The 60,948-nt window shown below is 44.4% G+C and overlaps 2 protein-coding genes across 2 annotated transcripts in view; one reads left to right on the top strand and one right to left on the bottom strand.

The window, feature by feature from the left end:
• The first annotated feature begins 8,251 nt into the window (after window positions 1-8,251).
• On the top strand, window positions 8,252-35,114 carry Helb (DNA helicase B). The gene is made up of 13 exons (XM_032912981.1): window positions 8,252-8,560; window positions 10,039-10,434; window positions 11,947-12,116; window positions 14,430-15,326; window positions 17,341-17,512; window positions 18,716-18,857; window positions 21,636-21,790; window positions 24,661-24,751; window positions 25,390-25,449; window positions 26,545-26,749; window positions 27,376-27,519; window positions 28,778-29,278; window positions 33,722-35,114. The coding sequence occupies exons 1-13, from the start codon at window positions 8,386-8,388 to the stop codon at window positions 33,881-33,883; spliced, it is 3,270 nt and encodes a 1,089-aa protein (XP_032768872.1). The 5' UTR covers window positions 8,252-8,385; the 3' UTR covers window positions 33,884-35,114.
• A 5,170-nt stretch (window positions 35,115-40,284) lies between these two features.
• The window catches only part of Grip1 (glutamate receptor interacting protein 1), a 383,638-nt gene continuing 362,974 nt past the window's right edge, over window positions 40,285-60,948 (bottom strand). Inside the window, exons 23-24 of the mRNA XM_032912970.1 lie at window positions 45,544-45,690; window positions 40,285-42,157 (exon numbers count right to left, since the gene is read on the bottom strand). Of these exons, the coding sequence (XP_032768861.1) occupies window positions 41,930-42,157; window positions 45,544-45,690 (375 nt within the window). The 3' untranslated portion in view covers window positions 40,285-41,929. The remainder of the gene's footprint in view (window positions 42,158-45,543; window positions 45,691-60,948) is intronic.

Genomic DNA, 60,948 nt, shown 5'->3' with positions numbered 1-60,948 from the left:
ATCCCTAACACAGCAGTTCACCTGATAATGTCACCACTTAAAGAAGAGATGGCAGGCAGTTTGTGAAGAGAAGTGGAGAAGCATAATCGATTATGTTTGCTTGAAATAGGAAGTCATGGTCAAATGTAGAGGAAATGGGTCAGTCAACAGTCATCTGTCCAAAATAGAGCCAAAGAGGAAAGGGGGTTTAAAATAATCTCTTCTTCTACGTGTATCGATCCTCAAACCCTCAGTGTAGACTACTCACAACTTGATCCAATAATTGTAAGGAAGCAATAACCTCCTCTCAACAGGAGTTGTTTCTCATTTATTGATAACACGATATTGTGAGCATCTCCGTAATTGATTTAAATCTCCCTGAAGGTCCCACAGAAACGCATACACTTGATAAAGCTCAAACAAGCAAAAATGAAGTGATGTATTGGGAATAATTTATACCATGCTGGAGTCGGTGTCTCCTCGCAACCCCCAGCGTGCCTGTGAGGTACAGACCAACGAGAGAGCAGGGCACAGCAGCCAGCCTCCTGGATTAGATTCCTGGTTCTGTTGATTCCAATTCTGCACTAATTTCCTACCCAGCAGTTTTCTCATGCATTTGATGGACCCTCTTTTATTGCATATGTTTGTGGTGCACGCATGGGCATGGAGGTGTGGGTTGGGGGATTGCATTCGCTGTGTGGACTTATGTGAAGCCAGTAGGCTCCACCATTGCTAGTTTTTCCCTTAGTTTGCTCCATTTTATGAATTACACAAGCTGAGTTCATTTTCACTGAACTCTTATAACATCCTACATGGCCACCTAAGGACTGGTGTCTAGCAGCATCTCGCTATGGAAGGTAGGCCAATAGTTAATACTTTCCTTCTTATTTCTGCTTATTTCTAAAATAGCATGTTTGATAGTAAATGAGATTCTAGACAGGATGTTTGAGGAAGAAGTGATTTTCAATCACCACACTTTCTGATATATTATACACTTTCAATGAAACAGAATTGTAATATTATGGAACAAGCCCATCAAATGTTTTAGCATGAAGAAAACTTCTGTGATTAAAGCAAAGCTATTCGGGCATGAGGTGAATGAGGTCACCGCTTTGGTTGTACCATTCAGAGAGAAAGGCTTAACATTAGCATCAATTAAAAAGATTTACCTCATCAAAGCACCCACGTGGCCACGAGGAGGGCACAAACATTCTACAGGGTCTTGTAGCATGTCCTAATGTGTCTGCTCAAAGATAAATTATTTTCAAGTTTCAGCATATCTTAAGTAGTTGTATCAGCTTGTCATCCTATGAAATAGATCTTCATTTAAATATAAAAACAGTACACTATCATAATAATAGGTGCTCCAGAAAGCCATTTGTTTTGTGTCATTTTTCCTTTCTGCTTTATCCCTAGTTATTTGCAAGTCCCTAAGGAATGGGTTAGAGAAACAGACATCACTGCACACCCCTTTGTGTGCCTTTGGTACCGACTCCATAGTTTAGCATTCATAGCTCCTCAGGTCAGGGCACTAGCACCGGTCTCCACACCTTTGTTCTATTAGTTGCTTATATATACATTTTAGTTAATTCTCAGGAATTTTTGGGCAAGCACTCTTTTTTTTTTTTAACCAACTCTTATTGTATTCCATAAAAACAAACTTTTACTTAAGACCCACGTATTATATCAAGAAAGACAGGCTAGGATCAGATGAAATGAGAAACAGCTACACTGTCTGAGTAGATTAATATTTCAAGGTTATTCCTGCACTGTCTACCATATCATGCTAGACTGTGCCACTTCATAGTGCTGGAATCATCAGGCAAAGGACCTTCGGGAGAAGTATCCCATAGTTCGATGCTTCTACTCTGAAAGGACTTCTTCTATTGGCCAAACAAGTCAACTGGACACATAAGAATGTAGATGAAGTCCAGTTTCCCCGTGCACCTAGAAATAGATACCCATGAGCAGAACACTACAAACATGGGTACATGTTTGTTGACTGACTAAAACCTAACATGTTTTTATTTAGATCTTTATTCTGTACATAACTGTTGATCTGTATAGTAATGCTATTATTGACTCATTTCCAGCTGCAACTCTACCGTCATCCTTGGGCCCCAGCTTCCCAAGCAGACAGATAAGCATTTTAAGCATTTGTCAAGATAAATTAGGTTGAATGCTTTTAGCCTAGCCATGGAGCTGCCATTATCACGGCTACATCTTAATTGCATCCTTACCGTATCACATTAATTAAACAGGTCACTAAACTTTATTTCCTCTCTACTCACCCAATACAATGTTTAATGTTAATGATACCGATACAATGTTTAAGTTTTACTAGCGATACCTTGACAGTGTTACCTGAGTCGATGCCATTCAGATGTACTGCAACAAATGCATTTAAAATGCCACCACGAAAGATATTATCTAACAGAAAAAAACATCTAAATACAAAATTATGTGTATTAAATAATTGGAGATTTTGGTTACTGATTCAGATGAATTGGTTTATTTAATATGCATTTCCTGGGATAGAATTTAAGGGAACAATGACATCAGAGCATGGTTTGTAGGAGATTAGATGCCGTGTTCTCAGAAAAGAATGGTTAAGTCTTTGGAAAACTCATTCAGTAGCTGCTTAGTGATCTCATAGCCTTCTGACAGCAAATTCTGTATTCAGTCTGCTTCTCTTGAGCCTTGTCTTCATGGACTGCCCACAGGTGATCTGGGAATCACTCTTGTTCTCTCACTATCAACCTATGCATGACATTGACTTCTTACAAAATCTGAGTCAATTCTTTAACTAAAGTTTCCACCTTCTAGATTTGGTGCTGACAAAATGTAGACTGATTTTTTACAGCCTCGAAGTGAAGAATAGTTTCTATATCTTAGGAAGGGCATTAAAAAATGAAGAAGGAAGCAGATGTGAAGGAGAATTAGCTAATGCAGTCCATATGTGGTCTGCAATACCTAACACATTTAGTCTCTCTGGCTGTTCTAGACCTTCCTGTCTCTTGTAGCTATATTTTAGTTATTATCTCTGCTCCTTAGACTTGGAGCAAATGCATTACCCAACACAGTCCTCACTAGCCACTTGAAATGTGACTGGTTCAAATTGAGGTGTGTCATGATAGTATTATCACAATGATTTCAAAGTCTAAGAATGAAGGAAAGCTCTAAAATATTCTGTTGCCATTTTTTTTATGTCAATGTCTTACTTTTCTACTGTCATGACAAATACTGCAATTGAGGCAACTTACAAAAGAACCAATGAACTGGAGATTTTCGTAGTTCCAGAGGGGTAGTATACATAGCCATCATGGTGGGAAAAATGGCAGCAGGCAGGCAGGCATGGTATGGGAGCAGTAACTGAGAGCTCACATCTTGATTCTGAAGTACAAGGCAGAGACACTTAAGTAGGAATGGAGTGGGCTCCTGAAGCCTCAAAGCCCAACCCCAGTGACATATCTCCTCCAACAAGGCCACACCTCCTAATTCTTACCAAACAGTTCCATCAACTGGGGACCTATCCTCCAAAGAGATGATCCTATGGGGGCTGTTTGCCAAGTCCAGCTTGGCCATATAAAGCTGTCAAAACATGGTTCTTGCCCCTGGAATTAGAGCAGGATGTGGGCCTCTATGAGTGTTAATGGTTACTGTAGGTATAAGGCTTGTTTGTCTAATAATGTACATATTTTCATGCTCCTTCTTCAAGGAATATCTTCTCTGCCAAGTTAATGTCTCTATGATAATCAGAGCCAACATGAGTCTAGGAGGCAAGGGTGTGTCTAATGTCTCAGCAAAATGGTAAACCTTCAGGTAAGCCCTTAAGGCTGTGGGAATGAACTCTGAAAACATGAGTTCAAAAATATGTAATTCCCAACTATGCAAAATATAAGGATGCAATATGAATTATATAAGGAGCTTCACAGATTTAAAGAAACAGAGGCAGCTGCCCTATAAGCCAGCTTGTCAGAAAGGTACTAAGGAAGTAAATAAAGAGATTTAGAAAGTGGCAAGATCCTACCCAGCTAAATTTTTTTTTGTTTATGCTTACAAAGGCAGACAGGTTTCTGAGTTCAAGGTCAGCCTGGGACAGAGATAGTTTAGGTCCAGGCCCAGACATGGGAGGAATGGTAATTTCAAGGCAGGGTCCCATCAGGCTAGCTTATTGTCTGTGCTTTTGCTTGCTGTCTCTTTCTAAGAATCAAAGGGCTAGGGTCACAGGGTGCTGATTCACGGGATAATCAAAGGAACTTGGAGTAATGACTGAATTAATATGTAAATAAAAGACTGGGGCTTTTGATCTGCAAAAGATGAGCAATCCAGAGAGTTTTTAGAATTAAAAAAAAAAAGCTGTTTCAAGCAGAGAGCTGTCTGGAGATTTTGAGAGAAATCTGATTTCAGAGAGAGCAGTCAGGAAAGTCATCTTGAGCAGAAGAGCCACCAGCTTGTAACTGATGATTTGAATTTGAGTCATTTGTTTTGCCACTTTGAGATACCCCTTCTCTCAGGAACCCCTTTCCAAGCCTAGTCGGGTCCTTGGCAGCCATTCTTTTCCAGTTGATTACTATTTTGAAATAATACTTCAAATATGTGAGGCTATACATACAGCACCTATTTTCTCGTGTGGTCAACAGAATGCTTTAAGCTATGCACTTGGTTTGTGTTATTCATTATTAATTTTCAAACCATACTAAAACAACCGTACTAAAATAATCTGGGTATTGAGATTTCCCAAAGAGTTTACATTCATCATAATTGATCGCGGCATGAGACACAGCATCATGTGTGTCTGATTGCTGAAGGCACTGGTAACAGGGTACAAGTATATACATGATTCAGGTACGTGTTTTGTGACTTGTAATATTTTAATGTGTGAAATTATTAATTCTCTAAAGACTTTTTAATGTAATGATGTTGTATCCCTTGGTAATCCTTAGTTAAATCAGTTGTTTCACCAGGAACTGCAAAATCATGTTTTCTGCCTTCAGAACTTCTTTCTCAACCCTCCCTTTTATTACCATAAGGCTTAGGGTGCTGTGGTTACCCAGGTGTCCCCGCCAAGACAGCAATGCCTGTGGGTCAACAAAGGGCAAGGAGATAGAACACCCAGAGACAATTTCAGGGAATGACATCTGCTTTATTCTATGTGAGCAGCTACTTACATATCAAAAGCCTATTGATTGTGATTGGTTAGCACCTTACCTTGGCTTGGATAGTGAGTGTTCAGACCACCAGGGTCTCTGTGTGGAAGAAGCACATTGAAGGTGATGCTTGTTTGCGTGGTAACTACAGACTCACACTGCTTTCAAATTCACTGTTCTGACTTCTGGGGTAGGATATACTGTGCTTCTTACTCCTTCAGTAGGGACATTTCTGAAGAGTGTACCAGCCAGACAAGGAGGAAGGCTATGAATGTGAACTTTTCGGCTTGACTGTTGTGTGACAAGACTTTTCCTAGAGAGATGCTACACACATCTTATCACTCTAGATACAGAGCCCATGAGAGACCAAAGTACAGATACTACCGAAGTCCAACTTGATGAATGAATGAGATTTATTTTTATTTTTAGGTTATGTACAGGAGTATGTGTGAGGGGTGACTTACAGGACCAGAAATGACTCAAAGACACCTGCATCACTAAAGCCCATCCCAGCATTGGTGACAGCTCACAAAATCTGGGAACTTGGTCCACACTGCACAGTCTTTTGAGGCAGCTCTAAAGGTTGGTGAGTACCCCTTCCAAGTTACTCAGTTAGTCTAAGTATCTCCTTGGCAGCTTGGCTGGTTTCTGCTTCTTTCCCAGGCAGTTGGTCTGATTTCAGAGTCTTCTTTGCTGCCTGATTTGTGTAAAAGTGACTCTAGGCTATTTGGTTTATTTACTCTTGTGAAGAAAGGGCCTAGTGAATGTGTTCAGTTTCACGGACTTCCTGTAGCATTTTTGAGTTGTTTACCATCTGTCTTAAGGAGCTTCCCAGTAATAGTCATGGAGGAAGCTGTTACAAAATATTGATAAGACTGTGGAACTTGTCATGATCTCACAGCATCTTGGCTACCTGCACAAGATGTATCTAGGCAAACCTAGGCCAGATGAGGAGGTGCTCCCCAAACTCCATCCTTTGCTGAGGAGGTCACAGAATAGAAGTCATAAGCATGTAGGTGATAGATATTTGAGGGATGATTTTTCAGAGAGCAAATACGGGGACACCAATAAGGAGGCCAGCAGAGAAGCTTAAGATGGATGGGAATATAAATGGCCAGACGGGCAGAAAGAAAACTTGAGAAGGGAAGAGGCAGAGGTCAGGCCTCCAAACGCTGTAAGGTATGATAGTTCTCAGTGCCAAATATTGCTAAGAGTTCAGGTAAAACAAAGGTTAAAAAGGTATCCTCTGCTTCCTCTGCTGAAGCCTGCATTGTGGTAACAATAACCATGTGTGAAGGAAGGTGAATGGATAAAAAGGAGGAGGGCATGGCTACTCCTAAAGTAAGGAGAAGATTGGTAGACGTAAGGGGGAAAGCCAGCAGAGCAGAGTCTAGGTTGAATGTGCTCGGAGCAGACTAAACCCAACTTTGAGAGGCAAGTGGGGGGAGAAGGAAGAGCAAGAGAGGATCTGCCCACTAAGGGGGCCCAGGCCAATTGGCCAATTGAGAGTAAAGGGTAAACAAACGGCTGGATTATATAGGGAAGGGCAGCACAGCCCCTGGGTCTGGAGAAGTTCAGGGTAGAAGCGGGGTATGCTAGCCATACCCTGTAACAGGCAGGGACTAAGAGAGGCTGGGAGAACAGGGCAGCTAGGTAGCACTGATATGTTAAATAGGCAATCAAGTAAGCTAATTGTCTCCAGTCTGATACCTAACTGGTAACAATTCAAACGTGTAGTAGAGCCTTAGAAACGTGCTTCTGTCCTCTGCAACAAAGTTTTCTTCCCAGGAACATTTACCAATATACCTCTAGGGAAGATTAGTTCCGTTTTCCTCAAAGGCTGTGTATATCACAGTCCCTCTGCATCTGTGGGGGGCTGATTTCTGATCTCCTCAGATACTATGGAAAATGCTATAGGAGTAATTTTCAGCATTGTTCAGAGAATGACAAGGGAAATGTATGAGGGATAAAGAGAGGGCTCAATAGTTAAGAATTCTAACTGCTCTGGCAGAGACCCAGGTTCTCTCCCCAGCAGCCACTAAGTACTTACTGTCTGTATCCCCAATTCCACAGGAAGTTTTGCACTGGGCATGTAACATAGTGCACAGACACACAGGCAAGCAAAAGGCTCACACGCATTAAGACAATAGTAAATGAAACCTAAAAGAAAGATGCCTGTATGTATTCAGGACAAATGGAACTTCACTTAAAAGTGTATTTGATCTGCAGATAGATGGTCGATCCTATGCATATGACATTTGGATATGACAGGTGCCTTTATTAGAAACCAGCATCACAGTTTTGGGGGTTAGTAAAACATTACAGTTTTTAGGATTAACACTAGGGTAGTTACATAATAAACAATAGCCATAAAGTGAAACAGTATTTTATAGTGCCCCTTAAATGGCACCATCACCTTTAAATACTACCCCCCCCCCATCTAGAGAAGAACAATGGCTGCACGATTAGGCTTTTACAACATTTTCGTTTGTTGTTGTTTGTTCTTTATTTCCTATCTCAATTCCGAATATTTTCTGGGCTACAAGTCCCCACCTCTTGCTTTACTGAAAACAGGAAACTAGGTCAGCTTTAAGAAGTTGAGGAGAGCAGTATAAGAACGGGAAAGGATGAAAGGGCTTCGAAAGCTGTCAAAGCCAGTGTTTTCCAAAGCGGGCAAAGCATTAAAAGTGGACAAGTGCATCACAACTTTAGCTCCCAATGCAGAGGGTATATACAAAGGGACCTAGATATACCTGGATAAAAGTCCTAGATGATGTAAATTCAACTTCTCTGCGGCGCTTTTACGCCGGAGTCATCGCCACCAAGCGTTCCAGATTGAAGATTCACTCTTGTGTTTTGGGTGGCGCCCCAAAGTCTTTAGAGGCCTCTTCTGTGCTCTTTTTTAGAAGGGTGAGCAGCGGATGCCCTGCTCTCCCCGGGTTCTCTGTGCCCAAGAGACGTGACCTTTCACTGCGTTTCCCTCTCCGCAGGAAACGCTCAGCACTTCAGAGAAGAGCAGTTCTGAAACTGTCAGCAGCTCAACCATGGCACCTCCAGGAGGGAACACACCCAGCCCGCCGCTCCCGCCACTGTCACTAGCCCTCCCCTTGGGGCGGAGCATCGCTCAGACCACGCCCAGGCCGCCTGCCTCCAGGATGTTCCCGGAAGCAGACCCGCTTACCCTGGCAGAGTTGATTGGTTGCAGTTTTGGACAGTGCAAGGGGTTTTTGTTAGTGTAGTTTGGGCAGAGAAGATAATGGCTGGGCAGGGTGTTCTGCGCGAACTGCTGGGCCCTTTGAACCCATACAAGAGCGACGACGAGGAGGAGGACTGTGCTCAGGAGGAGGGGGAGCAGGACTCAGAGTTTGTGGATGCCGAGGAGCTCTGCAGCGGGGGCATCAAGGCGGGTAGCCTTCCTGGGCGAACGCGAGGTGAGCGAGCACCAGCTGGGCCGGGTTGGCAGGGTTCAAGGAAGTATTTTCGATTCTTACTGCCTGGCGCCCGGCGTCCATTGCAGTTGACAGACAGACAGACCTGTGGTGTGGCTGCCTGCTTCACCGTACTTAAAGATGTAGTAGTAAAAGTGGTAATGGCAGTGACCCAGTGCACATACCGTGTTAACCTTGGTTTTTACATATGTCATCTCATTTAAAGTTAACAGTTTGAGGTAGTTTTACAGTCGAGGACATAGATCTATGCCCTTATTCCCACCCAGAAGCAGAATCTTTTAATTAATTACACTCCCCTGGCTGAGTCAAAAGCGGAGTTGTTCTTAAGAGACTTTGAGTAAAGGAGCGTGGGCGTGTGGACGCACACGGCTACACAAACACACACACAATATTTCACACATACATACACATAGCACATATACATATACATAAACACACTCATACACATTCACACACATACACTCTTACACATACATACACACATATGATTGTACACACTCTTACACACATTCACACATGAATGTGCATAGAAACATACATTCATACATACATACATGCAGTATGTGTCCAGTACAGTAATAGCTGCTGATCATGTGTGTCAACTGACTGTTGGCAACTTAAACACAGGTATGGCTGTGTTTGAATTTAAATACAAAGGATTACGTGTTGATGGAAGTGTAACTGACCATCCGGGCCAAGTATTTGGTACTAGGACAGGCCAGGGAGAGAAAATGATGAAGTTGCCATCTCAGTAGAAATGCCACTTGTGAATTAAGCAGCCATCTTGTTTTTAAAGATTCATTTTATGAACGAGTGCTCTATCTGCATGTACGCTTGCAGACCAGAAGAGGGCATCAGAGTGCATTACAGGTGGTTGTGAGCCACTGTGTGGTTACTAGGAATTGAACTCAGGACCTCTGGAAGAACAGCCAGTGCTCTTAATGGCTGAGTCATCTCTATAGTAGCCAGGCAGCCATTCTTTAATCAGAGAAGTAACCACGACTTGTACTTAGAAGGAATACCAGACAACACTTGGAGAAGTGATATCCATGAGATTTTGATGTGCCTTGACTAAAGAAGTCAGCTGAGCTGAGCTCTACAGTAACTGTAGGAAGCGGCCAGGAGAGGCAGGTATCTCTAAACACGCAAAGGGAGGCACCATGGTAAATCCTTTAAGACCTACATAAAGGTTGACATTGGCTAAGGCAGTGGTATGGTAGGTGGAAGAACAGATCCATAGCTTGCATTGTGCTTACTTCCAGAATACACAGACGGAGCAGCGCCCTGTGGTAGACAGGGAGTCAGTCAGAGATACAGGCAAGCAGAGGGAAGTGTTACAGGTAGTGGATAGAGGTCTGCATGGGTGAGTGCTGCCTGCGCGTATGTGTGAGGGGATCAGAGAGAGGTAAATATTGGGGGAAACCTTTACAAATTTCCTGTTATTCCCCCTCCCCCTTTAGTGTCTATTCCTGATGAAAATACTAAAGAAAAATGTACCGTGTATGGGCGTTTCCCACTCAAAGATCCGTGGTGGCGCGTGAGGGTCCGGGTTGTGAAACACGCGCCGTCCTCCAAGAGCTACCAAGTTCAAGGCTTTCCGTCCTACTTTCTACAGTCTGATATGTCGCCACCATATCAAAAGTCTATCTGTTCGCTTTTTCTTAAAGAATGCAACTTTACTCCTGAGCGCATACAGGAGTTTTTAAAGTGGGTAGATAAAGTGTCAAGCTTTGAAAATCTAAACTTTGAAAATCTTCGAGAAACATTTAGAAATTTCTGCAGAGAAACCACAAAGAAAGATAAAATGCAGTCTACACAAAGTGACCAGGGCGATGAGCAGAAACTGGAAAAATCATGTAAGTAGGATTTTTACTGGTGAGTTTTTGTGTCATCTGGACATTCAGGGACTGGGGTGCTTCAGCTGCTCGTTTTGCTGTGTCTTCCACAGGATCAATTGAGCATTTGATCAGAAGCTCTTTAGTGCTCCATTATATAAAACTTGATGAGCACGGGCATGGTGCTCCGGGGGACGTTTTCTGACCCATAGGCACGAACTCTTTGTCTCATCCACAAAATTATTAAAATCTTTTACAGTGTCATTTTCAGCCTCTGTGTTTAAGGTGCATGTGAAAAATAAATGAGCTGTCAATTTAAGTTTGGGTCTCATCCCTATACCTTATTATCTTAGGTTATGGAAAAAAAAGAGACCCAACTATTTCTCACAAGCATTTCAGATCAAGGACACAAAAATCTCTCATAGCCTGGAGGCCACATGTGGACAGGGATAGCTAGGAGCATGGTTCAAGGGAAAATAACCTTATTTAAGATAGGATATTTAGCCGGGCAGTGGTGGCATACACCTTTAATCCTAGCACTTGGGGGACAGAGGCAGGCAGATTTCTGAGTTCTAAGCCAGCCTGGTTTATAGAGTGAGTCCCAAGGACAGCCAGGGCTACACAGAGAAACCCTGCCTTGAAAAAACAAAAGGAAACAAAAAAAAGACGTGAGGTATATTTATTTCTTTGTGACTCACTTGTTTGGTTTTAAGACATGAACTTCTTATGTTACAATGTGTTTCGGTTTCAAAAGTTTGGGCCTGCCTGGGTCGCCTTGGAAGCCAGTTTGATGAAAACGTTGTGTTGCAATGGGTGTTCCTCCTGTAACCTGGGAGGATTCTGTATCGTGATCTCTAAGATCCGGGGCTTCCACCCTGAAATTGTTATTCTGTTTCTTGCCTTTTGAGTTTGTGAGAGAGTTCCCTGAGCCACTAAAACTGAACTCAGTTCCTGTTTTGTTTTTTTGTTTTTTTTTTTTTGTTTTTGTTTTTTTTTATATAAGACTAAAGGGAAAAGAATGCTTTGGCATTTTAGAAATAGTTCAATTCCAAATGACTTTCAAATAGCTTCAAAATGTGGTTTTCTATCCATATACAGAAAGATTTCCCTTTCCTCATGAAAGCAGATGGATTTTTGTGTCACACCAAATAACTTCGAGGTCACAAGAGTCATAGTCACAATTGGGAAAGTGGCTGTAAAGGTTGATATGTACGTGACCGTTTTTTTGAGCTTGGTTTTAAGTTTACCCTCACAGGATGCATTCCGGGTTTATTTTTATGGTTATATTGCAAACAAAACAAAAGACGAAAGTATTAAGTGCACGGTTCACTGAAAGTTTGCTGTTCAGGACAAAGGGAGAAGCGATCTTGGTAGAAATTGCTTTACTAACTTTTTCAGTGCTTCAGGTGAGTTGAATAATCCTCCTGATTTAGATGTCTTCAGCAGATTGTGCTAAGAGAGAAAATCCTCCCCAAGTCTATCTGTCTGGGCTCACCTGTGTGTTTCCATCTGCCCTTCCCTGATCTCCTGCAGTCCCGTTTGTAATTGCAATGACGGCTTTGCAGTTCCCCAAAGTCATGGAATTCCTTCCAACGCTTTTTCCTCGACACTTCAAAAGTCTTATCAGTTCCTGTTCTGAAACAGTGCTGGGGCACATAGAAGAGGTCCTGGGGACACAGCCATGGAAGCTCGGCTTCCGGAGGGTAAGTGAGACCCTCTTCAGCATTTCGTAGTCTTGTCCAAGGCAGAGTTCTTCAAATTTGGCCCGTGTTGGAATTTCTCTCCGTGGAAAATGTATATGGACTTAGTGTTGGATTTCTTCTGCGTGTCACAGACAGACGGAAATGTCTTCGGTCTGTAGTTCTGCCACAAGTGTAAATAATGAAGTCAACCCATGAGTAACAGGAAGCAAAGTGGTGAGGCTGTTCAGATTCTAGCTGTTGATTGGCTCATTTAATGTCACGTGGTGTGACATGCTTCTCCGCCACTCGGCTGCCATTCGCCAGCCTCACTGAGGGCAACAGTTCTTAGGACTCTGTTGAGCCCACTATGCTCTACAGCACGCTCTCCCCTTTCCCAGTCCAAACCACTGGAGACACGTATTCTCAGGATACATCATGCTGTTATTTGTTCCTTAATTGGCACAATAACCCCATTGACATGTAAGTCCGAGTTTGTTCTTATTATCAGAGATCAAGAGTTGAAAGTGGTCCTTGAGGGCCTGGATGGTGCTAGGAGTCAGTGCCTTCCTTAAATCTTGGTAGCTATCAAGTGGTTTTCCAGATGAAAATGCAATTGATTTAAGTTTGAAGAGCTTCGGTATGAGAATTAAGGGATTACTGCCTCCCATCCTAGCAAGAAATAGAGGTACCCCTTTGTCGATGTCTAGTGCATTGAGGGCCCTGGGTACGGTCGCACACCACCAGGACACAGGGGATGCAGAGCAAAGGCAGAAGCAACTGAACGCAGTTGCAAGCTTTATTAATTCTTATATAGATATGAATATCTACTACCTGAATTTCCATTTTGGCAAGATACCATAAGATCGTTATTCCCACGATACCAGGAACAACTGAGGCAAGACTAAACAAAGAAATAAGACTAAACAAAGCTTCTTCTCAAAATATTCACATAACAAATCACCCCTCTTCTTTTTATCAAAATATGCTCGCCACAACCAAAAGAGCATGAGAGCCGCTTCCACAGAAAAGGTCACAGCAGAACATAGTTTAAGGCCAAGTGGGAAACACATTTTCTTCTCAAGGGTGGCATTGCAGCCCCTACTTGCACCTGTCACCAGTCCTTGCTTGATCCTGCCTGGGAGCTGCTTCTCTATGTCTTCCACACCCCTTGATGACCTTCTCCAAAGGGGCTCTAGAGTTACAGATGGCAGAGAAAGCTAAGGCAGGAACGACCCATGGAAATGTGATGGGTCATTCATCAGAAGACAGGTCTCTCCTTATCTCCATGTTAGTGCCCTGTCTCTTTACTGCAGGAGGAAGTCTACCTGGGGAATTTTAACATAGCTTACTTGTTTGCATCAGGGTGCCAATTTCTCCTTCATCGAAGGACATGAGTCAGGAGTTTCAGGCCCATTCTGATAGCATCATTAGTGTTGTGGTCTTATTGAACGTGGATCACCTATTTGAAAGGTACTGTCTCCCAATGGAGTTGCATTCTGAGGCAGTAGGGACTTTAGTGTTTGACTTTTGAGAGAAAACTCAGCAATCTATAAAAGGAACAGAGGGCCTAAGAAGGATGTCTCCGTGAAGATGACGGAGATGAAGGATAGTATGGTGAGTGCCCCCTTTGTAGTGGTTGGGAAGAACTGTCAGTAGACTCATGGCGAACCAAGCAAGCCAAGAGAGTAAGGCAGCCATTCACCTCCCAATACGTGCTAAGGCCCCTGCAAATGCACTGTCAGTGCGGGGTGCCTCTCTGCTGGGAATCTTACATATTACATGTTAAACTCTGATTTCATTGGACTGATTATTAAGTGTGTGCTACAGCTCTTTCCCCAGACCAGAACAGAGGCCTGTGTCTAGATGAGGGCATGGGCTCTTATCCATAGTAGAGATTTAGTCATTGTTATCTTATGGGGTTCTTTTAAAGGGTCAAGGAAAGGGATGAGTGTTCCAATGTGGGAGTCCCTTCTGGAAGAAGACATCATTAGTGGTGTTGCCTGTAGAAGACCTGGCAAAGAGCAAACCAGGGGAAGCCAGCGTGTATATACATGCGTGTGTTAGGCTGTGTAGCGTCGTTTGACATTGAAAATTGATTTGAAAATTCTAGACCTGCCTAACTACAAGGCAGTTAAGACAAAAACAAAACAAAAAAACCCCAAATCATCAACGATGTGTTAGCTATATAACCTTTTTCTTTAACCAAATTTTGTGGAAATATATATCTCTTAGAGCTTGAAAATGTTTAAGATAGCATCGTTTCAACTATAGCTGTGAGACCCTTCACTATGAGTCCTTTGTATCAATGTGCATCCTGAACTCTCTTTCCTGCAGATAACCTACAGAGAGATGAAGCTGCTATCCTGTGAGGCCAGCTGGACCTCATTCAGTCAGTGCCCCTCGCTGCTCCAGCTGATGACTGCCCTGCAGAAGAATGCTTTGGTCCTGTATTCTAAGCTGAGGCAGACATGCAGAGAAGATGGACACACGTACATCGAAGTAAAAGACTTGACCTCGGGCTTGTCAGAGCATATGTCCTTCGAGGAAGCATGTCAGTCTCTGGAATTTCTGAGGACCATTGACGTGATAACCTATGAGAAGGACTTCATTTTTCTTTCTGAACTGTACCAGGCCGAGCAAGACATCGCCTCCTTCATATGCGAGCTGATGAACAGACCTCCATGGCATTTAAAAGTAGACGTGAGGAACGTCCTGGCGTCAATTGGTGGTGCAAAGAGCACTGATTCAGGAAGTACAGAGGCAGTGGAAGGGAGCAAGCCAGACGAGATGGAGGTGGAGCTGGCGGTGGCGGCAGAGCAGGGTGACAGTGTTTTAGGTGCACAAGACAGCGGCGACCATGTTAGAAGCAATGGCGAACACGTCACCAGTGCAGAAATAAACGGAGTCCCACTGGATCGAGATCAGGTGGTCGCCCTGGAAACGATCTGCACCAATGCGGTGACCGTCCTCAGCGGGAAAGGCGGCTGTGGAAAGACCACCATTGTTAGCCGTCTTTTCAAGCACGTGGAGCAGCTGGAAGAAAGGGAAGTGCAGCAAGCCTGTGAAGACTTTGAACAAGACCAGGGGGCCTCAGAAGAATGGCTTGACTTGCCTAAGCAGAGTCCAGCCGGGGTGGACAAGGCTATAGAAGTTTTGCTCACCGCACCTACGGGGAAGGCAGCTGGCTTATTGAGGCAGAAGACCCATCTTCCGGCTTACACGCTGTGTCAGGTAAAACCTCTGACAGTTTAACTGCAGATATTCCTTAAGACGTCTTTGCTCCTTACTCAGAAGAAATCAGCTGGTCTGGTTTTTCTTTCTTTTTGTTTTCACACGGGAGGTAAAACTCTGCGTCTTTTTCATACCAGGCAAGTACTTTACTGCTGACGGGAGACTTTGTAAGTCCTTCCCACAGAGGTCTTTATGCTACAGCATCCATCTCAACCTCATTCTCTAACCCATCACCCTCCCCACATGTCAGACCTCCCTACGAGCCCTGCCTTTGCCACTTGGCTCCTCTGGGCTTCTACAGCTGAGGGAAGGATCCCTCTCCACCACTCTGCCTGCCATTCCCAGTCCCAACGCTGAGGTTCATAGCTCCCTAATTTCAGCTGTGATGTAGTCCAGCTTCTTACCTCAGCTCCTGATGGATGAGCACACGGCCCAGACACTTAAACACTGTGAAATACATCCAGCAGGGTGGGTTCCTCCTTCCGGATATTTCCGCTGCACTGCCTCAGGCTGCTGTCTCCCAGGCGTGGACTGACTTAGTCCTTCTGTTGCTGGCATTCCAGATCGCTCTTCATTTGGATCTGCTCAGCTAAGACAGAGTGGATATCCTGCTGGGAAGCAGGTACCTGTGTAGCCTGTAGTCTAAAAACCAATCCACAGCAGACCATCTAAGCACCAGCAACATCGGTCTCGCCTGCCCACCATGGTTCAGAGGCCCCGTGCTGCTAAGCCACCCCATCTGCCCAGGTCATCTACCCCCTGTGGGTAGCCTGCAGAAAGCCAGATTCCCTTAGCCCCATAAAAAGTTAACCCCAGAGACTTGCAATATACCAGCCAGATTCCTAATGGTAAATCTCTAACCCCAAATGCCCAGGCAAAGAACACAAAACTCAATGGGAAATAGAGTAATGTAGGGTGCGCCCGATCTAGGTGTGCGGCTTGAGTTTCTATCAGTAGTGGTGTAGTTTAGCTCCCTGCACAATCCGTATCTTGTGAGGACTGGTTACCTACAAAGAAGGTCCCTGTTGCCTGGAGCACTGGAGGCGGAAGAAGGCATTTCTCCATGGTAGAACGCACAGCTCCATGGAACGGGGCTTCTACTCTGTTGATCTTCCTCTCTTGTATCTGCCCAATAGTCACGTTTCAAACATTTGATGTGATTTCACTATGGCCGCAAGAGTGAGTACTTCACCGGGGATAGCAGTGTAAGGACTTGAGGGGCAGAGTCTTGAGCCGTGGCGTTCTCCTGTTAGGAAGAATTCTAACGCTCTGGGAGGCTCCAGTGAGGAGGTCGGCATTTTAGTGAGGGGTAAAGCTTTTCAGAGGCACTGGGGGAGAGTTTGTTTGTGGAGAGTTGAGGGTTCGGGTTGATTGGAAAGAAGTCTGTGTATTGTAGAACACTGGAAATAAAGCTAAGGCAGGGGGTTTGAGCTTTAACGGTAGCATTTTGACATCTCGTTGAGTCATCTACTTTAAAAAATTAATCATATTAAACACCGTTGTTAGCTGGGTTGTTTTTCTTAGTGGTTGTGGAAAGTTTGGAATACTTGAAAGAAAACTTAGTAAAGAGAGAAAGGATTGGAAGAGCTCAGAAAGCCAAGAGGTTAATTGGAAGGGAAAAGAAATAGATTTACAGCCATGGGAGAAGTCTTCAGGTTTTTTTGCAAGGCAAACTCTGATCGAAGTTTATTATTACGTTAAACTCAAGGCTCACTGGGAAATATTTTTAACTGTTCGAGCCCTTTACAGTTTGGAATTTTTAAAATTCGTGTGTGTGTGTGTGTGTGTGTGTGTGTGTGTGTGTGTGTGTCTGCCTGCATGCGTGCGTGCACATGTGTATGCAAGTGTGTGTGTGTGTTCGCACGCGTTCATTCCTGTAAATGGAAAGTTCTGCATTGTGTTTGCTTTTTCCTTCCATTTTTTATGCCCACCCACCCGTAAGGTAATCTTTATTTTTAGAACCACCTGCTAGTTATTTCTAACCTGATTCGTTTTTTATATGCACATTTTGCAGGTCAACTACAGCTTCTATATGTGGAAGAAAAATGAGGCAGACAGGCCGTGGAAATTCTCTACAGTTCGAGTTCTGGTTGTGGACGAAGGGAGTTTGGTGTCTGTAGCGATCTTCAAATCGGTTTTAAAGTTACTGCGTGAACACTCCAAACTGTCCAAGCTAATAATCCTTGGTGAGTTAAACTGCCGAGAGTCTGCGCACTCGGTTAAGGCTCTGCGGGTGCCGGTGTGGGTGTCTCCAGGCTTTGGTTTGCTGGAGGCAGTCACAAAGCTTCCGAGTTAAGCCTGCTGCCCTTACCAGCGTCTGAGTTAAGCCTGCTGCCCTTACCAGCATGGGTGGCCGTCTGGCCAGTGCGTCGGCAAGCAAGGGTGAAGAAGATGGCTGTGTGCTAAGTTACTGCCTATTGCTTGAATAATGGCTATTCAAATAGTAAAAATGTCGGAGTCAAAATAAATCAGGATGTAGATCATTTGGAAATAATAAAAAGTCTGAATTATAGACCACTTTACTGTAACTTTATGATTCTAAGCCAATAATTCAACTTAGGGCTCGCCAGCCGCTTAATCTGGTGAGATTGAGTTAAACTCTGTAGAGGTTTAATGAGCGGTCGATTCTGTGATTTAATTGTAATGAGATTGTATATAAATACCATTTATTTTAGGCATTTGGGGATGTTGGATAAGCAACTGATTCTGTCAACATCTTAAGCGCTCACCCAGTTGTCACCCAGCAGTCGTTTTTCTTTTCTCTGGAGTTTGTTTTTTATGTCACGCACTGCCATCGGGTGTCTGGATCTTGTCTGTTTTTGCACGGAGACAGTGTATTCATTTTCTGTTTGGTAGGCTTGCTTTGCGCAGGTGAGGTCACAGCTCCCCCACATTCTGTAACACACGGAGACAGTGAATAGCGTACGGAGTGACCACATACAAGAGAGCTGAGGTCCGATTTTTAAACACGCTCTGAAGTACATGTTCCAAGTGGCTTTCCTGGGTCACAGTTATGAAAGGAGACTGGTTAAAAATTTGTCACCGTATTATGTTTTCACACACATTTTTACGTCATATGCAGCTTAATTTGATTTAGGAAACGTTTAGTATTCTTTGAATGTAATATTTGTTTTGAGAATTCATTTTTATTGAAAATTTCATACATCATTATTTGGTCATGCTCACCCCTCTCCCCATTTCTTCTCCTAAATTCTTCTAGGACAGTTAACATTCTTAAATAATTTTGAATATAGATTTCACGGTTTTTTTTCTAAGTTACAAAAGGTCTATAATTATGCCGTGTTATCAGTCAGCAGAATAAAAAGAATGTGTGAGTTTTAGAATCTGAGTTAAGTAAGATCTTTTTTTTTAATGGCCCACCCCTTTAGGCGATGTTAGACAGTTACCCAGTATTGAACCTGGTAACATGCTGCAGGATGTTTTTGAGACTCTTAAGTCAAGACAGTGTGCCATCGAACTAAAGACGAACCACAGGACAGAGTCTCAGCTGATCGTGGACAATGCCGCAAGGTATCACCTCTTGCTGGTCTGCATTTTTTTCTCTGTTGAATCGGGAATAACGTGCTTTTGTCTTAACTCCTTTTATCCGGATGATTTAGTACAATACATTTATTTTATCTTTTAATAACACCCCTGTCCCTGGTACCAAGTTCTGTCATAGTTAGGGTTTACTGCTGTGAACAGACACCATGACCAAGGCAACTCTTAGAAGGACCACATTTAATTGGGGCTGACTTACAGGTTCAGAGGTTCAGTCCATTATCATCAAGGCAGGAGCATGGCAGCATCCAGGCAGGAATGGTGCAGGCATTGCTGAGAGTTCTACATCTTCATCCGAAGGCTGCTAGCAGAAACTCCTTTCTAGACAGCTGGGGCTGGGGTCTTAAAGCTCACACCCACAGTGACACAACTACTCCAACAAGGGCATACGTCCTAATAGTGCCACTCCTTAGCCCGAGCCTATACAAACCATCACAAACCCTTTTCTATCCTTTTTAGTGTATGCCTACTGCCACAGTTAGAAAACCAAGATTAGTATCTTTCCTTACTGACCCAGCATAAACTGTCATTAAAATGTAAGAATGAATATATTTCTCATCTTTAAGAATATGTACATCTTGGTTGCCTGTATCTGTGGGTTCCCTAAATATGCATACTACCAACCAGAAATTAAATTACTGCATGTGCATTGAACAGATGCACAGATTCTGTCCCTGGTTTTCTCCTAATTGACACCCCGTACTGACGCTTTACACGGCTTTTACGTTGCATTAGATATCAATAATCTAGAGATGATTTAAAATAAACGAGAGGTTTACGTAGGTTAATGAAACTACTGTGCCATTTTATATAAGGGCGGGGGCATCCACTTATGGGAAGATTCTGAAACCATCCTGCAGGTAATGCACAGGGATATCGGTACGGGAATTAAAGTGTGTTAAGCTTAGTCCGGACTCTGCCCCAGGCAACGGGGACTTAGAAATGAGTCTTATTCTCAGAGGAGAATTGGAAATTAACTTTCTGGTAATTTCTGTGGGAGGAAAGCTCGAAAGGGGGGCGGGAAGCAAATGTAGGATTTGACTCAGATGAGTCCTGGTGGCCCCCAGGCATCTGCTCCTCAGTGGAAAAGAGCTGACTCTCTTCCCGAGTGTTTGCATAAGCCTTGGGGCTTCCTCCATACTCGGTGTGCTGCAGTGTCAGGCCCATTACTGTCCTGTGACTTAGGAAGCCATTGAGGTCTGCAGGTGTGATGGGTTGTGGATGCTCAGAGATAGTTGCTTCCACTGAGTCACATTTTCATCTTTTTTTGTCTCTTTTGTGAGCTCTGATTTTGCTATTTGTACCTATGTTCAGTTGACCGTCACCAGAACGTTGAACACATCAAACTATACTTTAGTATGTCCCTGTCGACCATGGATAGGACGGTGGGGATGGTAGGGAAAGGGGTGGACTTTTGTCAAAACCTCAAGAACATTGGAGTTGCGTGTATAGTATTGTTTCCCTGAAGCTTTTCTGTTGTTACCTTAGTTTTGATAGGTCCTTTTCAAGTCTGTCAAACCCAAGAGAAATGAAAATGTCTTCAACCAGTATGGGGCTTTATCTAAAACTCAGGCTTTTTCCTCAGCCACCTGTTCGGTACCCTTTTATTTAAGCAGTGTCTCTGGTCATTCATTTGATAATTCATCACTGTCCTCCAATATTACCAACTAAAGGATCTTTGTGACACACCAGAGGAAGTGTGATATGTGTCCTGGGTGACACACGAAACAGGAAATCCATGTTGATTGCTTCCAAATTAAACCTGAGACATTGCCAGCAAGAACAGCCACTTACTTCCATGTTGGAAGGTAGGAATGGCCACAGGAGGCCCCTCCCACCTGACACCTCTGTTAACTCTGTTCTTAGACTCAATCACTAGGGGCTCTGTTATCAGGAGGCACTTGAAGCGTGCTGCGTTTCCTCATATGATTGGCTGGAAAAGACTTGACAGAAAGCAAGATGGAGAGGTAGAACAAGCAGATGTAGGTGCCTGGCTCAGTTGGGAAAACGGGAGTGCACACATACAGAACACAAAACAGAGGAGAAGCAGGTGCTGTAACATACGTAAAGGATCCATTCAGTGCAGGGTAACTTACATAGAAAGAGCGTTGGAGCTACTGGGCCCAGATCTGCATCCCAGGTCCCAGTGTTCTGTATTTGTGGCCTTGAGAACCCAGTGAACTTGGTCACATCTCCTTTTGCTCACCTGTAGTGAGGAGAAGACCAGCTTCCTTGCTATGTAGTGGACTGGTTCTCAGCATGGTGCACAGCACATTGTATGATCATTTCTTTGCTGGTTCTTTCAGTTGGCTTGTGTGGGGAAGGGGTCGCTAAATATGATGTTGAAGTCTCATAGTTTTTCTAGTCTATTATAAAATGAATCAGCTGGCCTGTATACCTGCAAAGTCCTTTCCTCCTACCATCCACTAATAAGTGTGAATTATTCTAACAGCGTTAGGCTACATGGATGGTGATTATATATATAACTATATCATCTACATCTAGACACAGATATAGATATAGACATAGATATAGATATAGATAGATATAGATAGTAGGGCCAGCTAGCCTAGCCTATTTAGCAAGTTCCAGGTGAGTAAGAAACCCTGCTCAAAATAGAAGGTAGATGGCCTTTGTGAAACAACCGAAGTTGACTTCTAGTCTCCACAACCACCTGCGTGTATGCACATGTGCACACACCCCCCAACTATTTACATGTGCCTCGCACGTATGTTTTTTTTCCTTAAGAATCTCCAGACGTCAGTTTCCAGAATTTGATGCAGAAATAAACATCTCTGATAATTCCACATTACCCAACTCCATTCAAGATAAGACATTCATTTTCGTGAGACTCCCTGAAGAGGACAGCAGTTCTCAGTCGTCTAAAGGCAAACACCAAGCTAGTAAGTGTTTACGATGGCTTGCATGGAAGTATTTCGGTTTTGTAATATTGCTATCAAACGACTAGCTGTGTATTGTTTGAGGCTAAAGGTAGGTCTTGCCCAAGGAGAATTCTCAAAAGCAGGTCACTCTAGAGCAGTTGTTTTCAACCTCCCTAACACTGCAACCTGTTACTTCAGTTCCTCATGTGGTGACCCCAACCATAAAATCATTTCCGTTGCTACTTCATAACTGTAACTGTAATCTTACTACTGTTGCGAATTGTAATGTAAATGACTGTTTTCTGTGACCTCCCGAGACCCCTATGAAAGGGTTGTTTGACCTCCTCAAAGGGATTGTGACCCACAGGTTGAGAACCACTGTCCTAATAGTTTGTCCTAGAAGTTCTTGACACAGTGTAAGGACTCTCATTAAATACTCGAAGAGTCGGTAAGTGGCCAGAGAGGATTTTGTTTACAGAGCAATCCAAGTCTCTTCAGGAGAAAGTTAAGTTTTATTTAATGAAAATCCCTGTTCTTTTCTTCGAGGACATTGGTGACACTGTGGTTACTGTTAACACCACATGTAATTTGGGGTATTACAATGTTAGCCCGCCAGGGTTGAGAAGGGGCATGGGACAGGTCTCTTAAGCGCTTCACCACGTGTGAAATAAGAGTCAGGATTTTGGTGCCTGTGGAGCTAGGGGAGGGGCATCCATGTTAAGAACCACTGTGTAAGTACTAATAAATATCATTAAATTGGTTATTAAAAATAGTTATATTTGAATATAATTGTCTCGGTTGACACAGCCTAGAGTCTCTGAGAAGGGACTTTTCAATTGAGGCATCGCCCAGATCAGTTGGCAGGTAGGCGTGTCTGTCAGGGGTTTGTCTTGACGACTCACTGATGTGGGAGGGCCCAGCCCACTGCAGCCACTGCGGGCGGCACAATCCCTATGTAGGTATTCTAGGGCTGTATAAGAAAGCTAGCTAAGCAAGAACCACTGAGCCAGCAGGCAGGATTGCTTCATGGTGCCTGCTTCAAGATCCTTCTTGGATTCTGACTCTGACTTCCTTCAGTGGTGGAATATGTCCTATAAGCCAGATACATCCGCCTACACTGCTTCTGGTGTTTTATTACAGCAATAGAGAAGGAAACAGAACAGTAGAGGGGTTCTTTTGGTCTTGATTTAGATTTAAAAACTGACTTAGCAAACTTGAAGCATAGTTTAAGGGTTTGGTAATGATTAGTAATGATTTAAATGATTCTTCTGAAGATTTATTATTATTATCGTTATTATTGTCATTATTATTATTATTTAGTTGCCAGTCTTCTGAGGATCTATTGTAGTTGCCCCACAGTTCCTTACCATGCATGGGAAACCAAGCAGGCACGAAGCTTCCAAACCACCCAAGTCCGTCTTCCACTGTGCGCATGCCTGACCTCATCGTTCCTTTTAGCTTTCTATAAATTGGATAAGAAGATGCATATCTCGTGAGCTGGTTTGAACTACATATGACAGCTAATGTTTATGAGAAAAGCAGATACAGGCTCTCTGTAGCTCGCTCTCTTTGCGACTCTCTACAGTATATCTCAAGCATTGTTTATCTTGGGACCTGTTCTGTATATTAAAGAGATTATGCTTTTTGTTTGAGTGAGCCAGGGTCTTCTCAAGCTGACTTTGAACTCCTAATTCTTCTGTCTCCCCCCCCTAGTCCATGGGATAGCCCGTGCTGTCACGACCAGCTCATTAAAATGTACTTTCAAAAGAAAAACAAGTTGTCTGTTTCAGAGTGTGAGCGGCGCTTAGCTGATTCTCTGTTTTAATTAAAAAAATTTGTGGGAAAATCAGCTTCTTCCTTAGGAAAATCGGGTAACTAGTCCTGACAGAGGCAAATAGCACTTTTTTATTAATAAATGGTGTAGTAAATTTTACCCATTGTTACAAAGTGCAGGGACCCAAGATAGGACCCATAATGGCCAGAGTTTCAGAGATGCTACAACGTGTACTGTAGAATAAAATGCCCAGTGCCTTGGACCTGTGAGACAGAGAGGAAGAGGAGGTGTAGAGTGGGAGACCTCTGGAAACTTCTGCTCTGGTTGACTGGGTTCAGAGACCTGAGGTCAGCTATTTTCTGGAGAGTGTCTTCCTTGAGGAAATGAAGTGACTATGATCAGCTGACTCTGTCTTTCTAGAACAGAGCACCACAGTACTCCATGGTTCACAGGCTCCTAGATGATACACAAAACCCTGCAGTGTTCCTATCTCCATCTGCCTTTTGTCTTGAGACAGGACCTCATGTTGCCTGGGCTACCATTGAATTTGCTGTATAGCTGAGGCTGACCTTGAACTCCTATCCCCCAGCCTCTCTCATATAGACCAGGCTAGACCCTATCTATAAAACAACAACTATGAAAACCAACCAAACCTGGGGTAGTGAGCTGGACATAATGGTATATGCCTGTCATGATGGTATTTTGTTAGTGGCTGAATTGTGGGAGGTCGGGTCAGGGGAGGAAAGAGAAAGCTGAGGTGAGCGAGGCAGTGTGCTGTTAGGCCAGTGGGCACTTTTGAGCCAGTGCGGCAGTATCTCAGTATTGCAAGCTGGTATGCACCAGCTTCCCGTATGATAATACTTCATCAGTATGTGCTGATGGATTTCCAACTCTGACAGACTACAACCAGTACCTCAGGGGCTGAAACCTGGTCTCCATGGTCTTGCCACTGTTACAGCGCATGTCAGGGATGACGTAGGCATTCCCGTGGTGACCTTGTATTGCATGTGGTGAGGTGTTTTACCTACACTGCTTAGTAGGAATTGCTAGCCAATTTCCCCATAGAAATAGCATTATAATTTGGCAATTTTTCTGTTAACCTTTTTCTCTTTGCCAGATTTATATTCTGCAGTTAAAACTTTGCTTCAAGGGAAGGACTTCTGCAGTCCTGAAAGTGCAAAAACATCGCAATTTATTGCATTTAGAAGGTAAAACATTTATAATGTGTTAATGTACTTTGTCCAACTCCTAAACTTCATAAGTTATTAATGTACATTGTATTTAGGGGGAGATGCATATAGTTTCTCATTATTTCTTCTCATTCTTTGAAGTATCTTTTCATTAGACACATCAGAAGGTATTCTGAACGGGGCTGCTTTCTGTCAAGTATGCTTATATTTTCACTGGAAGTGCCAGTAAAACGAAATTTTATCTGAAGGTTAAAAATTATAAAATAGTTTTTCTCGAGCTGGTCCACACCTTCAACCCTTGCACTTGGGAGGCAGAGGGAGGCAGATCTCTGAGTTCCAGGATGACCAGGACTACACAGAAAGACTCTGCTTTGATAAAACAAAAAAAACAAAAAAAAAAAAAAGAAAGAAATAAATAGTAACAACAAAAAATACTTTTTCCTAAAGAAAGTTCTAGAGACTCCTTATGGGATCTGCTCTGTCAGCAGGGGTGTGAATGCTAGCATGCTTGTCTAGGAAGCACAGAGCCCTCAGTTCAATTCTCAGTATCACAACAACAAGTTAAACAATCCACTGCCCAGTATATGGTTGTCTGTAAACGTAAGCCGGTGTACAGTGTGTGGTGTTGACGTGACTCTGATTTTCGTGTGTTTCAGGCAAGACTGTGACCTCATCAATGACTGCTGCTCCAAGCACTACACAGACCACCTCATCCAGTGAGCATTTTCCCGACTGATCCTGTAGGGGACGGTCGTGCCTTTATTTGCTGTTCTCTTGTTTATATGTGTATTTGTCACATTAGGGCCGCATATTCAAAAGTCATACACTTTCCCCCAGTTTCTGAAGCGTAATAGACTCTCTTCAATTAAATGGATTATCTATCGTTAGGAACTGATGTGGACCGTAAGTAGAGCAAGGTGAAAAATAAGGAATGATTATTTCTCCGTGGCGTCCAGGTTGACAACCTCCAACCTCATCAAGGTCAACACGGAGAATAAAGAGAATTTCTAGTGCTGTGTGAGTGGTGTTTCCACGACCCTGAGCACAGGCTGTGTGCAGAGAGCAGCTCTGTACGACTCGTATGTGACAACACATGCTCTTCACTGGGGTGTGTAAGATATACGAGCTCCTGCCTCAAACCACTGTGTTGGGCAGCCTGACAGAAGACGCAAAAGGTGCTTGGATAGGCCCACGTAATAGTGGTCCTAGTAAGTCTGCTTGTGTCAGGGAATCTTTCTGTTTGTGTAAATGAAGCTGCAGACATGGAAATCTCCCAAAGGCTTGGGCAAGAGCAGGATGAAAAAGAACCCCACAGTCTTTTTGCAGTGACTGGCACAAGTCACCGTTCTTTGGTACTGTTTTCACAGAACAATGTCATAATTATTATAATCAAAATATGACAGTACTCTAAGATCTGAAACCGGAGAATGTGGAGAGAGGGTGAATTTGCATTAAAAAATGAGGCTTTTAGTTAAGAAAGTGGATGGATCAGGGCACATCAACATCTCTAACTTGGGCGAGTTCAACTGGGCCATGCCAAAAGGGCTTGAGGTGACAGGGTGAAGGTTGAGGTGGTAAATATCATTTTGTGGCTTTGCTACACCCCCTTGTAGCGGCACCAGACCAACCCCCTACAGAATGTAAAATGAACAGGTGACAGTTATGACACCCTGATTCTTGACCTTTGGAGAATAAAATGATACAAGGGTGTATAAACATCGTTCCACTTCAACTCCAGAGAGGAACTGCTATTAAATAAAATGAAGTGGGGGAGCTTCCAGTTTTGACGGTGTGTGCACTTCCTAATGCAGAGACCATAAGAAGAAGCTCGTCTTTGCCGTTGGTGATAAGATCTGTTGTACCCGGAATGCGTACCTCTCAGATTTACTCCCTGACAGAGACCAGGAAGCCAACGGGAAAGGCTTTGGAGATGCCCCAGACGATAATGCTAAAGGCAAACAGGATTTTGAAAGTAGCATACGGCTGTGCAATGGGGAGATATTTTTCATAACACGGGTAAGTCTTAGGAAATAACAGATTTGCCATTTAGAGATTTTTATTTCTTTTCCTCCAAAGCCCTAGATTACATTTGGGATTTAATCAGGGATGCTCTTCTTGCTCAATGTTTCTTTATCAGGAATTTTTTTATACACCCTCATTCAGGATGAACGTTGGTTTGTCATTTTTAGAAATTTCTGGCTCTAACATTTTTTTTCCTCTGAAAGGAAACTTCTTTGTAGTAAGTTGGAAGCTTGAATAACGAAGGACAAGGCAAAACTGTCCTTAGTCGTAGCTTCAACGTAGAAACTTAGTAATTCTCCTCCCAGGGGTTTTTCCCCCTATGTAGACACCTTCTCAAACTTAAATGATTCTGAAGGGGCTGTGAGGGAAAGAGTATGTGAGGTTTCAAGGACCAAAAGTTTCTATTTCTGTTCCTTGAAATACTGAAACGTGGAGGTGTTCAACTAAGCATGGGTTCTTAAGCCTTTCCACATGCTCTACAGCTACTGCCGCAGCTTCAAGCACCTGCAGATCCTTAATTTGATGGATCATGTTTGTGCTTAGTATTGCACCGGAAACAGAATGGCCTTACCATGTGCATGTTGGAATAGATAACAAAGTTCTCTTTGTCTTGGTCCCAGGATGTAACTGACGTAACTTCCAAAAGAAAAAGACTTTTGACCATTAGTAATGACGCTGGATTGGAAGTGACTGTGGACTTTAACAAACTAATGACAAACTGTCAGATAAAGCACGCCTGGGCAAGGACCATTCACACTTTTCAGGTACGTGCGGCTGTTGACGGTTGGTTGTTAGTACCGATTGTGTTGGTACATTTTGTCCTCTGTGTAACAAAGTGCCTGGTGAAAGCGATTGAAGAAAGAAGCCCTTTGGGCTTACAGTTTGAGGGTTCAGGTAGGGAAGACATAGAGGCAGGGGTATGAGGCAGTTGGTCACACTGCATTCCTAATCAGGAAGCAGAGAGAGATGAATGCTGGGTACTCAGCTCTTTCTCTTTATTCCTGGCCATTACATGAACACCAGTGGTCTTTACAGTGGGCCTTCCCCCGTCAGTGAAACTTCCTTACAGCAGCATCCAGAGATGTCTCCTAGGTGACCCATGGTCCCATCAGGTTGACAGTTAGCTACAACACTTAACCACAGCACGAAGTACATCTCATTTTTTAAAAATTTCTTTTGCTGTTATTAATTCTAATTCTTCAGTTCTGGCCTAGTTTCTCCCTCATCGTTTTTCTTTGTTTCCTGAGAGCTGCTTTCTAACGTGCGGCCCAGTGCTTGGCAGTGAGCCTCTGGGCCTCATTCTTATAGGCTGTGCTTCCGTGCACAAAGGCACAGGAGGTGAGACTGCAGTTCTAGCTGGGCGCTCTCTTAAGTGTCCCTTCACTTCCAGGAACTAAGGCATTAGCAAAACAGCCTTACACTTCCTTCCCTCCTAGCCTCTCTCTCCAGCGGGCTTGACATGACCTGTACTGCTGTCCTTAAACGTCGACGTTTTATCTGTGGTATTTTTTGGAGCATTTTTGATTTTTAAGAATATTCCAATGGAATATTATTTGATTGCTGAAGTTCTTGAACATGCCTACCCAACTTAAACTTTGCTCAGAAGGGACTTTTTTTCTGTGTTTGATATATTCCTATTCGTATAGATTTTATACATATAGTCTCTCTCTATATTTTCTTGCTTTCAAGATTTAAGCAAAGGGTATCATCTTACACATTGTTTATTTTTGACTTTATTAACTTTGTTGGTGTACCTTGCTATTCTTTAACAAATATTTTGACAAATGTATGCTCTCTCTCCAATTTTGTAAACAGCTCCCTTATAATTTTTTTTAAACTTATTTGAGAACAACAGGTTTAAAGAGGAGATGGGGATAGCTCAGGGTGTCCCAATGTGTCCGGCCAATCTTTGTGTGCCTTTGTAAAGGGTCTGGTTATTCACTGACATCTCCCAGCCATAGTTGTTCCCCCAATGAGCTTCTCTACCAAGTCTTTTTTTTTTTTTTTTTTTTTTCCTCTCAGGGGTCCGAGGAGAAAACAGTCGCCTATGTAGTGGGGAAGGCAGGCCGCCAGCACTGGCAGCATGTCTACACTGCGGTGACCAGGGGCCGTTCCAGGGTGTACATCATCGCAGAAGAGTCTGAACTCAGGAATGCCATCCGGAAGCGCAGTTTCCCCAGGCAGACGCGTCTGAAACACTTCTTGCAGAAGAAGCTCTCCAGCAGCTGTACCTCCTCAGAGGGTCTGCCATCTCAGCCTTCGAGCCCTAGAGTAGGAGGAAGACCTGACACACAGCCTCTGGCGTCACCCCTGTGTACAACCCCAAGCAGCAAAGCTACCGCAAATAGCACCAGGGGTGAAGCGTCTCCAGCCACAAAGGAGAGGTTCGCCTTGGATGGAAGATGGCTGTCAACTTGTTTTAGTGACATGGATACAGATGAGGAGTCAGAACAGCTTAGAGGGTCCAAAAGAACAGGCGATGGCTTCCCATTTGAAGAAGAAAGCCCCAGTAAATTCCGTATGGTAGGAGCCATGTTCCCTCGTATTCATATTTTCTTTAACTCTTGCCAACTGCAGTGTGCCTGGACCGAACCATGTATTTCGGTCATTGTATCAGTGTGCTGTCAGGACCTCGGGACTGCTGATGTCTCGGATCTCACACAGTGCCCCCCTGTGCCCACTTGGAGCTAGTTCTTTCCCATCCCTCCTGAGGCTACCTCTCTAGGCAGCTTCCACTGACCGATGGATGGCAGTTGTGTTCCGTGAGAAAGCTCTCCACTCTGTGCTGGCCAGCCTCCCCCGTCTTCATCCTTGTCAGTTACCCCTGGCTTTGCAGGTCATAATCCCTCCGTATCCCCACAGCTCCCTTGCACTGATTGATTCTGGTCTTGTCTCAAGCTTCTGGAGCCTTCCTTAGGTCTCCCTCTTGGCCTCTAGCTTAACTGTTGCTACTTGTTCAGTCCTCTTTCTCCCGGTTCATGTGACCTTGTCTAATCTGATGGAGAAGCGCCTTCAAGTTCTCCTCCATTTCAACCTCCTCCTCTCCCACACATCCCGTAATTGAGACACATCCCTGAGGCCTTGAGAGCATACTGTGTTCTCACCATTTCTCCCATCCCCTTGGCCTGAGTGTTCCAGTGACTGCCCTGATGTAGTGCTGGGAGCTCTGGGTGAGTGACTCTTCGTCATTCTTGTGCAGACTCCTTGCAAGTACGGAAGTGATTTGATGACTCACTGAAGAGCATTCAGGAGCCAGTTCCTTCATGTATCCTCGATCTTTGTTCCTAGAGATAGCCATTGTGGAAGCACAGCCTAATACCTTTCTCTCTGTTCCCTGTCTCAATCCCCTTTCTCCCACTTTGACAGCTTGAAGTCTCATACTCATATTATTCCGAGCTAGTCTCCACTCTCTACTTCTAGGGATGTATTATTGAGAAATGATTTTTTTTCCCCACTCGGCCTGTCCTGGCTTTAGGTCCTTATCTTACTGGAGGATCAACTGTCTGCCCCCAAATGCATTCCTCAGTTGGCTTCTATAGTTTGGAGATGTAACTGTCCACTGGGTGAGCAGAGGGGAGAAGGCAAAAGGGAACAATCTCTAATGACTCCCCGCTTTCTGGCTGAAACAATTAGGAAACAGCAGGGCCATTTACTGAGATGAAAAAGACACAGGAAGACCTTGTTTGAGGGAAAACAGAGTCTTCCTCCGGCAGGCAGTCATGGGTGCTGTACTGAGAGATGAGGGTTACAGATTACTTCCAAATGCGGTGTCAAGGGAAGAGTACTGTTGACTAATGCACCTGCCACAGATTCCCTAGGTGGGGTTCAGTGGGAGACCAGTTCAGAAGAGCATGGGCAACGATTCTGCCCAGCTATCAAAGGACACTCGAGTCCATTGCCCAAGGAAGGTATGGGACACGTAACCGTTTCTCTGAGAGTCTGCGTGACCAAGACTTCAACTGTACAGTGACGGCAGTTGAAGCCACTGGGAGAGCCTGGGGTGCCAATGAGAAGCAGGGCTGCGGATATGGGGGTGTGGTAGACAGGACTGATGGACAGAGAGTCTTCCGGAGAGACTGTCCTTTTCTTTGGATAGGAGCATTCCACGTGCTTGTGAAGTGAAATTCAAGGAGGTGACCTCAACCTTAGTGTGATGGACAGCAGCGAGGGAGAAAGGAACTTATAAGTTCCTAACGTAAAGAAACCCAGGATACAGTGATTAGGCTGAAAGCAGGCTGCTTCCAACAGGGAAGGCAAAGAGATGCTGAGAGGTCGAGGGCAGAGCTGATGGGTCCTACAGATGAGTTAGGTCAGCTGGGGTTGGGTTGTGGGAGATGCACATGTGTTTGACCTGGGCATAGGGTGGATCCTGGTGGATCAGAATCAGCAAGAAGGTAAGTGACAAGTTTTGTGGGGGAACTGCCTTTATCTCTTCCACAGCGATGGAATAATCTCTGGGGATAATAAGCTTTATCCCCCACCCCAGTAGAGGATGGTGACATTTAACGTGACATTTCCATCTTTTTCCCCCAAAAAATGTAAGCTTGCAAAGCCCCTGGGGCTGGGCTTTTGGCTGGAGCTGTAAAGGGACAATTGTCAAGAAAGAGCCTTCAAACCAAGTTTCTTGAGTTCTATTTCTTCTCACCAACATTAGGCAGGGGAGGGCTATGAGTGGTGGTATAGAGAGAAAATGGCAGTGTTACTCAGTCCCAGGCCCGGCTCTGCTGGAGCCTCCTGCTTGGACCAGGGCCAGCATTGCAGATCTGTGAGCGTGAGGTTGGGGACTGCTGTGAGCCGGGTCCCATCCTTGCACGATGACATCAGTCCAGAGTTTGTTCATGGAAGAGGATGATGCTCTTCCTCAGAGGCTTTGCCAAAAGTATACAGCATCTCCAGGAATCCCTGCAAATGAGGAAACAGAAATCAGAACTCCAGGACTGGTAAAATAGAGACTTATTCTCATAACTCTTGGTAAATATTCTTGAAAGAGGAACCCAGTGACAAGGGCTGTCCGTATGTCCTTTCCTCAAACCACATTGCTGCCTATACCCCGTGCCAGCATTTAAATCCCCTACACTCGAAGGCATACACAGCTGAGCTGGGAGGATAAGGGTTGAGAAACGCCCCCTTGGGCAGCTGCCCCATAGTTGTGCGAACTTCGCCATTGTGTGTTCACACCAACCTAGATGGGTATGGTGGGTTCTTGGTATAATTGACCCAACGCCACTGGGTCTGTGAGACTGTGGCATAGGCTTTTTTACGGTGAACACAACATTTGTAAGTGGATCACACTCTAAATCAGTGGTTCTCAACCTTCCTAGTACTGCGACCCTTTAGAACACTTCCCCCTGCCATTGTGACCCCCAACCATAACGTTATTTTTGTGGCTGCCCCATAACTGTCGTTTTGCTACTGTTCCTAACTATAACATAAATATAGGTTATCTGGTGGTCTTGGGTGAACCGTGCAAATGGGTTGCTTGACCCTCAGAGGGGTCCCAACCCATAGGTTGGGAACCATTGCTTTAAATTAATGATAAAAATATTAATGAATGCACCAACTGGAAGCATAGTTTCTGACCTGTGTTACAAACTTTCCACACTAGCAGTGTTCATCACCCAACTTCCCCAGACCCGTGGGTCCTGCACTGCTCTAGGCAATAGGAAGATTTTAGCTCCATTTTGACCTTAGGGTACTAGCATTCTATTCTGTATTGCTCATCACTGGTCCGAATGCCACTGTGGTCTGAGTAATGACCAACTGAGCACTCCCGCTTTCACGGCTTCAGCCTAGTAGCTCTGGGTTTTGAAAAACCAATCTTAGAGGGAAACGTTGACCTCTGACCTACTGCCCCCTCTGAAAACAGAGAGGGAAAAGTTTCAATAACCGAGTGAACACTGATAAAGTTTCCCAGATAAAACAATTATTCCAACCCCCGAATATTTTTTTTTTACAAAATTCACATTGTAATACAAAAAGCAAGTTAGCTAAGACAGTCACATTGGCTGAGAAAGGCTAGCCCCTGAGTTATTTGGAAGTTCTCCAGGAGACAGAGCCATCTGCTTGGTTTGTCTGTCCATCTGCATGTCTGTCAGAGAAGGCTTCACTGGAAGGAATCTTCTCAAGCCGTTGGGGAGAGCTGGAGGAGGGAAGTTTGTAGAATCAGACACAGATACCGGTGCAGGGTGAGTCTGAAAGCAGGCAGCCTGTAGGCCTTCCTCAGGAAGGAGGGGCTTATTCATGTTAAAGCCTTCAAATGACTGGATGAGATCCGCCCACCTCACAGAGGATTATCCTCATTTAAGAGTTCAGCGACTTAAATATTATATTGAAGTCACGCCTTCATGGGAACACTTAGCCTGACGTGTGACTAAGTCCAGGTTCCAGAAGTCCAGGCATATTGGTGTGAGTGATTGCTTAACCAGAGTCCGACTTCTAAAATGCACAGATAGAGCACTGTGGAAAACTTGCTGTGTTTCTTTTCCTTTTTCCTGTGAAAACTGAGGACCAGGCCAGCCCAATGTCTGCTGCTTGGGTGTCACCAGAAGCATGAAGAGTGCTGGCATCCTCTTGCTTCATGTGCCCCAAAAGAACGGTCTTTGTGGATGCGCAGCCTGGCTCTGTGCTTAGGGGCTGGGATCCATCTTGGAATTCTTAATGCTTGCACCGTGAAGCTTCCTTGAATCCTGTGCCTTGCTCCTGGTTATATAGTAAGCCCTACTGCTACTTTCAGAGGCTAGATGCCTGCATTTAGGAAATGTCAGGCCCTTAGCTCTAGGTACCGGGAATGCCACAGTGGGCAGAAGCAGGTATGATCCGCCAAGGAGCAGACAGCCCATCGAAGGGTTCCTCAAACTTCAAGGATTGCGAGGGATGCATTACTTCCTCAGAGGCGGTCGTGGGGAGCAGACGTGGGAACGGTAGGCAAGGTATGTTTTTATTAACTTTACTTTTATTTTCAAACAGGTTGAAGAATCATCTCCACAAGTGTCTTCTATATTTCAGAGTCTGAGGTTGAATAACTTAACTCGCAGACAGCTTTTCAAACCCTCTGACAATCAAGAAACAGCTAAGTCAGGTGTGGTGGATCACACCAACGATGCCAGCAATCAGGAGACTGAGCCCTGAGGATTCACGTTCAGGGCCAGCCCGGGCAGTATCACAAGACCCTGTTCAGACCATACCACCACCCACAAAAACCTCAAAACAGAAAAAAAATATTTACTTCGTGTTGCTCAAGAATTTTTTTTTTACCTCTTTCAAGACAAGATGAACATTTTAGCTTCAAAGTTTCAAGCTTCGAGAGGGCAGCCATCACTGGGCATTTTAGTTTGGGGCGTTTGTATTTTGGGCACATGACCCAAAATAAGATTTTTATGTTATTTTTAAACCTGAGTTTAAAAGGGGATATTTTAAATCCACCCATTCCAAGCAAACTGAGGATTTCCGCCTCCGTCCTCATGAGAGCAGTGAATAGGGGACGCAGCTAGGGGGAAGATGCGTGAAACACTCCCATGTTAGGGGCTGCTGGACCCTTTGTGATAATGCCACGTGATCACTGTGGATCCCCTCTGCCAGCGCTCTGAACCAGCAAAGGTGGACTGATCGTACCTGCTGATGGTAACACATTTAAGTTTGTCACAGCATCCCTGCCGCGATGCTGTGGCCGTCACTCCATCCCGGCGCCTGGGACTCGGTGCACTTGGGACTTGGATATGCCTTTCTGAATTGGGAGTGAGTTTTGCATATATCCTATTGTAGGGAGCCTTTCTCTTAAAGCAGATTGATTTTTAAGTATTTATTGCCAAGTGGTTCTGTGAAGGTGTCTCCCCAGCCCTGGGTGGGTTTTACCGTGGCAGTGGATGCCTGGTCAAAGTGGCTTTTTGCTGTCTTGAGTCCTTTTGGCCATTGTTGCTGTGGGAGAGCCTCACTAGTTGTGTATACCTTGTCTTTCCATCCCTCTGATTACAGTTCTTAGTAGGTTGCTTATAAGTTATCCCTCTCCAACAGCTCAGGTCATGGAAACTTCTAGCCAGTGTATGCACATCGTGTTTTTTTTATATACGCTGCTGTTTACCTCTTGGACTGTCAGAACAGTACAAAGAGAATTTTTCTATCTTTCCTCCTCCTTTTTGTGCTGGGACTGAAGCCAAGGACTCGTGCCTGCTAAGAAAGCACTTTACTGCTGACTTTCATTCCTGGTCCTAAACATGACTTTTATATGTACCAGGAAGTAGACAGAACCAATCATGTTATCCATCTGATTGTAACTTTGTTTTTATTGTTGTGCTCTGGACTGATCTGCAGCATTTCAGATAGATGTTTTTGTGAGAAATAAATTCTTTATTCTTTTACTAAATTGCCCAGTCTGTGATTTTCTTTTATAATAATGCAAGGAATTAAGGCCGATGGTAAAATAAAAAGTACTCATTGACTTGACGTTAATAGTGTCAAGATAGAATTCTATACAATTTACCCACTGAAAGAGCACAATTAGGTAGCTTTTAGTATAATCAGTGAATTGTGAAGTGGTCATCACAGACAATGTTAGGGCATTTTCATAACCCCAAAGCATGCACCTCATTAAGTGTAACCTGCACCCCATTAGGCATACTCATCCACTCCAGCTAATGGATTTGTCTTCGTAGATTTGCCTGTAATGCGTAGTTCCTATACATGAAGCCATACAGAATGAGGTCCTTTTGGATGTACTCACCCAACAATATTATTTAGATTTCACTGACACCATATCAATAGTATATTGGTAGCTCAGATCTCTCATTGCTAAATAATACTCCTTTGCATGAAGATGTAGAGTTTATCCCTCCATTAGTGGACTGACAGCAGGACAGTTTCTCCTCTGGCCATCGTAACTAATCCTGCTCTGAACACTCCAGCAAACATTTTTGTGGGTAGATATATATTTTCATTTCTTGGGGTTATGTCACTCAGTGGAATGTCTGGGTCATGGTATAGACCTTAGATTCTTTTTTTTTTTTTTTTTTTCGGAGCTGGGGACCGAACCCAGGGCCTTTGCTTGCTAGGCAAGCGCTCTACCACTGAGCAAAATCCCCAACCCCTGCCTTAGATTCTTAAGCAGTTAGCAGTTTGCATTCTCACTGGTAGTTATGAGAATTCAAATGTCTCCAAATAGTGTGTGTTTGCATGTTTATGTACATGTGTGTGAATATGGTGTATGTGTGTGGTATATTTATACTTATGTGTATGTGCATGCATGTTTGTATGGTGCCTGTGTGAATATGGTGTATGTATATGGCATACATGAACATGTGTGTTTATATGTATCTGATGTATTCATGTAGTATATGTTTACATGTGCGTACATGTGCGTATGGTGTCTTTGAGTGAATAGAGAACATGTGAATGGTATATATGTACCCATGTGTGTTATGTGTGTGTGTGTGCAAGTTGTATCTATGTGTGAATATGGTGTATGTGTGTGGTATATATTATGTGTGTGTATATCTGCTTTATGTGTACACTGTATGTGTGTGTATGTGCATGTGTATATAGTATCTGTGTGTGAAGATGATATATGTATATGATACATGTGTACCTGTGTGTGCGTGCATTGTGAAGGTATATGCATCTGTCTGAGCATGAAGGAGAACTTTGAGTGTTCTACTCAATCCCTCAGCTTTAGTCTTGAGTCAGGGTCTGTCAGTGACCCAGGAACTGGGCCGATAGCCAGTGATCTCCAGTGAGCCTTCTGTTGTCTCCTCACACTGGGGTTACAGGTATGCGTGACTATATCTGGCTCTGGGGATTTGATCTCATCTTGTCTGGCTTGTGCAGCAAAGGATCTTACTCTGAGCTTTCTCCTCAGTTCGTGTTCTCTCTCCCTCCCTCCCCCCTCTCTCTTTCTCTCACTGACTTCTAAAGTAGAGCCGTCCTAGGAGTAAATGCGGTATTTCTTCCTGATTCTGACTGTATTTTCCTTATGGCTAAAGATGGGGGAATAGCTCTCGTGTGCTTACTGGTCTTTTATAGGTCTTTGGAGAAATATCTATTCCTATCTTTGGACTTTTATATTAGGGTTAATATCAAAATCTGAGAGTCCCTTATATATTCTACATATAGCCCTTTATAAAATAACATGGCCTGCATTTCTCTCTCATTCTGTGAAGTTCTATGTTGAAGGGCATATTCTAATTCCAGTGATGTCTCTTGTCAGATATTCATGCGATTTTCATGTTATGGCCAACAAATTACGGCCTGTCCAGAGATTTTTCTAAGCACTTAATAGTTTTTTTTTTTAATTCATGTCTAGATTTTAGATAAACTTTCAGTTAGCCCTTTCGTAAACTGAGGAGTCCTGTGTCATCTTTCGCACATGGCTCTCCAACTGTTTGAGTCTGTCTCTTGAGGATTGTCCTTTCCCCCATTGAATTGTCTCCAAACCCATGTCACAACTCACTGGCGTGTGTGAGTGTGTGTTTGTGTCTTCTTGGTTGTATCCCACAAGTTGGCAGTGTGGCTTCCTGCCGACTCCATTACTGTGGACTGTGGTACTATACGACCTGAAGTCAACCCCAAGCCCCTCTACCTTTGCTGATTGTTATCAAGATTGTTTTAGTTGTCCTGGGTCCCGCAGGTTTTGCTGTAGTTTCTTTTTGAGACACAGCCTCACTATCAAGCCCTGGTTGGCCTGGAACTTGCTACAGAGACAAGGCTGGCCTCCATGTCAAGATAGATCGTTTTTCCTCTGCCTCAGGGGTACTAGCATTAAAATCAAAACCTGGGTTCCCTGCATTTCTGTATGAATTTTAGCTTCCAGGGCTGTTGTTGTTGTTCTTGTTGTTGCTGTTGCTGTTGTTGTTGTTGTTGTTGTTGTTGTTTCAAGAAGCCGGTTGGGCATTTGATGGTGCTTGTACCTTACGGACAATTTTATGTTTGTGGATCGCCCTCATTTCAATTCTGACTCTTAGGACCTCCAAGGATGCTCTGCCATTTATGTCAGCACCCTTTTGGAGTTTCAGAGCTCTGTGTCTTTTTTTAAATTTTTTTAAAGATTTATGGATTAATTATATATAAGTACACTGTAGCTGTCTTCAGATACACCAAAAGAGGGCATCGGATCTCTTTACAGATGGTTGTGAGCCACCGTGTGGTTGCTGGGAATTGAACTCATGACCTCTGGAAGAGCAGTCAGTGCTCTTAACGGCTGAGCCATCTCTCCAACCCCAGACCACTATGTCTTATAGCTCTCGATTTATGTAGTTCTTTTAAGCTAGGTTTGTTTTTTTAACATTATATTCTTCTTGATATTATTAAGTGGAGATTGTCTTTGTGTTTGCTTTGTCTCTGACCAGATGAGCATGCACATGGACATGAGGACGAGGCCCGTGGTCAACCTTGGCTGCCAGCCTCTCCAGCAGTGCGATCACAAGCATAGGATTCTATGCTGGCTTTAAAACAAACGCCCATAATGCTTGTGTAACAAGTATTTATGTTGCCTCCTCAGCCCTTGTCTTAATTTTTGACTGGCCCCTTCTTACTCTAAAGAAGCAAGTGGCTTTCGTATGCTGATCCTGCCGAACTGGTTGATATCGGTAGTTTTTGGTGGCTTGCTCAGGATTTTCTGTATAAGACTGACTCATCGGCAAGCAGACATGACTTTAATTCTTTCTTTCCAGTCCAATGCATGCTATGTTGTTCTCTTGCCTCACTGACCTGGCTGAACCTCTGAGTACACTGTCGTAGAGAAGGGGCGAGAATGTGCTTCTTTGCTGGGTTCTGGATGTCAAGGCGTATTAGTTGGTTTTCTAATGTAACATGAAGCAGTGACCTTATGAAGAGAAAGTTCATTTTGATTCCTGGTTCTGAAGTCTCTAACTCTGGTGAGGGTAGTTCATCATGGTGGACGTGTATAGACGTGCAGACTGCTCCCTTCATGAACACCTGGCTCATGGCCCCAGGGTCCTCTCTAAGAGCATGAGCATGCAGCTAGTCACTGGAAGACACCCCGAAAGGCCTTGCATCCTAAAGGTCCACAGCACTGGAGGACCACCCTGGAGATCAAGCCTTTAATACACAGGCCTTGTGCAAGGGAGAGAGTATTCACATCTAAATAGCGTTGGAGGAAGAACTAAGTCTTTTCCCAATGTGTTGGTGGTGGTGGGCTTTTGGTGTCATGCTTTTTACCCAAGACCTAGTTTGTTGCCAGTTTGTACGTTTTCACCATGAAGAGAATTTTGTCATTTTTCCCCCGTTTCTATTGTAGTGTCAATGTAGTTTTAGCCTTCGTTATACTGAAGCGGGAGATGACGCTGGTTTTAGTTTCATACTGATTTTAGTTTTTTGGGATGTTAAACCAACTTCGCATCCCTGAAATAGTCTTCCGGGCCATAGCTATCTGCTGCTGGTTTAGTCGGTGCTGCTTCCCTTTGCAGGGTCCTGCTGAGGATGTGGTATCTACGGTCACAGGGATGGGAGTCTGTGTGTAGTTTCCTCTGGTTTTGACATCAGGGTCTACTGGTCACACAGAACAAGTTGACTGGTTTCCACTCTCTTCTACTTTGTAAAGAATTGATGCTTATTCTTCCTGAAATGTTTGCCGCACTGCACATCCTGGCCTCTCTGGAGGGCCACAATCACTGTCTGACGTGGAAGCCGGCCACCGTATTTGAAAACTGAGATGTTCGGATTCTCCTTTCATTGTGTTTTCAACGGCCATTTTGTACCGATTGCCTCTGCCTGATCTTAGTCTTTTCTATCGATTGCTTCTGCCTGATCTTAGTCTTTCATATGACATCACTTCTCATTTGTCTGAACTTACGTGATTGGCTTTCACTACACTTCCTTTCCTTGATCTCCGTCTCACAGAACTTAGTGCAATCAAAATAGGAACAACTGTTTGGGTTTTGCAAAAAAAAAAAAAAAAAAAAAAAAAAAAAAAAAAAAACAAAGACAAAAACAAAAACAAAAAACCAAAAAACCAAAAAAGGAGCTTCAGTTGGGGCCGCGTGACTGCCAGGTGTTTATACTATGACACTGCACACTGGATGTAACCATGTAAAAATGAATGTGAGCTCACAGAGCCTTACTGAGACTATTGATGCCGATTTTGAAAGGTAACCTTTAGAGTTGACCTTTAATCATTAACCTAAGCGTGCCTCAAGGAACGAGTGTCATATTTCCCTTAGGGCAGATGGCGCACCCGTGAGCTGGGAACCACCTTTGTCCCCTAAGGTGAATGTGGCATTGGATTTGACCGGGTTGCTGTGTGCATGTTCTCGGGCCTCTCTTGCATATTTAAAGGCGTGTTCTGTAGTCTCTTTGCTGTACTGACCTTCAAGTGGGGAAGCTGACTTCCGGGAGGTAAGTCGCACGCCACCCTATGAGTACCGGAGCTCCTGTGCCACCCCACACCTGACCTGAAGCTCATTCTCATTCCTCCAGAGCGGTTTTCAAGTTGATGGAGACACCTTCTTCCTTTGGGAAGCTGTGGAGATGGACTCTGAGTAGCACTCAGGCCGGACACTGAATCACACTCAATGCACCAACCATGCAGGTCACTTTTTTTTTTTTTATTTTGGCTTTTTAAAATCACCGTTTATTCCATTTGGTAGAGGGTTTTTTTTTTTCAATACAAATATTTGCAACAATTTCGAATTCCCCAAAACCATACATAGACGATAAATACCATGCTATTAAAGTATTAAATTTGTACAAAAATACTTTACAGTTTAATACTTGTTTGTTACAAACAAAAATACATATTTAAGTGACTCATGATTTTTTTTTTCTTAACATGATTCTGTTCTATACTTTCTCTGCCCTGGCGGTTCTGAAATGTGTCTGAAATTATATATTTCTTTGCACAAAAAAGAAAGATGAATCATTTCCCTTAAACAAAGGACACAGTGTTTCGATGTTTTGCCTGTGCAGTTAGTTGTATTAGTGACCAAAATGAACATGTTTGGGAAAGAATTGTTTTGACATTCTACCATCAATATACAGATCTAGTTTTTTTTCTTTAAATATCTACCAAATAACAGTTATTAGTGAAGCTATTCAAAATATCTGAACAAATGAAAACAGTTGCCCACGGACATTTAAAGCAACTGTCACAGTTTATTGCTTCGGGGGACAGTGATTGGCAATGAGCTTTGTGAAAATGTATTTACAAGTTAAGCAAGTGGCGTGACTCAGAACAAAAGCGTCGTCGTCCTTAAGTCATTGTGCTGTGCACCCCTCGATGTAGCAGTCTGCAGACTTCTGAGCTGCATGAGTTCTGTTTGCCTACCCAGAAAGTGAATCTCATTTCATTAGACTCTTCACTCCTTAAATTCTTAGTCTTGGATTTTAAAAATAGGATCATATCACTAATGCTCAGTGTTACTACACACTCTAATTCATTACCAGAGATTTTTCAGCTATTTAAAAAAAAAAAAAAAAGAATGTGTCCTCAAGGAAAAAAAAAAAACAGGTCACAAGACATATCCTGTTTGATCATCTGTTGCATAGGGAATAGCATACATCTTAGTTAAAATCATTCCTATATTTGGGCGAAACATTTACCACCACCTATTATGGTCTCCAACGTGCACTGTTGCTGAAATATTTTAAGAAAACCTAATGTTATACCTGTGCCCCTCCCACCTCGGCAGGCCTAGCCATTCACCCATCCTAGCTCCCCTAGCAGGGCCAGCTGTGTGTAAATCCATGTTGATCCTGTTCTTACACTAATGACGTTATAGTAAGAAACTTATTCCATTCAGGAAATTACCATAGAGAATATTTTCAAAGGGATGTTTCTCTCTGTAAAAAGTGACAGTAAGGTGAATTGTAAAACGTTTCCTCTGATCTTGATCGGAGTGGGGGAAGGGGTGGGCTGCCTTCCTCTTTATTGTCTACCAATGGGGCCCCCCCACCCCCGGCAGAGAAGGACCCGCAGTTAACGGAGTGGTCATCCTAAAAGAAACCTCTTCTAGTTGGGAAGGGATGAGAACATGAGCTATGAGGGAGATTTAAAAGACCCCTGTGCTTGCATTAATGCCACGTGATTCTCTGTGCTTCGGCTGTCACAGAAATCTTAAAGGGTTGTTCTGTTCTGTTCTGTTCTGTTCTGTTCTGTTCTGTTCTGTTCTGTTCTGTTTTGTTTTAGCACCATGTAGATATCGTCTTTCGTCCTGCTTTATAAAAGTAATGCTATAATGTGTTAGTGGGTTCTCGTGTCTCTAGGTTACCACCGTGGCTGGGCTGCTGGAAGAAAGCGCTGTTCTGTTCGCTCCAGTCGCTGGGCAGCGCCGGCTGTTCTATCGACTTCTGGGAGGCCAGTGGGTTTCTGCTAATAACCAGGTCCAGCTTGTTACCGGATTCGGCTATGAGGGGCACCACCAGGCAGCAGTCGAAGTCTCTCGTCCGGACGTGGTTAACCTGCCAGGCCAAGATGATCCGTTTTCAATGACCGTTGCAGCCACCGCTCCCAAACCCAGAGGCAAGTGGCTTAGTTCTGAAGGTGGGCTGTGCTGAGGGGTCCCCTCCTCCTCAGTTGGGCCACCCAGGGACAAGGCTATTGGTTCACTACCCTCTGCAACTGCCCGTGGGGAGCCGAAGAGCAAGACACCATCCATCCTCCAGTCCCCACAGGAAGGCCATCTCTCCCAAAGTCTCCCACTGCCGGATGTTACGCCGGTTTACACTGGTAGAAAGGAAAGCGTAGGGTGGTGAATTGCTTTGCTCTTGACCAGCAGTGGGTAGGTGTTTCCCGAGGATGTGGTTCCAGGTAGTTTGGCTACCGTGATGCCGAGCTCCCTCAGTTAAAGATGAACCCATCTCAATTTATGCATGCTTTCGGCACTCCTCTTTAATCATCTTTTAACCCTGGATATTGGAGCTAGTGTGGGGGGTGGAGGTCACACATGCTAGACTAACACTCTATGGAGCTGTCTATATTCCTAGCCCAAGAGCAAAACTTGTTAAAATCCCTTGCATTCAACTCTCAGTCCTGACTTCCCATCCTTCCCACTACCTCCCAAGTCCCCGTTCGGAGGACAAGTGTTGGTCACTTAGACCCAGTTTCAACTCCAGGAACTGTAGAGTCCTCAGCCTTCTTGGCTGTCAGCCGTCTCCTGCTCTGGACTCCTGCCTGCCTGCCCCTTGGGCCTCCATTGAGGTAATGAATGGTGGCACGGTGTCAGTGGCCCTGGCCTGAGAACACCTGGCCTGTGTCTTGAATTGGTGGCTACAGAAACACACTTAGAGGAGTGTTTGCCTTTTCTCTGGCTGCTTCCTGTTTACCCTGCTCCTTCGATGGACCCCTCTGACATTTGCCCTCAGACATTAAATCTCCTGGTAAGAATTGCCAGCTGCCACCTCATCTCTCTTCTTTACTCTTCATTCCCGTCTGTGTGACCAGGGCACTGCCCTGCTGGCTCATGGTGCTTTCCCTGTCCAAGATCGTAAGTGTGCAACATCAAACTGTTACAGAAGTGTGTGTTACACTTGCACTTTCTGTCTGAAGACTCAAGGACCTCCCCCCCGCCCCCATCCCCCACCCCAGGCCTGGCTTCCTTCCCAAGGTTGTGGGGAGAACGAGGCATGGACCCTAGGCAGCATAAACTGGACAAGAGCCACCGGCACCTCTTCCATAAATGTGTGTCCCACCGTAGGGTCCCCATTATCAAGACAACTGGGAGAACTCATCTTTAAACTGTTCTCTAGGTCAAAGGCCTGACCCCCTATTGCTGCCCATTAGCCCACATTTGCTGGCTACTCAGGTATGAGAAGCCCAATTAATTAATTCTGGTTCTAGAAGCTGGGGCCCCAAACCTTGTTTCTCATGACATACTCTGCTTGCTTTGATCCTCACTGCAGTGGTTCTCAACCTGTGAGTCATAACCCTTTTGGGGGTCAATGGATTCTTTCTTAGGGATTTCCTAAGAGCACCATAAAGCACAGATGTTGACTTACTATTCATTAAGTAGCAAAGTTACAGTTATGAAGAAGCAGTGGAAATGATTTTATGGTTGGGGTCACCACAGCCTGAGGAGCTGAATTAAAGGATTGTAGCACTAGAAAGGTTAAGAGCCACTGGTCTGCAGTTTCCCATTGTCCTTCCATGCTTCCTAATGCTCAAAATTCCCTTTGTGGTTCTCTTCCACTTCTGACTAGAAGCTCATCATGGGTAATTTTATCTAACTGCCATCTTCCAGAAATCTTTAGCCCTGGCTGGAATATCATGTTTAAGCAAAATCTAACTTATAAATTATGTCCCATTGCAATGTGCTGAAGTTATGGAGGATTGGATGGGTCCAAAACAGGCAGCTTTAACCACCACCACCCCCTGCTCTCTCCTGTGAACACCTGTTTCCTCATGGTGTCCCTGTTCATCCAAAATAATACTGCTTTTCTTTTTGTGGTGTGTGTGTGTGTGTGTGTGTGTGTGTGTGAGAGAGAGAGAGAGAGAGAGAGAGAGAGAGAGAGAGAGAGAGAGGGAAAGAATGTGTGAGTATGTGTGTGAGTATGTGTATGTGTGTGAGAGAAAATGCGTGAATGCTTGAGTGTGTGTGAGAGAGAATGTGTGAGTGTGTGTGTGAGAGAGAGAATGTGTGAGTGTGTGTGTGTGTGAGAGAGAATGTGTGAGTATGTGTATGTGTGTGTAACTGTGTATGTGTATGTGTGTGAGAGAAAATGCGTGAATGCTTGAGTGTGTGTGAGAGAGATGTTGAGTGTGTGTGTGAGAGAGAGAGTGTGTGAGTGTGTGTGTGAGAGAGAGAATGTGTGAGTGTGTGTGTGAGAGAGAGAATGTGTGAGTGTGTGTGTGAGAGAGAATGTGTGAGTGTGTGTGTGAGAGGGAGAGATCATGTGTGTGTGTGTGTGTGTGTGTGTGTGAGAGAGAGAGAGAGAGAGAGAGAGAGAGAGGAGAGGAGAGAGATAGTGTGTGAGAGAAAATGTGTGAGAATGTATGTGTGTGAGAGAGAAAGAATGTGTGAGAGTGTATGTGAGTGTGTGTGTATGTGTGAGAGAGAGAATGTGAGTGTTGTGAGAGAGAATGTGTGTATATGTGTATGTGAGAAAGAATATGTGTGTGAGTGTGTGTGAGAGAGAAAGAATGTGAGTGTGCTGATGTGTGAGAGAGAATGTGAGTGTATATAAGAGAGAATGTGTGAGTGTGTAAGAGAGAGAAAATGTGTGAGTGTGTGAGTGAATATGTGAGTGTGTGTGAAAGAGAGAATGTGTAAGAGTGTGTGTGAGTGTGTGTATATGTGTGTGAGAGAGAATGTGTGAGTGTGTGTGAGAGAGAATGTATGTGTGTGTGTGAGAGAGAGAGAGAATGTATGTGTGTGTGTGTGAGAAAGAATGTATGTGTGTATATGTATGAGTGTGTGATGTGAGCACATGTTCATGTGTTTGTTTATAGGCAGGCACACATGCACATGTGTGAGCTCAGAAGTGGATGTCTGTATCTTCCTGGATTTTCTTAATGTCTTTGCGACGGGGTCTGTTTGTCAACTCTGAAGCCCAGCAGTCTGGCCCGGGCAGGTCAGTGGGCTCCATGACCACACGGGCTGGTCGGTAGACTCCAGGGCTGTGTGTAGGCTGATGTTTGAGGAAGGAACATTCAAATGGAAAACATGGTGTTGAGCCCAGTGTCAGGACATCGAGGGAGCTGAAATACAATTCTTTATCCAGCTGTTCACCATAGTTTGAGGACAGGAGAGTAAGGGGTAAAACAAAGGGTCTAACTGTGCAGGAGGAATTGGAGGAAGTTGCTGCTTGTAGGTCAGGGGCAAGGATTCAGAACTCCGCTGAGGCCTTACCTGTAAGAGCCTGTCATAAGGCTTCAAGCCTCCAAGATCACCTGGCCCAGCTGGGCGGATATTTTTGACATACACCCCTTTCTCCAGCAGGCCATCCGCCACACTGAACCCAAAGTCCTCCATGCCAGAGTCTTTGTATAAGGTCACCTGGAAAGTGTGACAATGTGAAAATTAGCTGAGTGGGAGCCTCTTGCTGCTGAAGTTTCTCGGAAGAAGGAGCTTCACAAACTAATTTCATAGTCACATGGCGGATTTGCAATGTCAGCATTAGTCAATTTCTGCCAACCAACCCTGTTGCTTTGCCCATACTCCAAGAACATGCTTGGAATCTGTAAAGTCTGATCCTGAGCTGACAAAGGAAGAGAAGAGTCATGTCTTCATTTTTTTTTTTTTTGGTTATTGTACCTCTTCCTTTAAAAAAAAAGTATGTGCATAGTGTAGTGCGTATACGTGTACATGTTTGGTGTGCACAGGTGTGTAGGCCAGAGGACAATGTCAGATACTTTGATACCCTGCTCTACTATCACTTTCAGTCTTATTCTCCTGAGACAGGGTCTCTCATGAGCCCTGGAGCTTGCTATGTTTCAGCAAGGCTGACTGGCTGGCCAGCAAGCTCTATTGATTCCCTTGTCTCAAGTCAACCCTTATGCCATCCTGTTCCCTAACCAATACTGGGGTTCCAAGCCTGTACCCCCACACCTGGGTGCTGGAGATCTGAACTCATGTTCTCATGATTGTACAGCAAGTATCTTTACCCCCTCCCTCCCTCCCTCACTCACCTCCCCAGACTCATGACCTCCTTCTTTCAAATTATGGTCATCAGGTATAGGACATAGAAGGCAGGTTGTCTAATATCTCCCTGGAGTAGCCTCCAGGTTTAAGAGAAGCCAGGAGTTGCTAATATATTGAATAATAATCCTTTTCTGCCTCCCACCAACCTGGTGCTCTGCTAAATACCTTATTGCACATCCCTTCTCTCCCTCTGAATTGGAGTATGGCTGAGACACCCCATAGAGCCTCGTCAACAAAACACCTTCGAAAACCCCTCTAAGGATTCCTATTACAAACATTACTTGAGGACTCGGCCTCGCTGTTTCTGCATCACTTGCCCAAGGGTTTTAGCAGCTCAAGGTGTCTACCATCCCATGGTACAGTTGACACCCAGCACCTGAGAGCAGCTTTCCCAATAGCTTTTCACAGCCTCACTTCTCATCTGGTCACCTGCAAGAGGCAGTCTGAGGTACAAAGAGCAAACTATGTAAACAAAGCATGTGTGCACTGACCAAACGTTTCCTGGACCCCTGAGCGTGTTCTACATATTGGTCTGAGCCCTGGAATAGGACTGGACTACAGAACTGAGAGTCAGACGGCCACGGAATACACACTGAATTCTCTCATTCAGCACTTCACAGTCATGTGCGCTATGAGGTGGATGCTGTTTTTATTAAGGTTTATTGGATGCCCTCCAAAAAACTGTCCACACTTCAACAAGGATTTGGGCTTACTTCACAAACTACACACACACACACACACACACACACACACACACACACACACACACATTCCTGTCAAATAGTAGAAATAAACAAGCCCCTCAGAGCTATACAAGGCAAGCAAGACAGCCTGACCTTTTATAACACGTTTAGATTTTTTTATATCCAGTTATTTGAGTGAAGAAAGGTATGTACTACTGAAGGAAATACAAGAGTGGTCAGTTTGGGGATTTTCTTTCACTGGATAGAAATGTAAAAAAAAAAAAAAAAAAAAACAAGCTTCTTGGGTCAATACTATGTATCAGTCAGCTCTGCCGGTATGGTAATTTTAGAGGAAAGGAAACTCAGTCTTATACAGGAAACGCAGTCTGCCGAATGACACAAAGGTCAGAAGTGGTGGGACCAGGTCTATCAGAATTCAGACACCCAGTGTGTAACCAGCATACTCTATCAGCAGCCAAAATGCTTATTCTGATGCTACAGTGAAGGCATTTATATTTGTTTGAATTTTTACTTTTACTTTTTTTTTATTTTCAAGATTTATTTATTTTAATGAATACAAGTAAGCTGTCTTCATGCACACCAGGAGAGGGCATCGGATCCCATTACAGATAGTTGTGAGTCACCATGTAGTTGCTGGGATTTGAACTCAGGACCTCTGGAAGAGCAGTCAGTGCTGAGCCATCCTTTTTGAGAAAGGCAGTTGTCTTCTTGTTCACTGATCTAGCTCATAATTCTAACCAAGCTCCTGTCGCATGGTAGCATCTTGTGCTGCACAGAAAGGGCTCCTTCTGACATAACTCACGAATAGCTAACTCCTCATGCTGTGGCTGAGGATGTACGTGAGAATGCGAGGGATTGACTGGGTTCAAAGGACCGCCCTCCAGGGCTCTGCAGGAAGCCTGCCCAGTGCCAGTGTGGCTGGACAGGAAAGGTGCTCACTGGTGACACTATGTGGCCCTGACTAGAGAACACACCTTTGATACTGAAGCCAGCCTGCAACTACCTGGTAACTGATGACCTTGGGATTTTGGACTGTGAGGAGGCGCTAACTGAAGGTACACAGTCAACAGAAGCTGGACGTCATCCTTATAACGTCTGAGAGACTTGAAGTTTCAACAGAGAACAAGATGCTATGGTCTCTACTAAGTGTGTGTGTGTGTGTGTGTGTGTGTGTGTGTGTGTGTGTGTGTCTGTGTGTGTGTGTCTGTGTGTGTGTCTGTGTGTGTGTGTGTCTGTGTGTGTGTGTAGCAGGACATTTAGACTTTAGACAGAAGCTCAAAGAGGGGCAGAGACTTACCCAAGGTCAAAGAGAAACCAAACAGAGAACTCCTTCAAAGAAAGAGCATTGACTGCAAGGCTCTGACTTCTTGACCATATACTGATTTATTTAATGTAAATTTCTTTAAAATGCTCATCAGGCTGGGTGGGTGTAGCATCGTGGTAGTTACTTAGGCTGCCCAAGGTCCTAAGGTCCATCCCAACACTGCCAAAACCAAAACCCTCCCCTGCAAATCTAAACAAACAAACTAAAAAATATTTAGGACTTTTTGTAATTGTGTTTTTGCCCCAGGCCATAACATGGGTGATATCTGCACTCATTTATTAGAGAAAACTAACTTTTTTTCTAAAGTTTCACTTTGTTTTATGTGCATGAGTACTTTGCATGTTTGAATGAATGGGCATCATGTGAGTCCCTGGTGTCTGCGGAAGCATAAAAAGAGTGTAAGACACCTAGGAACTGGAGTTATAGATGATTGTGAGCTGCTGTGTGGGTGCAGGGAATTGAACTTGGATCCTATGGAAGAGCCTTGAGTGCTCTTACCCAGTAAGCCACCTCCTCAAGCCCTGGGAGAACAGCTTTTAAAATAGTAAAATATCAGTTCACATTTGGGCAGTCATGCTGGTGACACTTTGTGGGCATGACAAAATAGATTTGCAAAAGCCCACAAGGCCTCAACTCTACACAGGCAACTGAGGAGAGCTGGGGTGGCGAGAGGTGGCCTTCCCCAGGGAAGAGTACAGCAATTGGCTGCCCATGAAAACATACACCAGTAACATTATATAGAGAATAGGTTATATTTAAGAATATATACACTGGGTGGTGATGGTACATGCCTTTAACCAAGGTACTTGGGAAACTGAGGCTAGCATAATCTCTGTGAGTTTGAGGCTACCCTGATCTACAGAGTGAACTCCAGGACAGCTAGGGCTACACATAGAAACCTTGTGTCAAAACAAACCAACCAACCAATCAACCACCAACTAACCACTAACCAACCAACCAACCAACCACCAACCAACCAACCAACCAACCACCAACCAACCAACCAACCACCAACCAACCACCAACCAACCACCAACTAACCAACCAACCAACCACCAACCAACCACCCACCAACCAACCCACCAACCAACCAACCCACCAACCACCAACCAACCAACCCACCAACCAACCCACCAACCAACCAAAAACCAACCAACCAACCACCAACCACCAACCAACCACCAACCAACCAACCACCAACCAACCAACCAACCAACCACCAACCAACCACCCACCAACCAACCAACCAACCAACCAACCAACCACCAACCAACTAACCAACCAACCAACCACCAACTAACCAACCAACCAACCACCAACCAACCAACCACCAACCAACCAACCAACCAACAACCAACCACCAACCAACCAACCAACCAACCAACCACCAACCAACCAACCAACCCACCAACCACCAACCAACCAACCCAACCAACCAACCAACCAACCAACCAACCAACTAACCAACCACCAACAACCAACTGACCAACAAACCACCAACCAACCAACCAACCAACCAAACAATCAAAAACCAAACAAAATAAAAAACAACAGGGATATCTATAGCTATATATCCATCTTCTCTCTCTATCTGCATGAAATAACAATGAATGAGGCCATGAATTTGAAGGAGAATGGAGAGGTTTGGAGGGAGGACAGAGAAGGGAGAAATGTTATTCTATCGCAATAATAAAAACACCATGACGTGTCTTGTAAGGTAAAGATGCCAGAGAATGGCCGCTACTGTCACGAGCTACATTGACTTCAGTCGCTTTCTTTTCTAATTCTTCGGGATAGTACTTTTAGACAAATACCAGACTTTGGTATCTGTCTCTAAAGAGCTGATCATTTTCTTTGAACTGATAGTTCTCAAGTAAAGACACGGCTAACGAGCGTTGGGAAGAATGTGCGCCATCACCAGTCTCTGGCGATGCAAGCTAAAAGCAGGATGAGACATAGCACCCTGTTAGAAAGGTCATCATCACTGAAGATGGAAAGGAAATGATGTCAGGGATGTGCAGAAAAGGGGCGCCCACTGCACATTGCTGGGGGTAAGTAAATCACTTCAGCCATGGTAGCTATCACTAGGAAAGCTCCTCAGAAGGTAGAAGTAGAGCTCTGTGCTGGGGGATGGTTTTGTGCGCTGTGTATTCAGATGTTGATTGCTATGGTTGTGGTCTGGACATTGGCGTTGTCATGGTATCTGGAGCATCTCCTATCTCAGTGATGTAAAAATTCTTTCCCATCACCTGGTTGGTTAATAAAGAGCTGATTCAGCCTATAGCTGGGCAGAAGAGAAGAGGGCAGGACTTCTGATCCCAATCAGGGAATCCCAAGCGAAAAGAAAGGCAGAGAAGAGATGAAGAGGATAAGGACCAGGAGGATTCACCACAGTCAGGTCATCAGGGGAGTCACAAGGAGACACAGGGGAAGAAATCAGATCGCAGGTAAAGGACCACATGGCTGGGAGGTAGTAGCCATAGAGCGTTAGAATAGATGAGGATCTGCCCAGCACAGTGCCTGTAGCTTGTTAATACATTTACTAGGTCTCCATGTCATATACTTGAGAATTAAAGTGGGCTAGAGACATAGAAATACCCTATTGTACTTGGGAGCAAAAAAGGGTAAAGAAGCCACCCCTGGTCTTGCGTCTATGACTCAGTTATTCTACAGTCCTAATGCTAATGAAATTATCATATAAAATATGCACAGCGTCATGTTTATTCTAGTACAACAGCTGAGGTTTGAAATCAGCAATCAGTCACCAATGCATAAAACAAACAACAGACAGGGCCAATGACTTCCCGAGTTCTGTGGAGAGGCTACAGCAATGCATTGGACATTTCAAAAGAATTGGAAGAGTCCGAAGTTTCCCCTCACACAGAAATAATGTTGAGGAGAGAGCAATGCTTAAATATCTTGATTTGATCATCACACATTGAATATGTGTATCAAATTGTTGTAACAGTACCGCCAGAAGCATGCAAGTAGCAGGTGTCAATTACTACAAATAAAAACTATACCTGCTATAGGAAACTAGATGGAGCACACATAGGACAGAAACATCTGGTTTTATAGCGACCCTGACTATTATTAATTCACTGATACAATTGGCCTTTATTACTTGTTTTCCAGTGCTGTACTTAGTTTATAATTTCCCTCATTGTCTCAAAAGCATTTTTTAATATATGTGTGTGTGTGTGTGTGTGTGTGTGTGTGTGTGTGTGTGTGTGTGCACATGCTTCTCTGTGTGACTATGAATGTGATATAACTCAGGCATAAGCACAGGTCAGAGGACTACATTGCTTGCTAGCTCTTATCTACCTGGTCCAACCTTGTTTCTGACCTGGATTGATGCTGTGTTTATCAGGATACCTGACCCATGAGCTTCCAGGGAGCCTCCTTCCTGCTACCCACCTACCGGTAGGAACAGGAGGATTAACATACTTGGCTTTAGATTTGAACTCAGGTCCTCACATTTGCATGGCCACTGAGCTATCTTTCTCAGTCCAGGAAAGCTTATTAGATCATCAGGATCTCATGAAGGGCCATTCACTACCTCTGGGTTGGGCTCTTTATTTCCTCTTGTCTGGGGCACATGCCCATCCCTGTTCCCTAGTGCTACAGTAGCCCCCTAATTCAGGAAGGGACTTCATTCCAAGATCCTGTGGATGCCTGAAACCACACAGGGAGAGCATCAAATGCTATCCACAAGCACACAGATACCCTCACGATTGGTCTGATTGATTCTGATATGATGGTTGATTTGTATTATAAGTTATAGACAATTGTCTTAGGGTTTACTGCTGTGAGCAGACACCATGACCCAGGCAACTCTTGTAAGGACAGCATTTAATTGGGGTTGGCTTACAGATTCAGAGGTTCAGTCCATTATTGTTGAGGCAGGAGCATGGCAGCATCCAGGCAGGCATGGTACAGGCAGAGCTGAGAGTTCTACATCTTCATCTGAGGCTGCTAGTAGAATACTGGCTCCCAGGCAGCTAGGATTAGGGTCTTAAAGCCCTCGGTGACACACCTACTCCAACAAGGCCACACCTCCAAATAGTGCCACTCCCTGGGTCAAGCATATGCAAACCATCGCATCCATGATTGAGGGAATCCAAGAGAGGAACTGAAGGCAGGGGCCTGGAGTCTGGCACCAAAGCAGAGAGCAAGGCCGAACTCTGCTACTATCTTGCTCCCAGGCTCCTGTCCAGCTCCCTTTCTTATGTAGCCCAGGCCCCTCCTACATCAATGATCAATGGAGAAAATGTACCACAGGCACATCCACAGGCCAATCCGGTGGGGGCAATTTCTTGGTGCTCTCTTTCGTGTGCTAAGTTACTGACCAGGATCAGCTGCCAGAGATGACTAAGTCACTAACGGGCAAGACGAGTTTGGGGTCTGAATACTCTGGGAAATGGGAGAACCCACATCTCAAGTGGGAGGGCATGAGATGTCCTCATGCTGCTGAGTAGGGCGCAAACTTAACAATCTGAAACGCTCTCTCTCTCTCTCTCTCTCTCTCTCTCTCTCTCTTTTTTTTTTGAGTTTTCCATTTAAGACCTTCGAGCTACAGTTGGCCAAAGGCAACCGAAACTACAAAAAGTGAACACATGGAGGGGATGGGGAAGCTGTGAACTACGTTGCCGAGGTGGCACCCTCTAGCCTGTAGAACAGTCTTCTATTTCAACATCTCATTAAATGGCAGTTAGCTCTGGTGTCTGGTAGGTGGGAATCATGAACAGACCATAGGTGCAATGGAGCGTCCTATGACATCACACAGCCCCATCACGTCCAGTCTCATAGTTCACCGACAGACAGCTGCCTCTGAATCATTAATTCCATCGAGGTTGAAAGGGTAACCTTCTCCTGGGCCTGCCACTCTTCTTATTAGCTCGAATTACTTTGTAAGAACCGAATTTGTTCTTCAACTAGCATTGTCTGATTAACGCAGTTGGTACACGAAAGGCAGAATGAATGCTAATTCAATTTCGGAACAGAAAATTACTTGGTCCTGTGGAGCGTTCCATATTCGTTGAGCAAGTGTGGTTCGGTATTCTTTTGGATGCTCAGACACACGCATTTGCATTTCGAAAAGGCCGGGTGTTCTTCATGTTAACCCATGGTCCTTTCCCCAGGACCCATTTGTACAGATAGGATCTGTGTTTTCTAGTACGAGTTACTGCAGATGCCCCTTGAATGTTTCTTGTCCCTCGTCTGGAATTAGCTATCAATCCCCAATTTTTGACTAGAAGGGAAGTTTCTACATTTCATTCTCAAGAGGAGAAAAGGGAGGAGGTAGGAGAGGGGAGAAGGCAAACTGTCAGTAGAGTGTTGACAGATTGGCCATCCGTGGGCCTGTTTAATGGTAGGCGAAATCTCTACTCCTGAGCTGCCTGCTTGTGTGCTGCTCCTTGGCTCTGTGGGTCTTTTATCTCTTACTCAGTTTCTTCTTTGAGCCACATGCTCTGTGAGGCGGGTAGCATTCCTGTGGAGGCACCATAGCCCCAGCAGTGTGTGCTTTTTAGCTGGTCTATGTTACTTGCTACACTGTGCCTCACTTCGGGCTCCCTGATTGGCTGAGGAAATCAGCATCTGTCCTGGGTTACTCTGGATGAGACAAGCTTAAGCTCGCCATGGAGATTAGGAAGTCCGCTTTAGTTACGGCTGAGGCTTGTTACAGAACCCTTGCATTTGGAGAGCGTACCTGGAGCTATGAGATTTTTCTCTGCTCAATTGACTTGTGACTCTTAGGTTTCCGCTCTCTAGAGCAGAACCTGGGAGGGGCGTGTGATGGATTGAATGAGAAAGGCCCCCAAAGACCCATACATTGAATACTTGGTCACCAGGGAGTGGCACTATTTGAAAGGATTAGAAGGTGTGGCTTTGTTGCAGGAAGTGTGTCATTGAGGATGGGCTTTGAGGTTTCAAAAATCCCATTCCAAGCCCAGAGTCTCTCTTCCTGCTGCCCGTGGATCCAGATGTAGAGCTCTCAACTGTGCCTCCAGCACCACGTCTGTCGGTGTGTCCATGTCTGTCCCAACACAATGACAATGGACGTCTGAACCTGCAAACAACCAAGTCCCAGACTAATGCTTTCCCTTGTCAACTTGCGGTGGTTATGGTGTCTCTTCACAGCGATAGAACACTGACTAAGCGCTAAACACCTATGGACACCCCAAAACTTCCAGTGCCAACCCGTTAACTAGAGCACTGAAGGTGAATTAGCTCACAAGCCTCTGAGTCCTGGTTCCTGGCCAAGCCCTTTTACTTTCCCTGGATGCATCTCGATGGTCAAGTGTCCAGGATGAGGGGCTACTGACTCCCCTAAAATAGAAATAGAGGTTCCTGTGGAAGGATGTCCAGAGGTTAGAAGATACTGAATTTTAATCCCCAGCTGTATCCTTTCCTCGGAAATTGCTTACGAGTAGTAGATTAACACAGACGAAGTTAATTATTTTAGATTTACATTAAAAAGCCCCAGAAATTTATAAAATACTAATGGGAAACACAGTCTGGCTGCTCTCAGAGTAGCCACAGTAACTCATACCTTGCAGCTCTGCTTGCCTGGAGATAGCTAGTGCCAACTTTTGATTTATTTCCAGGCCCCCACCTTTTCTAAGGATTTTGAGGTTTTAGTCACATATCCTCCACACACAGACAGAGCCGTATCCAGGCACTTTCTTCCATATGATTACCTCTGATCGTCCCACAATGCTGTACAAGAAAATCATCTTTTCTTCTAATAAGGTCACAAAGCCTTGAAGACGTTGATGGAATGACTTGTTTTGATCTAATGCAAACACGCCAGGATCCAATACTGGAATATCTGACCTCATTTGCTGGGTGTCTTCTACCAAATCATGATTTCTGTTTGGATATAGAATCTTCTCGCTGCCTAGGCAGCCTTTATTCCTTTTCCACAGCCTAACAAACAGAAGATGAGTCTTGTATAGCGTTTGCTGTGCGGCTTCTCCTTTGCGCCCTCTTGTGGTCTCCCGGAACATCACACAAAATCCTCCTGCTCTTCGAAGATGGCCCTCTTGAAGCTGGTTTTTGCATTCTCTTCCGGCCCACGTGAGTACGGTCTATCTTGTAGAATCTCTATTCAGGAAAGGCCTCAGGGGAAACTGAGGCATCAACACTTTTGCAAGGCGTTTCTGTTCTAAAAGAGCCAAGGTACCTCTTGAAACAAAGCCGTGAACAGCGATACATACAGTTCAATGGAGATCGGCCCGATTCTGTGACGTCACGCGGTCGCTTCAAAGTCTAAAGCCTGAACCGGAGCTATGGCAGCGGGTAGCAAGGCCACCGAGATTCAAGTTCAAATCTGTTTTACATTTTTAAGCTGGACTACCTGCTTGTCTGAACTGTATCCACAGGTGGAGATCAGAAAGCTAACTGATGCTTTAACCAGAGCTGATTGACTCCTCCCCTTTCAAGAGCAACTGAGTGCAGCACCTTGGGTAAGTCTCAGTAAATGACAGCCACCCTGGAAGCAGTTTCTAAGCCCTGACAGCCTCCTTAGAGCTCAGTCGTTTGTTTCAATCGAAGCAGCACCTTGTTCCCAACAATGATGCTGATGTCCTTGGAAGCCAGCAAGCACTTGGGATTACTTCTGGCAGACCCTACTGGGGGCAGCTGTGTTCCTTTAAGCAAGGCATTTCCAGCAATGCCAGGTTTGAGGATGGGGCTACCTTACCTGGAGATCTTGGAGAAAGTAAAATAAAATAAAATAAAACATAAGACTCCATCTTCCCAGCCAGTTCTTTAGCTCAAGAGGAAGCATGTCCCTAGAAACCCCCAGGTTTCCAAACAAATTGGGTCGGAAAGACAGCTGCTGCTTCTGTCAGGGGAGAACCCTTGGCAGAGGAGGAAAAAGGCCAGCTGCTCCTCAGAGTGCCTCCTGCTGCTCCCTGGCAGCCTGTGGCACTGAGGGCTGAGGATCAAGAGGGCTGGGCTGTGAGATCAGGACCCAGGATGCTGGCTCTAGGCTGACTTGGTCCTGGAGGGCTTAGTCCTGGGAGGAGGGTGGCCCTTCTGAAGAACTGAGGTGTATTAACAACCATTTTCCTAGACGACTTCAGAGCACCTGAATAATGCATTTATTTCACAGAAAACAGAGAGTTCAACGCCAGCCACGGGAGTTGATGCTCACCTAGTAATGGGCTGCCATGTCTCGGGCCTTTCTTCTTCCCTCTGTTGCTTCTGAATAGCTGGCCTAGAAGAACAGGCTGTGTACATGGGCGCCTATTCCTGGTGTCCTTTCTCAGAAATGCCTGATGTTACTTCAGGGCATTGGCACTCCACACTCAGCCTCTACTTCCTAGTTCTCCTATCACTCCATCCTGGCTTCTCTAGCTCTGAACCTTTTCCAATTCCTGTCCTGGTTAAAGATGTCTAATTCCTTGTAGACCCACATGGGCCTCTTTGTTTCAGGGATGGATTGTCAGCTCTTGTCAGAGGCACATGTGAGAATTAGAGTCTAAGGTTACTGTCATTCATGGGGGGCGGGGTGACAAGTTGGAACTGACCAGGGTCCTACTGAGCAAAGCACCAATTGTCTTGATTTTATTTCCTCATTTTGATGGGGTCCTGGAAACTGACATTGCATAGTGCCTCAGACAAGGAAGGCTCATCAAGTCCTATCTTAAAAGAGAGAAAAACCTAAGCCTTGGGATATAGTGATATGCTCTAGTGATATGCTCTATGATATGCTCTAGTGATATGCTCTAGTGATATGCTCTAGTGATATGCTCTAGTGATATGCTCTAGTGATATGCTAGAGTGATATGCTAGAGTGATATGCTAGAGTGATATGCTCTAGTGATATGCTCTAGTGATATGCTCTAGTGATATGCTAGAGTGATATGCTCTAGTGATATGCTAGAGTGATATGCTCTAGTGATATGCTAGAGTGATATGCTCTAGTGATATGCTAGAGTGATATGCTAGAGTGATATGCTCGAGTGATATGCTAGAGTGATATGCTCTAGTGATATGCTAGAGTGATATGCTAGAGTGATATGCCTTTAAGGACCATAATACTGCTGGATAAGAGATATGGCAAAGCTGTATGAGGGAAGGTACAGAGTGCTCTTCTCCTAGCGCGTGGACACCGGCGAAGCAGGACTGACCTTTAGGGAACCCAGAATTTTAAACCAACACTCTATCGATGATATAAAACTCTACAACACACTAATCAATCATAACAGAGACATACAGGGACGTTAGGGAGTCGGATTCATGACAGAAGGCATAGAGAACATAAAAAATAGCAACAAGGCACACCGTCTCGAAAGCTTGTCTCACAGGACCACTGAAGGTCATATGAGATGAGGGATATCAGCCTTTCTTGGACTGTAGAGGTGGACAGTTCACAAAACATGACAAGACACCAAGTGGGCTCTGTCTCGCTAAAGTGCAGGGGACTTCTGAGTTGCCTTTTGGAACAGACAGCATGGCAAAGACAGCATGGCAAAGACAGTCCCTGGGCATAGTGATGCCGTCTGAGACTCCTTATGCCACTGACTGGTAAAGACACCTCTTGATTGCTCTTTGAACGAGCTTTGTCATTCCTGTCATTCTTTGTCACTGAAGTAAATAAAAAAGGAGTTTTAAAACGTGAGCCTTTTTTCTCTCACAAAATTTGTTGTTGCTGTTTATAATGTTTCAAAGGATAGAAGAACCACGACCATGGGAAAGCAATAGAGAGCATGCATTTCGAGGATGGCGGGGGACATTGTTTAATTGGAATGTGCACCCCAAACTCTGTTCCTTGTTCTCCTAATCAATGTTCCCCCAACAGTGTCCACACTGTTGTCTGCCCTTGGCATCACAGGGGATAATCTGACTGCCAGGCTGACACAGTGACAGGCGGGGGAGCCTTCATTTCTCTGGGTGAACACAGTCTCCTGGCTTTGCTTACTGGCGGCAGGGCTCGTGGCACTTGCTCGAGTTTGGACAGCTAAGGAGACCCGAAGTAAGACTGTACGCTGTGTGTGTGTGCTATGTGTGTGTGCTATGTGTGTGGGCGAGTGTGTGCTATGAGGGCTCCCTCCCCTGCTACCAGGTGGTCCTGCTCCCTCTCTTTGAAGTGAGGAAACCCAGACTCATATTCCCTCTACTTCGGAAGAAAAAGAAGCCCAGCAAAGCAGAGCTACAGATCACATTCTGAGTTCACACACCGATGGAGCCGCTTTTAGCTTCCCGTGATCTCTGCTGCAGGCAGTCCCACGCTGGCACGGTTCGGAGGTCTGTGCCTGGCATGCAGACTCCTGTAGTCTACCACGGTGACTTCACAGATTTAGTGAACAAAGAGGCATGTGCAAGAGTGAGATATTTGCCTTTCAGTTTTCTTCCGAGGGCCGTGCCCATTCCTAACTAGGGGGCAGGGTTACAAAAGAATCTGGTGTCAACCTCAGCCCTCTGTCCAAGGAGTAAAGCAGCTTCATGGAACTGGCTTTCGGCTGACACCTCCCAGGCTGCCAATGCATGGTGACCTTGGCTGGGGGAACAGCTGAGGCTCTGGAGTTTCCTAGGAGTGACTCATGTTCTGGTGCTGAGCCCTCAAAGCCTTGAATAATAATGATAATGATAATAATAATAATAATAATAATAATAATAAACCCCTGAAAAATTATTATAAGAATCCTTCTGTCAAAAGACATATATAAATAATGGCATACAATTAAGTCCTATACTTAATTCTGTTGGAAATCCGGCACGGCAGGGCACCAGGGACTGTCAATAGGAAATCATTTTTAAAGTTCAACTGGGCTGAATGCGGGGAACTTGTCATCTTGCCAAAGAGCTTTTATTTTTGGTGCCTGAAGGTGTGCATGGAAGTGAAGCTGTGATTCATCCCAGAAATAGATCAAGTGGCCACCAAAAGAAGCTTAAGATTCTAAAGGGGAAGGAGGACGGTTATCAATGAAACATAGCTAAGATTGTACGTCCCTTATCTACAAAGAGTTTGTGATAAGCTGCAGCAGAAAACAGAACTCATTTTAAAGATAAAATACGGAAGCTCCAGGGCCTGAAGTGTAGTCTCCCTTCCTCTCCCCATCCACCATTCTGTGTCTGTGACTCCATTAAAACAGAATCATATCTAGAACTAGCAAGACTCCTGTCCATGACTCTCAATCTTCAGACTTCAAGAGAATTCACTGATGTTGCTAAAATGTAGGTGTTCCTGACCCAGGGTCCCTGAAAGCACAGAGATCCTGTATTTTCACAAGCACTTGGTGGGTCATCTCTCATCTATAACCCAAACAACTATCTAAAGTTTCGCTCTTCCAACTGTGGTTTGAACTCTTGGAATTAGTTCAGTGCAATTGGTACTTAAGGAACAAAACCAGCAAAATGTCAGTGTCTTCTGTGCTGGAAACTTTGGATTCATTCATTCATAAATAGGAAGGCAGCATGCACTGAATTTAGGAACTCAATACGCTCTGGCATTGAGAAAGATGGAGGAACAGGAGTCCACAGTAGATCCACTGTTTGCCACACCATCACACTGAGCACCAAAGCACTCCAGCTCTGGTGTCTTCCCACCTGTACAGAGCCAGGAAAGGAAGTCTGCATGTCTTTTTTCCCTACATATTGGGAATGGTGGCTCATGGGTTTGCCTTCATCAATGAATATGGACAATGTATAGTTAAGCCAGAGAAGACCCTAACAGCAATGAGGCCATAGTGGATGAATAACAGACTTTTCCAAAGGACTGAAGGATGTGGGGAGGGGGGGGAATGTAGACAGTAGGGAGTAAATAACGGAAGGAGAGCAAATTGAGACATGATTTCATGCCATCCTGGCCAACTTAAGGCAGGATGGATTTCAATTTACTGAGTCAGTTTCTACCTATGGAGTCTTTGGGGACATGTTGATTCTGAGTCTGCAGTGAGGCTGACCATCATGGTTGCCAGAGACCAGATACAGAGCATACAGAGTTGACACAAGGCAGGAGATGAGCTCAGTTTGGTAGTGTGCTTGCCTACCATGCATGGAGGCCACAGTCTGGTCCCTAGCACCACAGAAAACCAGGAATGCTGACACACCCTTGTAATCTGAGCATTCATAGAGTAGAAGCAGAAAAGTCAGATGTTTAAGGCTACATGATGAGTCTGAGGCCAACATGGGCTATGTACCTATCTATCTCAAAAGTAAAAGAAATGTCAGGATAAGATGTGCCCTTCCAAGACACATCTCTTTCATTTAACTAGGCTTCCCCTTCCATGGTCCTACCACCTACCAATAACTTATTCAACTTTTGAACCTATGAACGGATTATAACATCATCTAAGCCAGAGCTGTCATTATGTAATGGAAATGTCTTTGAAACACCCACAGGTATATTTATTAAGATCATAGGCATCTCTCAATTCCATCAGGATTGGCCACTGCAGCAGTCAAGAAACTAACTGACAAGCTAACACTTTCTTCTGTATGAGGTGATGTTAGTGGCCTGCCCCCAGGAGACAGAGGGCTTGAGCTTTTGACTTTCCTTGTGTTTCTTACAATGACATAGAGTTCTCATTAATTTTTATCCATTCATCCTCTCTTGATTTAACCTTTAGTGAG

Source organism: Rattus rattus, chromosome 1 (genome assembly GCF_011064425.1).
Source record: "Rattus rattus isolate New Zealand chromosome 1, Rrattus_CSIRO_v1, whole genome shotgun sequence".
NCBI lineage: Eukaryota > Metazoa > Chordata > Mammalia > Rodentia > Muridae > Rattus > Rattus rattus.
This window is presented reverse-complemented; position numbering and strand designations above follow the sequence as displayed.

What these genes read in the sequence shown, in the direction of transcription:
- Helb (XM_032912981.1), top strand. Translation starts at nt 8,386, where the DNA reads ATGGCTGGGCAGGGTGTTCTGCGCGAACTGCTGGGCCCTTTGAACCCA. An exon ending in CCTTCCTGGGCGAACGCGAG is followed by an intron (nt 8,561 to 10,038) that starts GTGAGCGAGCAC and finishes CTCCCCCTTTAG; the next exon opens with TGTCTATTCCTGATGAAAAT. An exon ending in TACACAGACCACCTCATCCA is followed by an intron (nt 25,450 to 26,544) that starts GTGAGCATTTTC and finishes TTCCTAATGCAG; the next exon opens with AGACCATAAGAAGAAGCTCG.